Source organism: Takifugu rubripes, chromosome 2 (assembly GCF_901000725.2).
Source record: "Takifugu rubripes chromosome 2, fTakRub1.2, whole genome shotgun sequence".
Classification (NCBI taxonomy): domain Eukaryota; kingdom Metazoa; phylum Chordata; class Actinopteri; order Tetraodontiformes; family Tetraodontidae; genus Takifugu; species Takifugu rubripes.
Window position 1 is genome coordinate 5,652,392 of NC_042286.1, and position 68,518 is coordinate 5,720,909.

The 68,518-nt window shown below is 49.6% G+C and overlaps 5 protein-coding genes across 8 annotated transcripts; 4 read left to right on the plus strand and 1 right to left on the minus strand.

Moving 5' to 3' along the window:
- Window positions 1-5,218: 5,218 nt before the first annotated feature.
- Window positions 5,219-25,471, plus strand: LOC101062967 (single-stranded DNA-binding protein 3). Of its 2 annotated transcripts, XM_029831413.1 has the most exons (18): window positions 5,220-5,486; window positions 9,129-9,201; window positions 9,545-9,606; window positions 12,291-12,375; window positions 17,679-17,768; window positions 19,328-19,411; window positions 20,339-20,398; window positions 20,505-20,571; window positions 20,789-20,853; window positions 20,986-21,047; window positions 21,129-21,174; window positions 21,298-21,333; window positions 21,420-21,474; window positions 21,592-21,662; window positions 21,739-21,817; window positions 21,901-21,929; window positions 22,017-22,118; window positions 22,785-25,471. In XM_029831413.1, the coding sequence occupies exons 1-18, from the start codon at window positions 5,431-5,433 to the stop codon at window positions 22,812-22,814; spliced, it is 1,152 nt and encodes a 383-aa protein (XP_029687273.1). In that variant the 5' UTR covers window positions 5,220-5,430; the 3' UTR covers window positions 22,815-25,471. The 2 variants fall into 2 exon arrangements, with proteins under 2 accessions (XP_029687274.1, XP_029687273.1); XM_029831414.1 differs by lacking the exon at window positions 19,328-19,411 and having other exon boundaries at window positions 5,219-5,486; window positions 22,785-22,814.
- Window positions 25,472-26,264: 793 nt separating this feature from the next.
- LOC101062747 (RNA polymerase II elongation factor ELL-like) lies at window positions 26,265-30,976 on the plus strand. Its single transcript, XM_003962767.3, has 12 exons — window positions 26,265-26,515; window positions 27,755-27,799; window positions 27,880-28,001; window positions 28,115-28,281; window positions 28,495-28,790; window positions 28,868-28,989; window positions 29,280-29,646; window positions 29,732-29,816; window positions 29,897-29,960; window positions 30,043-30,214; window positions 30,291-30,335; window positions 30,415-30,976. The coding sequence occupies exons 1-12, from the start codon at window positions 26,387-26,389 to the stop codon at window positions 30,553-30,555; spliced, it is 1,755 nt and encodes a 584-aa protein (XP_003962816.1). The 5' UTR covers window positions 26,265-26,386; the 3' UTR covers window positions 30,556-30,976.
- A 175-nt stretch (window positions 30,977-31,151) lies between these two features.
- On the plus strand, window positions 31,152-36,484 carry d2hgdh (D-2-hydroxyglutarate dehydrogenase). 2 transcript variants are annotated; one of them, XM_029831262.1, is made up of 12 exons: window positions 31,152-31,331; window positions 31,780-31,795; window positions 31,889-32,270; window positions 32,348-32,405; window positions 32,484-32,623; window positions 32,701-32,894; window positions 32,981-33,149; window positions 33,237-33,380; window positions 33,451-33,593; window positions 33,759-33,924; window positions 33,998-34,276; window positions 35,950-36,484. In XM_029831262.1, exons 3-11 carry the CDS (start codon window positions 31,925-31,927, stop codon window positions 34,261-34,263), a joined length of 1,626 nt encoding a protein of 541 aa, XP_029687122.1. In that variant the 5' UTR covers window positions 31,152-31,331; window positions 31,780-31,795; window positions 31,889-31,924; the 3' UTR covers window positions 34,264-34,276; window positions 35,950-36,484. The 2 variants fall into 2 exon arrangements, with proteins under 2 accessions (XP_029687122.1, XP_003962815.3); XM_003962766.3 differs by lacking the exon at window positions 31,780-31,795.
- Window positions 34,419-38,876, minus strand: acvr1l (activin A receptor, type 1 like). Of its 2 annotated transcripts, XM_011618908.2 has the most exons (11): window positions 38,719-38,876; window positions 38,533-38,621; window positions 37,981-38,073; window positions 37,543-37,791; window positions 37,251-37,462; window positions 36,740-36,839; window positions 36,461-36,607; window positions 35,892-36,167; window positions 35,608-35,805; window positions 35,404-35,534; window positions 34,419-35,334 (listed from the first exon to the last, which is right to left on the minus strand). In XM_011618908.2, exons 3-11 carry the CDS (start codon window positions 38,060-38,062, stop codon window positions 35,203-35,205), a joined length of 1,527 nt encoding a protein of 508 aa, XP_011617210.2. In that variant the 5' UTR covers window positions 38,063-38,073; window positions 38,533-38,621; window positions 38,719-38,876; the 3' UTR covers window positions 34,419-35,202. The 2 variants fall into 2 exon arrangements, with proteins under 2 accessions (XP_011617210.2, XP_003962581.2); XM_003962532.3 differs by lacking the exon at window positions 38,533-38,621.
- A 1,045-nt stretch (window positions 38,877-39,921) lies between these two features.
- otomp (otolith matrix protein) lies at window positions 39,922-43,493 on the plus strand. Its single transcript, XM_003962765.2, has 9 exons — window positions 39,922-40,081; window positions 40,165-40,301; window positions 40,398-40,500; window positions 40,593-40,778; window positions 41,469-41,643; window positions 41,906-41,973; window positions 42,085-42,269; window positions 42,339-42,510; window positions 42,595-43,493. The coding sequence occupies exons 1-9, from the start codon at window positions 39,994-39,996 to the stop codon at window positions 42,603-42,605; spliced, it is 1,125 nt and encodes a 374-aa protein (XP_003962814.1). The 5' UTR covers window positions 39,922-39,993; the 3' UTR covers window positions 42,606-43,493.
- The last annotated feature ends 25,025 nt before the right edge of the window (window positions 43,494-68,518 follow it).

The window sequence follows — 68,518 nt, forward strand, 5'->3', positions numbered from 1 at the left end:
ATAGCACCACCACTGACCGCTAATACGTCACGTTAGCATTAGCGTAGCAGCATCCTCAGCTCGGAGCGCGTCGCTCGCGGAGGCCGACCGGCCTCATGTGGTCAAAGGTGCTCGGGAACGGTCCGCATCATCAATCTTTCTCTCGGCCCGGCGCAACGGCTAATTTGAACATGGGAGCAGTCTGGCCGGAGCCGCAGCTCCGGAATTAAGATGGATGACACGCGGCCGGATCCTGTGAAATCGAAGCCACTGGATCCTGATTCCATCTCAGGCTTTAATCTTAAAATCTGCATTAGCGACTGACACACATGGACGCGGCGCTAATCTCCGAACTGTAGCGTAAACAACACATAAAAGACCGATGGAGGATTTGTCGTCTACTGTGGAACAAAGAAACGTGCTAGCGTTAGCGATGCAGCGCCCAATGTTACAAACTTTAATATTCCGAACTGGAACTATTCAGTTTTATATCTGTCCCTCATAGGCCCCGCCCACTCCAGAAAAACCTTTTAAATCTTTGATTTCAGCTGATTGATGAAAGTAACAGATCAATCATTTCATTTTTATCATCTAAAACCTTTAAATAACTCGAGTTTCCAACACAGGAGGAGGACAGAAGTATTGCTAAAGCGCTAGTTAGCACTGTAGAGATCAAATGGGCAAAAGTTCCTTTGAAGACAACGGAGAAGTCTTTGATGATGCGTAAAATGAAAGAGATCAAAGCAAATTAGATGGAACATGTCGTATTCCGAGGAAATCTACGCAGATGTCGGAATGCCACCGTCTCCGATCTCCACAGGATCCCAAAAATAGGACCTATTCTGTTTTTACCACATGCTAAGAGGGGTCTTAATTTATAGCTGGCATCTCAGAGGGCAGCCTCATTCATAGATCCACTGATGGAAGACAGGGTCGCCTCACTTTTCCTCTTCTTTTTATCACCCTCATCCTAAAATATCTTCCTTTAATAGCTTTTTTCCCTCTCGGGGGGGGGGGGGATTGTTTTCCTGCTCTTTCCCATTTCGATTGTTCGCCCGACGATTTCTCTGATTAAATGAAACAACAGTTGGAAAAATGTCGTTAGCGCTGACGGCTGCTAAGCTGCTGCCTTTTTTAATAAAAGGCCTTTACTGTCAAGCGGCGCGGTTCTGACTCAGCCCGTAAAAAGGAGGAAGGAAGCGATCCGGCGGAGCCGAATGATTCCGGGATCCTCTTAAACTCCCACAGGAGCGTCGCAACAAACCGGCTGATGAAGCCGCTCAATTAGAGATGAACGAGTGAATGGAAGCAGAAAAATACAGGTTTGGCATGATTGAGCTCCAACCTGTGTGTGTGTGTGTGTGTGGGGGGGGGTGACTGTGTGTGTGTGTGCGTGTGTGTGTGTGTGTGTGTGTGACAGGGCAGGGGCTTCGTTAGGGTAATTACAGCTTTGCTATGTAAATAAGCTTGTTGTAGAGGAGGGAGACACACCCACCCCTTTTTCAGACCCAATTAACCCAACTCCCCTGGAATCTACACAACAATCTACAGCGCACACACACACACACACACACACACACACACACACACACACACACACACACACACACACACACATTCCTGTACTGCGATATATGTGCTTAAATAGAGGCCATGTTGGTCTCACCAGGTAATTGTTGTTAGTAACGAAGTTAGCTTCAGGACTGTCCCACCCATGCAGAGATGTTGTCAAACACCTTAAAGTGTGTTTGTGTGTTCAGTCCTGGGGGGCGGCGGGGGGGTGGGGGGGTGGGGGGGCGGCCAGGTGACATCTGAATGCATCAGGCATCACCTGCAGGCCAACTGGAGCCGTGCCGAGCTGCATCCATCATCTGAGTCACTGATGAATGTCGGTCCTGAGCGGCACGCAGCCGGTGGACGGAGTGGGAGGGGATTTGTGTGTGTGTGTGTGTGTGGGGGGGGGGGGGGGGGGGGGGGGGGGGGGGTGAGAAGATGCTATAAAGGTAGGGGATGCGGAGAAATGCATTAACAACTTTTACCTTCATAACTTGTGTGGTTGTGGATGTTTGTCGTTAGCGTGGTTGTTAGCGTGATCCCCTGGTGACCCTGAAGTGGCCCCGCCTCTTGCCCCGTGACCTCTGGGACCTGGTTGGGTGCCCTTCATTGAACGAGGGGTAGATATTAGCCTACCGTACTTCTGCTGGTGTGGGTTTAATTTGGTTTGTGTTGCTGACAGAAAAACACGTTAAAAACAAACAACTCATTAGCGTTTGTCAGGTATTTATTGTCATTTGTGGGGAGCAAATGGAACCAAAGAACGAGGTGTGTTTGGTGGCGTAAAGGTAGGAGGGTGGAAACACTGTAGAGGAGGATGTGGCCAAGGAGGAAGAGGAGGGGAAGAGAGGAAGAGGATGGTAAAGAAAGTGGGTCAGCACCAGGACCAGGAAGGAGAGAGGTGATCCGACTGGAAGTTTGTCATCCTCAAGAAATAAAATAAGATTTAGGAGAAGAGAGCGTTAGCAAACATGTGAGCGTGCTAGCAAACTGGCGACAGGCCGCTACATGTCTGAACCAAACACGCTAACAGCGCTAAAGACGCTGCGCGCAGCTCTCAGCAGCGTCTCGGCAGATCCACAAACTGTCGATACGATCCATTATTTACGGGCCGCGACCTACAGAGCAGAATGTGGCCGACCGCGGCTAACAACTGTAATCCTGCGCTCGTTTTGGGAGTTTGGGTATAAACAGGGCGAGCAGTTGAGCTAGTGATAACAAGGAAGGCTAGGTGAGATTAAACCGATGAGGAAGACAACAAGACAGAACCAGGGTCTCCATAACGGACCCTGAGTGAGTATTTATGCCGCGTCGTCGCATGTTTTCATCCCGTCCGAGTGTTCATGTTCCCCTGCAGCTAATCTAGCTAATAATTCTAGCTAGTACGGCAGGAATGTGGATCCTCGGAGGATTTAATTGAGCTTCTGATACGAGTGAAAAACGAGAAAGACGATGAAAGACACAGAAGAGACGACGTGTGTTTTCTATTCCGTGCGCAGCAGAGAGCGCCGGCGTTCTCTGGGATCATTGGACTCCCGGATCAATACGGAGACAGTGATGGAGGTTGTGGTCAACGGCTCTGGAGATATTCGCTGTTGCTCCCGTTCTGTGGCCGCCTTCAGGTTACTGCACCTGAAATAGTCATAAAACTCCGTCTGGAGACGTTTCAGTCATAAAATCCCACTTTCATTGATCAGAATCCACGCGAAAACATAAAGAAAAAGTTTTATGAGGAAAACGGAAGAAAAAGTAGAAGAGAAGACGACACATTTCTTAATATGGGAATGCGCGAACGGGAAAATCTGAAAATAAACGTACAGTTTTGTCCTAATTTTCTTTAAATCACTATAAATACCAGCTAATTTTGTGGTGGCCTGGGAAAAACACACTTTAGTCTGAACTAATTATTTGTTAATGTCACTCAACTCATAATCTTTAGGACCCAAACTTCCACCTTAATTGTTAATTGCTCGTAGCAAAAACCACGTGGAGGCTCAGCTTGTTGCGTGCGTTGCCCGTCCTCGCCGCTAGGTGTCGCCAAATCCTGCACAGGAGCTTTAAAGCGCTGACATTTGTTCACATTTGGTGTTTTTAGCAGCAGAATCAACAGCGAAGATCTAATAACGACAGAATGGAGAGAGACTCTGGATGTTTCCTTGTTGGAATCTGATTTGACTGTTCGCTTAAACACCTGAGCTCCGTCGTCTCTTTATTATTTTGATCATTTCTGCCCAAAAAGGAAACAAGTCCGACCACATGGTGGAGAAATGCATTGGTCAAATGCTCCCTCTCTCCCTCCCTCCCTCTCTGCCTCTCTCTCTCTCCCTGTCTCTCTCCCTCCCTCCCTCCCTCCCTCTTTCTCCCTGTCTCTCTCCTTCCCTCCCCCTCTCTCCCTCCCTCCCTCCCTCCCTGCCTCTCTCTCCCTGTCTCTCTCCCTCCCTCCCTCTCTCTCTCCTTCGCTCTCTCTCTCTCCCTCCCTGTCTTCCTCCCTCCCTCTCTCCCTCCCTCCCTCTCTCTCTCTCCTTCTCTCTCTCCCTCCTCTCTCTCTCCTTCTCTCTCTCCCTCCCCCTCTCTCTCCTTCTCTACCTCTCTCTCCCTCCCTCCCTCCCTCTCTCCCCTTTCTATCTTTCATGCACGCAGCGACGTGCACACAAACACACACGAACACAGACAGTCAGCTGTGCCCTTCCCAAAGCTAGCGAGAACAGAACATACTGCCTCTCTCTCTCTCTCTCACAAACACGCACACACACGCACACACACACACACACACACACACACACACACACACACAGACACACACACACACAGCAACTCTGCAACTGCCCTCTACTCGCTCTTAAAGGGACATGACACAGACTTTAACTCTGCTATTCTCTTGCTAAACTCTAAAAACCTGCAGTTCTCTTTCTAATTGAAACAATCTGGCCGTCTCGGTTTACGACATTGTGCGATTGCGTTTTTCAAGAACATGAAGAATGCGTGTCGTTTTTTTCTCCACGCTGCAGAGCGCGGCCTTGTTGCTTGCAAATGTCATTTTTAAAACACGTCTAGGGGGAAAAGCCTTGTCTCCTGGCATCGCCGCCGCTTGATAAACAAGTTTGCGCCAAAGCTAGCATGTTAAGGCGACCCGACGCTGCACAAACTGCATTTTCTTTGGGGTCTAAACACGTGTTGGTCGGCTTTTCTGTGCAGCTCGACCTCCCAGTGGACGATCTGCTTCCCTCAACCGCTAACCAAAGTAGCTAGGTGTGAGTCGAGCTCAGATATTGGGTTTAGCACGCTTTAATTGGTCTAAGTAGAGTTTTAGTTACATCACCTCGCTATTAAAGTACCATGGACTCATGCTGGGGACACCCAGGCCCACCCCTGGGGAGGTTTGGGGGTCACAAGTGCCCCTCTTGTATTACAATCATGCAAAACCCCCAAATTAGACCCAACATGTTTCGGTTTATTAGCTATGTTTGCTATAATGATCAGATTAACGCTCGAATCTGGCGAGCGCGCCAATAGACGTGTCACGCAAGGCCCGAATTCGAAGGCACGCAGAAAAGTACTTGAACTTGAGCGAAGTCGAGCAAAAACTGCGTCGCTGCGGCTTTAAGAAGCCCCCACCGACCCGGCAGCAGGGGGGGCGTGAGCGGAATCCAGGAACAGCGATTGAAAAAAAAAAAAAAAAAAAAAAAGCTCCACCAGCGGACGGTTTCAAGTCCCCCCCGGCTGAAACCCTGCCTGATTTGTGGGGACGCAGAAAAAAAGGAAACCGGAGCGGAGAGAGTGAGCGGCGAAGAGGGAGACAGCACTGGCCGGGTAGCTATGGAGATAGGAGGTCTCCCTGGTAGCTCTCTTTGACAGGTGTCCCGTGGGATAAAACAAAGTGTCCGAACTGCCTCCAAGATGTACGGCAAGGGTAAAGGAGCCGTGGTGCCCTCCGACAGCCAAGCGAGAGAAAAGTAAGTGGTTGCCGCACTGTCACGGAGAGCCAGCCGGGGAGAGCGGAGCTAGCTGGCTAAAGTTGCTAACTGACGTGAGGCGCCCCGGCGGGACCCCGCATGTTCCGGGGAGCTCTTTACGGCGCCCGAGCGGGTCTTAAAAGTGATGCCGCGGTAGTTGGGGGGGGGGACGTGTCGGCCGCTCCGGGGACCGCGTCCGCCTCCCCCCCGCCCCCCGTCCCTCCGCTGACTTGACCCGGGCACGGCGGCTAAGTTAGCGGCTAGCAGCGCTGCCAGCTCCGCTCTTGTTTCTTTGTAACGCGAAGCGCCGAGTGTGGCAGCTCCGGCCGACCGACTTGCACCACTCGTGCACGTGTTTGATCCCGATGAGGCAGGGTTGTGCACCTCACGCACCTCCGCGCCCGGGCTGCCTCCTGCGGGAGCGTCGGTGCGGTTCCCCACTCCGGGTCCCGTCTCGGTGCGGGGGGAACAATGCGCGGCGGAGCATTGTAGCTAGCTGGCTTTGTGTCGCCCCGCTGAAGCCGCCGGTAAAAATAGAATGCAGCTGTTTGCAGGGGCTTTTGTCCCGGTCCGAGCGGCGGGACCCTTTCTGCTATTGTTCCACGGTGCTACTCTCGCCCGTGGCCGCGGGTCCGTGCGGGGGAGCCGCCGCTGCGAGCTCCGGGGCAGCGGAGCTGCGCCTCAGAACTTTTGTGGCCCGGGCACGTTTCGCTCAGGCAGCCCGAGTTGAGCCGCCCAGCGGCGGGGAGAAGCGGCTCCGAGCAGGGGCTGGTTGAGGGGGACCCAGGTGACGAGAGTCGGGCACCTGGGTGAGATCGGTGCGCGGTGGGCTCGCAGACCTCCGGTCCCTTTGTTTGCTCGCCTCCACCTCGATGCCTGTTGTTCGCCCCGGAGATCCACGCTCGCACTTCCAGCTTTCACTGACCTGCTCCAGCTGATCTGGAACCAGGCTCCAGATCCAGTCATCTCCATCCCGGGAGCGCCGGGAACTTGGCCCCATCCCCAAAGCTGCAGGCACCTTGTTTGGTTTCCCAGGTGCACCGTTTTCGAGGTGCTCCGGTGGAGGCTTGTGCTGCAGTCGTGGGTTCGGAACCAGCGTTGCCCACCAACTGGTGGGACCGGTCAGCAAACTGGGCTGCTGGAGGCTCGGCAGCCTGCAGAAGAGCAGCAGCTTCACTAAATTTAAGCGTCCCTCTCTTTTCGCTCCGTTCTTAAAGTTTCGATCGCCTGATTCCTTCCTCCATCCACCTCCTGCCCCTCCGGTCCGAGCCCGCCTCGGTCCGAGCCCGCCTCGGTCCGAGCCCGCCTCGGTCCGAGTCCGCCTCGGTCCTGCAGCTTCTCCACCCGTCGTGGGGCTGCTGAATTATTCAGGCGGCCTGGAGCAGCTGCTCTCAGGGCTGAGAGACGGAGGAGAAGGGAAGCAGGCCGGGCCGGCTTCGAGAGCCTTGGACAGGACGTCAGGTGTGCTGATGGTGCACGCCGGGGACGTCGCCGGCGGGAGCACGCCGGGATGTCCCGCCATGGAATGTAAGGAGGGCAGAGGGGCGGGAGGTCAGGGGGTCACCTCAGACGGCGTGAGGGAGGACGGCGAAGCCCCCGAAGAGGTTCTCCGTCCGGTAAAAAGTGGGAAGAAGCTGCTGATTATCCACCTGTGCAGGTGTTTCCGCCTCTGATGCCTCAAACGTTAACTTTAAGACGCGCTCGTGGAAGTGGGCATGAACGAGAAGGGAAAACCTCCGAGGAAACTGTTGCTCTGAACGCGTGATGCGTCCGTACGGCGCCTCGATAACGACCTTATATTATGTTTCTCTCCGCCTCTCTCAAACTTCACCTCCTTGTTCTGCCAGCTAGCTTGCGCGCCTTAATTATGCAGCGGTCCAGGTGCGCGCACACGCAACCCGCGAGCACGAAAACACGCATGCGCCGCACATAAAAATTTCATCGAAGGGCTGTGAGGGGCGGGACTCCCACAGTAACCGTGTCCACGTCATCAGACCGCCGTGGCCACCCGGAGGATCGTGTTTGAGCGCTGTCAGCCGCACCTGAACAGGTTACCGGCGCGCCTGCTGATGCTGGGATGCTTCCGCCGGCGGAGGGGGCGTGGCACGGCGTGCGGCGGTGCTCGTCGCGTCCAGGCTCCTGGAAGATCTTCGGCTTCGTCGGGATCTGCTCTGCTGAAACAGGCGACCTGATCCTGGTGCTTCCAGGAGTTTTCCTGATCATTTTTACAGTAGAGCTGTCGACCATTGACCACTGAGCCCCCCCCCCCCCCCCCCCCCCGACCATCACCACCATTGTAACCTGGCGATTTGTGGTCTGGAAAGTCAAATTTACTGCCTGGATTCCTAATGGCTGCCTAGCAACAAAGGATGCTAGCAACAAGGAAGCTGGATAAATGAGGGTTTAGTGGATGTGTGGTTATATGGCTGCGTAAAAGTCTACGACGGGGGCGTCACAGGCGGCACTTCCTGTTGCCTCAACGCTCTACCTTGCACCTTGTTTCTGATTGGCTGCTCAGACGGGCCCGTTTACGCAACTCGGACTGGTTTTCCTGATCCCAAAGTTGTAGTCGAAGCCAAAGAAACCCAGCAGATCTTGGAATGGATACTCTGGGAACTCTGGTCAGTAGAGGTGTTTATCCTCCCTCGCTGTAGGTGGCAGCATGCAGAGTCACCTGTGTCTGTTGCTGCTGTCTGTTGCTGGCGTGCGTCCGGCGAGGAGCCTTTCAGCGGCATCGCCACAGTAGCTGATGGGAAGGTGCCGTTGCCATGGTAAATTTGAAGCCAGAGGTTTAAAAACAAAAGAGCACAGCAACCTAATTACCTCCAAAGCGTGTTTGATCGATCAGCCCATTGACTAATGATGGAGGGGGGGGTGTGTGACCACGTCCTTCCCATTAGGACCTTATTGGTCTGCTCCTGGCACAGAGGACGCCATCATCTCCACCCCGCTGGTCGATTGATAGTCCATTAACAGCCTATTAAACAAGACTCGGCCGAGGCGTTGGGAGCAGCGAGGGGACGTCGGGGGCTTCCCCCTCCGGGGCGTGTTGGCGCACCCCTGGAGGTTACCATCGTTGGCATTTCGTGACAAATTCTGGGTAAAATTCTTGGCAAAAGCTGCGAGGTTTAGTTGTGGTGGCGCTTCACGACAACAGTGAAAAGAGCGACCGAACGGCCTGAATCTGCAAACGCTGCTCACGAACCTCAGATGACCGTGATGGACAGTGGTGACGTGCACAGCGCACGCCTGGGAACAACAACTCCGGCCGACCACACACGTGCTGCTAACGGCTCCTTAAAGCTCCTCCAACCAAATAGGGATTTACTGCATCAACACTCATTGGCCACATTCCTTATATTTGCCGCTAACGTAGCAGCTAACAAAAGATTTTAGTTTTTCGGCGTATAAACGTGGCCTTGAGTGCAGCAGGAGTTGCCCAAGTTACTCCTGTAGCTTCTCACCCTTCCTGGAAAATATGCTAATCATTTAGTTTACATACTAGGGAAGGAGCTGCTGTGTTGCGCTCTTACGGTGAGGTAACCATGCTAACAAGGCTAAAGGAAGCACAAGCGTGGCCTGCTCATGTTGCATACTGTGCCCATCAAGACGTGGCTCACCCTGTGTGTTTCTGCTCTCCAGGTTGGCTTTATATGTGTACGAGTACCTGCTACATGTGGGAGCACAGAAGTCTGCACAGACCTTCCTGTCCGAGGTGAGACGACATCCACGACCCGACACAAACTGAAGCTAAACGGGCTCTGGGGGAACGGTGACGCTATGGCGCCGTAAACTGTATATAAGGCGGTGCTGACGTAACGGGATTACAGAGTGTGAAGTGCTGCATCAATTTTTAACGGGGTCGACGGCCTCTAAAGTTCCCCCGGATGGTGGGTGGGTTGTTTAGTGCAGACGCTAGATTAGCCCAGGTGAGCCGAGGCGCTCCGGACACCTTCAGACAGACTGATTATATGTTCTTAACCCCGGACCTGCACACATAATCCCCTCGCCGCTGGCTGAACGTGACCTGTGTCCTCCTCTTCTTCTTCTCTGTCCAGATTCGATGGGAGAAGAACATCACGTTAGGGGAGCCCCCAGGATTCCTCCACTCCTGGTGGTGGTGAGTGTCGGCCTCCGTGCTAACTCAGCACTTTGTTCGTCTCGTTAAGGACGCTGACCAGATTAATCTGGACTAGATGCCTCCGGGTTTAGCTTTAGCGCCACCTAGTGGGGTTTAGACGGGTTTAACGTAGACCTGGACGAGGACAGTAGCCTGATAATGTTAAATGCTTGAATGAATGGACGATGACTTCCTGTGGTGGGAGGGGCTTCAGCTGTGGGGTTGACCAGACTCACCCAGGGCGTGACCCCCTCCCTCTCCTTTAGCTCTCTACTCCCTCACCCCCAATCCCTGAAACAATAGATCCAGATGGCTGGGGAATGGAATCTCTCGTTCTTTGCCCTCCCCTCCCCCTCGCCACCCCCCTCATCACCCTTTGTGTGCCGCCCCCCCCCCCCCAACCTCCCACTTTTGCTCCTTTGTTCATTTGGGAAAAGGATTCTTAGCAGATTAACCCATTGCATTCCATCTCCTTTTGTGCCACCTCACCCACCGCTGTCTTCCTCCTCCTCCACCTTCCTGCAATCTCTGCCCCTGTTTACGATTTGACCTCTGGGGTCACGACCTTTAGCACACACCGGCCGCTTTATTTATTTATTTATTTATTTTCAAATGATCCTTTTGATGAATGGGAATGAGAGAAAAACATGCCGCTCCGTGGGTGCTGTATGGACCGATGCATGTAGCCACTGCTGGACTGGGCCCAGTGGTGCCGACTGGGGCCCAGTGGTGTCGACTGGGCCCAGTTTAGCGTCCCCAGTCAACACATCACGCTGACCTCTTGGGAAAACATGCAGAATCCACATAAGCCCCTTTTCCAGCAACATTTCCCAGAACTTCTATTTCCAGGCATTTGTTTAGCTGGGTTGAAAAGAAAAATCCCGGTAATTGTGTGATTTGTATTTCCACCGCACCACCGATGACATCGGGGACGGGGGGGTCGGACCCGCCGCCGTCGTCTTCTTTAACGTCATTCATTTGTTTAGATTCTCTACTTTTGCTCCGTTTTCCAAACGATCAAAGTCCAAAGCGAAGCTGGCATAGAATCGCAGTTCCATCAATCAGTGTTCAGCAGCGCACCCCCCCCCCCCTCCAAAAATTCCAGGGAATCTGGAAATTCCTACCCTCCTACTAGGTATGTTTTTAGGAATACTTTGGGGTTGAGGGAATGTGTTTTCCCTGGATAACGTTGGGGGGGGGGAAATAGACTAAGGTCAAACTTTTGGGTAAAAGAGGGAGGAAATCTTTGGCTTTGGGCGTGGAATCGTCTTGCTATACTTCTGAGGCCTTTAGCGTGCCGGCATTATCCTGGATTGTTGGAGAGGTCGGTTGTGTTTTCAGTTTTCATGAGATCAGATGCACGTGGAGCGCCGTGCAGATGCTGACGGATCAGCAGCAATAACAGCAGCACAGACGCTAAACCACGTCGCTTGCAGACGTTCAGGACGGACTTTTGTGTTGGGTTGGGAGATGGAAAATCCCAGTCCGTCCATTCCTCTTGGAAGCCTCCGGAATCACGACGCTGCTGAAATCTGTCGGCTGAGGAACAAATAGTTTAAAAGCCGCGCATGTCCAATTACTGACGTGTAAATGTAGCCTTAAAAGCTCTTAAAAAGAGTAATATTTCCTTTAACTTTTCACCTCAGGGCCTTTTCTTACTGCTGAGTCAGACAAATGAACATCAGGCCTTTTGAGCAGCATCAGCAGAACCAGACCAAGGACATGTTTTAATAAAAAGAGAACGAAGGAATAATTTAAAAGCCAGAAGTCAGAGTTTATTCTCATGATAGTGAGACTTCCTGCCTTCTTCTCATTTCTCCTCTTTTCCTGATTTTTACAGTGTAAAGCTACTGTCTGAGATCAGAGGAGCTGCTTTTTCTCCTATTGATACAACATTGTGGGCAAACCAGTCGCTTTTTTTCCCTCCTGGAAGGTTTAACGTCACTGGCCTCAAGTATTTCAAGTATTTTCCTGTTGATGTGTCCTTGAGCAACACTCAGGCTTGTCACATGCCCATAAACCAACGCTGAGCTTTACTTCTCCCTCAGAATTCAGCACCATCATCGTCCCAAAAAGTGACCCAAATAAATCTCAAACTTAATTGTCTCTTATGAGCCCCAGCACCAAAAAAATCCAGATGTTTTCCATCAGTCTGCCAGCCTGTGATTGGTCACCGGCCCAGGTTCTGTAGCGCGCCAGGACCGCTTTTCCCTCAGCTGTTTAGTTTTTAATGTCCCACTTTAATGAATAAATCAAAGACAAATGATCGCAGATCAAAGGTGAAAACAGTCCGCTGCTAAGGCGATCCTAGCGCGTACGGATCTATATTCTGCTGGCACGTTAGCACACCTGACAAACGCCGCGTGCTAACTCTCACTCACAATCAGGTCTTGGCTTATCGTTGAAGTTCAGGGTAAGTAAATGGATGGAGTCAACAAACGCTCTGTTCCAGTAGGCTCGTGTCTGCGTTTGGAGTGAGTGAGAAGTAGATCGATGAGGGTCGACTCCGGCGTCGTGTCGCTCTCGCAGCCACACTCAAGTGTATAAGAGCTGCTTTAAGGGTGCTCCAGAGATAGCCGGAGTGCGCCTATTGGTTATGAATAGCTGTTGTACATTTGCTCCTTTTGTTCCGTTCGCTAACCCTTTGACCTCTCCACTTCCCATCTCCCCTCACTCCATTCCAGCGTGTTCTGGGATCTGTATTGCGCGGCTCCAGACCGAAGGGAGACGTGCGAGCACTCCAGCGAGGCAAAGGCCTTCCATGACTACGTAAGTGACACCACACTCTCTTATCTCCACATGCCGTATCCAGGGGGCATCTGTAAGTCTCACCCAAAGGGTCACGGGCCGCTCCGGCCCAGCCGAGCAGAGGTGAACACGAGCAACTTTTGGTCCCGTTTGGGAGCAACTTGCTTCTCTTGATGCATCAGCTGCATCATCACTTGGAACCTGAACTTTCAGCGCCGATGACAAACTGTAGCTGTATTTACATTCCTGTGTTTAAATGTCATGTGTTCTAATTGACACTGTGTGTGTGTGTGTGTGTGTGTGTGTGTGTGTGTGTGTGTGTGTGTGTGTGTGTGTGTGTGTAGGCAGGCTCTAACGGTATAGTGTGTAGAGATAATGGAATAGAGTTCTAATCCGGTAATCCCAGCACTGGGCCGAGGCTAAGCTGGGGATTTGTGTGTGTATGTCTGTGTCAGTGTGTGTGATTGTGTGTTTGTTTTTTTTTGGGGGGGGGGGCATCTTTGGCAGCCAGCCCAATAGAGAGGAAGCTGGGCGTGATCTCACCCTCTGTGACTGTTCACCCTGTCTGAGGGTGTAGAAATGTAGATTCTTTTTGTGCTGCGAGGTTGTGTGTGTGTGTGTGTGTGTGTGTGTGTTCTGATGGTGATAAAGAAGACGGCAGCAGATTAATTTAGGCCCCTCGAGCCCCCCCCCCCAGCTCTGGTCTTTTCTACTTTTTACCAAAAGAATGAAAACACTCAAAAACACAAACCCGGAGTCTTTTGAGGGCCGCGCGATGATGGTGGTTTTCTTCGAGTGCAACTTTTTGACAGTTCCTGGTTTTGGTTTGTTGGGAGACCGCCCCCCCCCCCCCCCCCAGGACTGATGGGAGGACTGGTGCAGCTCTCCGTATATCCCAGTCCAGCTACCTGCTGACCCTGCTGAGCTGCAGGTAGTGACTGAAAGAATGAGATCACGAACACAGGCGGCTGAAATGAGTTTCCTTAGAGATCAAGTGAGGAGCTCAGACATCCTCCAGGAGCTCAGAGTGGAACCGCCGCTCGAGAGAGGACGGGGGGAGGACAGTGGGGGGGGTTCGGCCGGATGTTTCCAGCGAACTCCCCGGGGAGGTGTTTGGGGAAGGTCCTGCTCGGAGGAGACCACCTGGATGAGCTGTAGGGATCAGATTTCCCATCTTGTCCTTGAAGGCCTTGGAATCTCCTGGAGGAGGTAGCTGGGCTTTCCTGCAGGAGTTGTTGCCCCAGCAACCAGAATAGGAACAGGAACCTTTGTCCAGAAGGCGGAGCTTCAAAACTAGGATTATTACAGACTGAATCGTTGCAACACCGACGGAGCATAAAATAGAAATTGCTGATGGCTTTCTTTGATTCCTGAAGCTCCTGCAGCACATCTGGATGCAGCCTCCTCACCTCTGCAGACATTTATTGCTTCTCTCTCCCTCCTTTTCCTCCCCCCTGGATTTGTGTAATTCCAGTCTTTCCGCCTTCGCGCCGGCATCTTTCCTCCCGTTTTTCCTCTTTCCCGTATCTCTCCATCACCAGCACTGCCTCTCGTCTCCCCCGACTCCCCCTCCAGCTCTGCCCTCTCGCTCCTTCTCTATCTCTTCTCTGACCCCCTCCTCCCTCCCTCCCTCCCTCCTCTGCTACTACCTCCTTCCCTGAGAGAAGATTGATTGGCTAATCTAACCATTTACCCACAATGCCTAGTGGTATTGAGGAGTAGAGGACAGCTTAAACAGTGTGAAGACACAACAGAGAGACGGAGAAGGTATTTGGAGATGGAGCCGAACGGGCAAGTGTCAAACTGGGGAAGGAAAGTGGGAAATAGTTTTATTTTAATTTAAATACACTTTCCATGACATTTTAGCGTCGGGTAACGGCTAATAAACAGACACGAAGAAGCGTAGCATCGGCAGCGCGGCGCCGAGCACCGTAGGGAAAATAATATTCCTGTTCACGTGTTCTCCAGACTCGGTGTTTCGCCCCTCGCCTCCGTCACGTTGGCCAAGTGGATGTTGTGTCTGGAGCCTGTGTTGGCGCCGTTACCTATCGTGCGCGCGCGTGTGCGCACGTCTTTGTCCGCGTGCTACCCGTCTGCTTCAGTGCTGCTACCTTGGCAGTAGCTTTTGGGGAAATGTGTGCCAGTTTAGAGGACCAGCTGGGCTTCCAGAGAGAGAGTGTGTTTGTGTGTGTGTGTGTGTGTGCGTGCGCACGCACTCACGCGTGCATGTGCGTAGTATCAGCCCTATCCTGTTGCTCCAGAGCGAAACGCGCTGTTTGGACCGGCCTGATAAATTAGCCAGATCACCACAGTCAGCTACTTTTCCTCCCATCTCCTCTCTCGCTCCCTCCTGTCTCGTTCCCTTCCTCCCTTCCTCCCTACCTCCCTTCCTCCCTCCCTCCCTCACTCTGCGAGTTAAGGACAGCAGGTCGAGGAGACAGTGATGAGGTACATATCAGTGTGAACCAGAATGTAGATTAGTTCCCTCCGAGCAGGGACACACAAATACAGACACACACCTGCTGTCTCTTCTTACCCCTCCCCTCCCCGTCCACTGTTTATGTGTCTGTCTTTATCCCTGTGAAAGGTATCAGGCGGAGGTCAATAATGTGTTGAGCACTATTGATCTGCTTGCTTGGGCCAACGAGCAGCAGCAGGGTGGGAGGGAGGGATCAGTCCTGGGCTCTGTCTCCGCACTGTCTTTTCCAGCCTTTTTTACATCAGGTATGAATAAAGCAGTTTGAGAAACCGAGACACGAGATTCTCCATCCATAGTTGGCGTAAAGAACAGCGTTTACATGTGTTTACTCCCTAAAATGGAGAACTTTTGCTTGACTTTAAGTCGGTTTACAGAAATTTTGGGTTTGTCTTTCATGAATTCTGATTACCGGCTCATTTCAAAAGCCCCTATAAAAAACCTGTAAAAATCCAGAAGCCTCGAGGGTCATGATGGTGGTGCTGAGGCTGAATGTATTTGAACTCTGGGAGACTTTAAATTTGTGGGTCTCCTCCACAGTGGTGGGAAGCCGTGAAGATGTAGCTTGCAGTGTAAATATTCCCAGACATTTGAAAGCGAATCTCTCGGGTTTTGTCGCGTTTTCACTCTCGATAAAAGAAGCGTATTCTTCTTCTTGCCGTGGCGTGTCTGGCATTAAAGCCTTTTAAGTTGTGCCTCCTGTGCGCACTTAGTCTTCCCGTTCAGTCTGGCTGGAAATGAATAATTCAAGATTCCTACACGGGAAAAAAATAAAATCAAAACACAGGGTTCTTATATCAACTAATTAGCAGCACTAATGTCTGCTGGAAATTGTGTTTCCTTTGCTCGCCGCGCACGGGTGATCTGCTCGTCTGGAGCTGTCGTCATTTACCTGCATCACAAGTCAGAGAGACAAATTCCTTCAAATTTACTCCAATAAATCGGGTTATTCTGATTCAGGGAGGAGGCCCCCCCATCCCAAGGTTTCCCGACAGTATCGGTGGAGGTCGGCGGTACTGCGGGCGCCGTGGCACAAACTTGGAAAAGAAAGCGCCGGTGGATGTTTTTGTATTTCCCCAGGCTGATGGGTTTTAATAAAGGCCAGCTGCATTCTAAATCTACCTCTGCTCCAGGAAACTGACCTCCGTTTATAAAGTCTATAAATTAGCAAATTACCGACCTACTAATCAGATTATTAATAATCAATAACCACCAAACTGTTGAGGACTGAAGAAAATGTTCCTCAGGGTCGCTTGTTCATTCCCTCCATCCTCTATCTCACTCTTCCTTCACTCCCTCTCTCACTCCTAGAGCGGGGGATGCCAGGGGGACAGAGTGCAGATAGGACCTGTCTCCATAGCAACAGCTTCTGCCAAGCCGCTGACACCCCAGCGGGGGGGCCAAGGGAAGGAGAGGTTCTGATGGGGGGGGAATGACGAGGGGTTTGGTTGGGGTAACCGGGAGAAGGTGCGGAATTTATGGGGGGTAAAGCGAAAGGGGGGGGTCATTCTAGAGGGTAGGATGGAGCAAAAAGTGTAGAAGAAGAGAAGGAGGCAGCCAACCCTGTTCCCTCTCAGGGGACTCGGTGGTCTGCTCATGTTCACTAGCATGATTAGCATAAAGACTGGGGGGAGGTGTGTGTGTGTGTGTGTGTCTCTGTGTGTGTGTGTGTCTGTATGTGTGTGTGTCTCTGTGTGTGTGTCTGTGTGTGTGTGTGTGTGTGTGTGTGTGTCTCTGTGTGTGTGTCTGTGTGTGTGTGTGTCTCTGAGTGTGTGTGCATGCATGTATGTCTGTGTGCTCTTCATAGACGAGCAACGGCGGGTGTTTTGTGTGTAATTGCAAGCATGCGTTGTTGTCCAAGCACATTGTGTCACATGTATGCAGCGAGTCAGTTAGTGTGTGTGTGTGTCTGTGTGCGTGCGTGCGCGCTCACGTGCGTGCCTGCCTGGTCTTAAACCTCTCCGCTCCTCTGCTCCTGCAGCCTGCGGTTCCCTCCTCTCCTTCCTCTCCGCTCAGCTGCTCCACCTTCTAAGCCTGTGATGCAACTCTTTGTGCGCTGGTGTGCTTGTCTGCGTTAGCGTGCGTTTGTGTGTTTGTTGCGTGCTTATGTAAGCTCTGAACATGCGTCTCTGTCTATCTGTGCTGACAAGAATACAGTTATATCGTGTTTAACTCTCGGACTGAATTATTCAACCCGTCTGCTCTAAATTCTCCTTCTGTTTTCCTCTTGTTTGACTCAACAAATCAGGTGAAATTTAGCTGCTAATCTGCTTCATCAGCAAAAAAGTTGTCTTGGCTCAATTAAAGAAATAAACTAAGAATTAGGTTAAGTTGACTGTGACCTGCGCATCAGCCACAACAGCCTTGAGAGGTCTGATGTGGCTGACTGGCTTATTTTAGCCAGCATAGAGGAACAGAACAGCCCCCAGTTCCATTCTGGGTGGGTGGCTGCGTTTGTGACCAGCAGCCTCACAAGAAGTCTGTTTGATAGGCAGCTAAATGATCGAACAGGCTCTTTTGTTCTTTTGAAGTGTTGATAATACGATCAATATTGTCAATTGATGAGCGCTGATATGAATTCAGCTGCTTTCGTCTCTGCTTTGAACTCACACAAGTTTCATGAATTGTCTTTTTTTTTTGTCTCGAGGTGTTCTCTCTATCTTTAAGAAGGGCTAAACGGGCTAAAGTTTGGGCAGGGGGGGCAGTTCATGAGGTGGGGGGGTGTTGCTGTGAATGATTGCAGGTGGAGCCACTGCCCCCTATTGTCACCTCCTGTCCACTGCAGCCTGTACCCTGAAACCATAAAGCCATAAAGTCATGTAAACGAGTGTCTGTTGATTTGTTCCAGAGCGCGGCGGCGGCACCCAGCCCAGTGATGGGCAACATGCCCCCCAACGACGCCATGCCAGGTGGTCCCATGCCCCCGGGCTTCTTCCAGGTACTCCCCGCCCCCTCCGCCGCCACACTGCTCACTCCTCCATCCCTTCATTACCATCAGCACACTCTGACCTCTTCTCTCCATCCATTACAAAAACAAACATTCTTTTATTCTATATTCTAATGCTATATGTTATCAACAAACCAGAACAGATTAATAGCTACAGGATATATTCTAAACTGATTTATATTTGCATTTCCATCCCGTCTTTATTGGCTATAAAGTTCGGCCTCGCTCAGTTATCAAGTCCCAGACTTGAGAAATAAACTCGACTCCTCTTTCTTTGACACCTTTCCAAGCACATTTTTATCTCACTCTGGATATTTAAATGCACCCGAGCTTCACACACTCCTTCATCTGCGGCCCGTCGAGCCAAACGCCGTGACTCAGCCATCCCGCATTCATCAACTCCTCCATCTCCATCACTTGTCTGTGACCCATCCCGGCTGTGCGGGAAGGCTTTTGGTGTGGGGGATGACCGTCTGAAGATGGACGAGTGCACACACGGGTGTACAGGCGCACATTCACAAACAAGCTCAGGCACATCCTGCGCCATGTGATGGACAGCACTGGCATTTGGTATGAGACATGATAAGGGAGGAGGGGGGGGGGGGGTGAATAAGAGGAGGAGCGGGGAAGATCAGTGCCACCAGGATTCTGCTACCTACCTCCCCACTGTTTGCCTGTTGAGGAGTTGGTATGGCGCAATAGGTTCTGTGTGTGTTTGTGGGGGGGGGATTAGCGAGAGTAACACTGTGAATAAGCAAGAGTGGGGGGAGGGAGAGGGTGAGGAGAGAAACATGGACGTGCTATTTATAACGCTGGTGGGGGTGTGAGATGGTTGAGTGTGTGTTGCGTTCAAGGATTTTTGCTTTTCCTGTAAATATGGCATTTCTTTATAATCTGGTGCCAATCCAGAATATTATCTGATTAATTATCTATATTAAATATCTAATGTCTTTTTCCCTACAACAGTGTGCTGTGAAACCACGGTTTACAGAGTGAAAATCAGGAGTGGTGCAGTTGTAACTCTTACAGGATTATTTATTAGGGGTCCTTAACCTCTCGGCTTGGGTTCAGGGGTCAACAGTAAAGCAGCAGCCCGTCAGAAGCTGAAGGGCTGTTTTGATGCAGGCAGCAATATCTCAGTTATACAGATGTGAGATTAAATAGGCTTGCACAAAGTTTATTTTTGTTCGTGTCATCTTTTGGATTAGACCTTTTCTTCGTTGCCTTCCTGCTGCAGAGTTTGCCAACATTGCCCCCGCGTGGCGGACATGGTCATTACACAGGTTGAAGCCGTCTAACAACGATTAGTTTCGCTGGTTAATCAAATAAAATTGATCTGGCCTTTAAATCTCCGGGTTTTAATCTAAGTGGAGGTTTAACACGATCTCCAGACCATCTCGCCGCTCTTCTTGCACCTCTTCTTACAGCCCCCCCACTTAAAACTCCCTTTTCCGTCTTCCCTTTTCTGATCCCCGTAACCCCTCCAGGTATAAATCCCGCCCCCATCATTTGGGCCCACCACTCTCTGATATCGCTCTTCTTTTTTAAAGGGACCACCCGGCTCTCAGCAGTCCCCCCATGCACAGCCCCCCCCACACAACCCCAGCAACCCCATGATGGGACCCCATGGCCAGGTAAGATGCAAACACTTTCTCTCACACACCCCTCTCTCTTCCATTCCCTCTAACCCCCCCCCCTGCCCCCAAACAACGCCTTTTATCTCTCGTTCACCACTCACACACACCGTCTTCTGCTGCTGCTCCTGCTGACACCCCAGGTCTCCCCCCATTAGCTCGGGGTCTGTTCTCGCTAACTCCTCGTAGATGTCAGCCCCCTCCGGTCGCCACTTCCTTTCATGAAAGCCGAGCATCCGGAGGCAGCGGGGCCCGCTCCTCGCCGAGGCCCGGCGTCGGCCGTCCCTGTGTGGGATTAATAATTCACTGCTTGCCCCACCCCCTGAAGCAGCCTGTGGGGGGTTGCACAATTCTCTGCTCCTCCACACTCAACACACAGACTCTCTGTTCCACTGCATTATAAATAAAACAGTGGTCATGTGTGCATAGAAGGAAAAAAAACAGGTTTTCAGATTTAAAATAAACAGATTACAGTTGAATCTACTGAGAAAAGCGCACGTTCACTGGATTCAGCCTTAAAACTTGTCCAGAACAGTAGCTCCACACGCCTGCGGAGGCAATCTTAGCCGCCCAGCTCTTCATTCTTGTGGTTTCTGGTTTCCGACTTGTGTTCGAGAGAGTGAGGACACGCTTCCTGTACACTTTTGGACGGCGTTGACTGGCCCGAATCGTCTCGTACGACGCCAGGTAGACCGCAGGCAGAGTCGGTTTACACCGCAGGCGGGGAAAGCGGCGCGAGGGCCGTGTGTATTATGAGAGGGAAAGGATACGGCGGGCGGGGTGTTTTTATGTGTGGATGGTCTTTCTCAGTCATCCTCCATGCTCCAACCACAGTGGTCATCTGTGCGTCCTCGCTCCGTCCTCTGCCAGTGGTCTTGGATTCATCAGTAATCAAGATGTCTCTGTCCTGTCTTGTTTTTCCTGCAGCCTTTCATGTCACCGAGGTATCCAGGTGGACCGCGCCCCTCGCTGCGAATGCCAAATCAGGTACGTAAGGTTGTTTTTCCTCAGTTTTCTTCATGTGCTGACGTGTCATCGTCATTTTCTGCCCAGATCGTGTGTTAATCTCCGTCCTTATTGTGTGTTTCGCCAGCCTCCAGGAGGAATCCCTGGATCTCAGCCTCTCCTGCCAAACAGTTTGGACCCCACAAGACCGCAGGGTGAGACTGGTGCTGTGTGGATTGATTCCATCTGGTCTGGTTAGGGGTGAGGGGGGGGTGTCGGTGATTTTAGCTTCAGATTACGGGGACTAGGAGGGTTAAACTAATGAGATTAGGACGAAGAGCAGTCTGCAGGATGTCTTAATTCCTGACTCCTAAGAGATGAGGCCACCATATGCAGCTTTGACTTGAGCCTCGGTGCGTTCTGTTCTTGCAGGGCATCCCAACATGGGCGGACCGATGAGGATGAACCCCCCTCGAGGAATGGCCATGGGCCCACAGGTACGGCCACCCTGGAAACCACAGGAGCTGTGGGACTGTTGTGTTTCAGTCAATCTTGACTGGACTGAGTCTGCAATAAAAACCATGAGGGACATTTCTCCTCACCCTTCTATTTACATCCTGTCTTTATAGAATTATGGAGGAATGAGGCCTCCCCCCAACTCCATGGGGGGGCCGATGCCAGGAATGAACATGTGAGTTTAAACTTTTCATACCTCTGTTGACGTATAACTGCCCTGCTGGGTGAATTTATTATTTTTGCCTTTTTTTTTAAGGGGTCCTGGAGGAAGAGGGCCTTGGCCAGGACCTAATACCAACTCTGTGAGTCAGGTTTTTAATCTTTTAAACTGTTTTAATCAGCAAATAGAGTTTAATACAGTGCCTGAAACACTTGAAATCAATATGGATTGTCATGTTTCCTGATCCCTCTCGTCGCCATTGCAGATAGCCTACTCCTCTTCATCACCAGGGAATTATGTGGTGAGTTAATCTGAGACCACAGCAGCTCTTTTCACCTCTTACCTCGCCGTTATAATGTTGTTTTTTTCCCTCTGCTCGCTCTCCAGGGTCCGCCAGGCGGAGGAGGCCCTCCCGGAACTCCCATCATGCCCAGCCCAGGTGGTGCGTCACCCATTTATGCTCGCTCGTGTTTGCGCACTATTGAAGCATCGGTGTTTCCCGTATTTTACGTTTGTTTTGAACAAAAAAAAAAAGAATAAAGTTTTGGTTTCTGCGCAGATTCGACCAACTCCAGCGAAAACATCTATACGATGATGAACCCTATCGGGCCGGGAGGCAACAGACCCAACGTGAGTGACGCATGACCTGAGGAAAGTGTTTCCTAAATGAAGAACGACTGAAAGTCTTCATCTTCTCTTCCCCCAGTTCCCTATGGGACCTGGGCCTGATGGACCAATGGGAGCCATGGGAGCCATGGAGCCACACCACATGAACGGATCACTAGGTGGGTTGAGGCGCCCCAAAGCCACACCTGAGCTGTTTCTATTTAGATTAAGCTAACTTAGACTCTCCTCCTCCCCCCCCCAGGGTCTGGGGACATGGACGGGTTGCCAAAGGTGAGTAAGCATCACATTTCGGGAGCGGTTGTACTTGTCAACAGTACCTATTCAGAATCTCATCGTTTGTGTCCCCTCTCCCCCCAGAGCTCCCCTAACAACATGGGGGGCATGAACAACCCTCCTGGAACGCCGAGAGACGACGGCGAGATGGGTGGAAACTTCTTGAATCCATTCCAAAGCGAAAGTGTGAGTAGAGCGAGTGAATCGCATCTCACGCCCCCTTAACAGTTACCCCTGACGTCCCGACATAAACCGGTGGAAGAATGCAAGCAGAGGGAGGGGGAACCCACCCAGAATCGACCGTGTTGGGTCGTCCAGCAGTTAATTTGACGTATTTAAGCCCCATCATTCAGAACTCGGCAGCCATTTTCCCCTCAGACACCATGAGGATGACATGAGGTTGCTCCTCCGGGCCATAGACGTTCTGCTTGCATTGTAGCCGCTTTACTAATCACTCAGATTCTCCATCGTAGATCCTCTGTGTCAGTGATCGGCCGCATGGTTCTCTATGAAAAGGTTGTTGGGGTTTTTAGTTGTAGAATAGCTGTTTTAAAGGTGGTTTGGGGCGTCTCTTCTCCTGGGCCTGGACAGCTAAGTGGTGCACAGCAATTAGCCATTGAGCAGCCATCATCTGAACTATGATCCACAAGATTGAAAGGACTGTTTGTCCTGAGCTCCTGAGGCTGAATGGCTGCTGTATTGATTATTGATTCTGTATTAGAGCTCTGAAAGACTGTGCCTCCTGTAGCTGTGCAGGACTGGGTGTGAGCGCCATCTGGTGTTTTAATGTTGTCAGTGACGTATCCACTCATCTCTGCCCCCCCTCCCCCTCCCCTCTCTCTCTCTTTTCAGTATTCACCCAACATGACGATGAGTGTGTGATTTTTTTAAATTTCCCCGCCCCCCCCCCCCATTTTGTATTTTTGTTTATGTTCCTCCTGCACCTGATTTTTTTTTTTTTTCTTTTCTAAACTCAAATCGACCTCCTTTCACCTCGGATTGAACCGCCACACCCTCCTCTGCTGCCCCCGCCCTTCCATATGGGATCTGCCCCCACCCCACCCCACCCCTGCCCTCTCCTCTCCCACTCTCACTCTGGAACTGCACGGCCACACAGCCTTCTGGGACGGCCCTGGAGCACGCCGGGACTCTGATTAAGACGGGCCCTCCCGGACCATGCAAGATGGCTGCCGGTCTGAATAGGAAGTCGCAGAGCAACAGGAAGGGGCTCCTCTCTGACTCTGGCCCCAGACTCCCCGGCTTCCTTTCAGCTTCTAGACAATGAGCGAGGACAAACGGATCGGAGGAGGAGCCGAGGCTACCCAGCCCCCCCCCCCCTTCCCGAGGGGACAATGTCGGGTCGTCTAACAGCTGCCTGGAACCTTCACACGACGCCACTCGGAAGTTCTGAAACAGTTTGACCACCTTTTTTAAGTTTTGTTTCCTCTCGACGGATTCAGTTGAAGGTCGGACGCGTCGTCCCGTCTGACCGCCCACGTTCTTCTGTGTGTACATTTATAACAGAGGTGTTGTGATGATCAGTGAACTTTCTTTCCCCTCATTCTTTTGTGTATGTATTGTATCATGGCTATTTTTATTATTGTACAATTGTTATGAAAACTGTTCTGATATTTTTTAAGATTAATTTCTGAAGGCACATTATGATAAGGAAGCATGTGTGCACGGGAATCGGAACCTTATTGGCTGTGTGATGTGGCTCCCTGTGAGCGCGGCGCCCCCTGCAGGTGATAGTTTAACTTCCACGGTACTGATTGGCCCCTTTTTAAAAAAATATATATATATTTCTGATGGTTTAGATAACAATCATTAATCTCTTGCTCATTAATCCAGATTAAGAAGGAAATGGTGGTTTTTTTTCCCCGTAGTGAAATGCACAGCTCTATTTATTTATGTACTTTGAGTTTGTCTTATGAATTGTTACTTTAAGTGTTATCCCTTTTTGTTTTAAACGCAGAACTAGTAGCAACTGTGTAAATATGCAGATCCAGTCAGCAGAGTCTCCTCCACCTGAGCCCCGAAGGTGCTTTTCAAGTTTTTCAGAACAGTCGACCGCTTTGACCTCACTCGTGCTGCTTCCTCCCTCCGCTGCTGCCCACTTCGGTTCAACGTCGCCCTCCCTTTCGCCGCCCCCGCCTCCCGTTCACGTCCTCCGCACACTGTGATGTTCACGTCTCTGCTTCGCGTGCAGCCTGGTTGTTTATTTTTCATTTTCATTTTGATTTTTGCAGCGACACTTCTGGGTGGTTTCGTCATTCTGGTGCTCCGCTATCGGGGGAGGAAGGAGTTCCTTCGTGTACTGTAGTGAGGCTTCCCTTCATCCTTCTCCCCGTCTCTCTGATTTTGTAAACTCCATCTCTTCTTTTTCTTTATTTTGTAAATACTGTAAAATGCATTTTGATATCATTGACATGTATTGATATTTTCAAATCACGGTGACCGTGGGTCAGAAACGTCCTGATTTCACCCATCGGGTGGCGATGAGAACCCCAAATGGAGCTGCTATGGACTTTTTTTTCTTCTCATCACAGACAAACGTGGGATTTTAGTGTGCAGCGGAGCTTTGAGGGGACGAGAAGGGAAGTTCTGAGGGGGTGCACGAACGCCCCGTAGCTCACCGCCACACATGGTTCCTGTTACAAACACAATAAATCCCCCCCCTTCCCCCCATGTCAATGGTGATGTTTGAATGAGGTTGCCAAAAGCATCGAAACAGGCTTTTATTTTTTAAGTTGAGACGGATACAAGAGGCCAGTTTTTCCAAATCGAACGCTCCTCGGCTGTAGTTCAGCTTCCTCCCCGCCGTCACACCTCAGGCTGAGCAGGACACCATCTCTCTCCAAACAGGGACCAGAGACTCATCTATGAAGGAATTTTTAAAAATCTATTTAAAATAGGGGCAGGATGCATCTTTTCTTTTGTTTTGTTTTGAAAGAGAAATAAGATGTTCTTAAAGGCAGAGCGGGTGCAGGAACAGGCGCTCCCTCCCTGCACTTTTAAGACACTGTTGTATAAAATGCAGTTGAAGTTCTTCCTGTCCTGTAAGTAAAGCCGTCACAACATCGATCATTTCTGTATTTCTATTGTGCTGATGTATAATACTGTAACATTCGGGGGTCGGGGAGGGTCGTCAGAGGATTTGCTTTGGTTTTGTTTTGAGGGAATACTTTTTCTTTGCCCTGTTTCCTCTTGATGACAAAGCAGTATTGAATATGAGGCAGTCTGTCCTTGGGGAGTTGCTTTGTATCTCATGTTAGGGTAGTTTCAGATCCTAAGTGTCTCGTGTAGTAAAATAAGAGGTTCCTTCTTTGTATGTTTCTTTATATTGTAAAGTTTCTTTAGACGGAAAAATGTTGCTTATTTCAGGGGGAAAAGGTGGGAAAACTGCATTGATAATAAATGTAATTTTTTTTTTTGTTTGTTTCAATTTTCATCAAGTTGTCGGTCGTTTGCCTGTGTCCCCCTTGTTGTAGATACATATTAAAAACAAATAAAATGACTTCACTCCTTTTTGCCATGAACGCTGCATCATCCTTTGATTATTCGCACTTTATTGCTTCAAAAGATTTACTGGAAATAATTACAATTTGTGGTAATGCTGACCGGTAGAGGAACAGATACAAAATTTTAGAAACTGAGCAACAAACGTTAGCAGCAGGGGGGCTTTTTTCAAGTTAAATATATTGTCGTACTCTCATGATTATGACAATCGTTAATGATCGATACAGAATTACCGGTAGGTGTAAACATATTGGCATATTTGTTATTTTAACAGATCAGTTCACAACTCTACTAAATATCATTATTCATTTGGTGAGTTAAGTTTCTCACTATTTTAGAATATGGTATTCTTGTTTAAAGGTATTAAAAAAATGCCAGATCGGTTGTTTAGTGTTGAAGTTGGGAGTTGAAATGTTTATCATTTTTTAAAAAGGGTTTCTCATCCCTATTTGATCATTATTTACGACTGTGAGTACTTTGAAATACCAGTGTGTCGCTTTTATGAATGTAACATTTCTAAACGAGTGCCGTGACACTCGTAGTGTCACTTATATGACAGTAAAACAAAGTTACATAACATAGTAGGTTCCAAAGGCTTTGATCATTTGTAGAGGATCGAAGCCCTGTGGAATCCACCAAAATCGACTGGCTCTTTCTCAGAAAGTTGTTTCGACAGCGGACAGACGTCTGTCCTTGAGGTCAGAACTTCGGAAGAAGCTGCTGCAGCGGAGCCGCGAAACAGGAAGTGGTGACGTCAGCCTCTGTTTACGTCTCCGGACCAATCGGCGGGCCTCTGACGTCATGACGCAAAACCAAATCCTCCGGAATAGCGCGCGACGGAGGAGCGGCCGGAGTCGCGTCCGTCGGTCGTGGCGCCTCCGTTGAGTCGCTTTGTGCGGGACTGGCGAACCCCCCGGGCGGATTCTGCGGGCGGGATGGCGACGCTGAGGGAGACGCGCACTTACGGGCTGTCTGGCGGACCGAGCCGCGGAAACGTCTCGGTGTTTCACGTCAAACTGACTGACAGCGCGGCAAAAGCCATTGATGGCTTTCGGAACAGCGAGGTAATATTCTGGTGTTCGTTCCGTGAGGTTTGCTCAAAGAGTTGCTTCTTCTAGTTCACTAAACGCAACAACTGTCTGGGCCGAACTTCCTCGGTACCTTCCCGGGCTGTTGTCTCCTGCGAGCCTGATTCGCAGCCATGTAATCGGAATAAGAAATTCGGAATACACATCACACAATTGACTCTTGTTTAATCGGTGCAGGAAGCAGAAAACGAGGGTGTATTAAAAATAGACTGCATTATAATAGTGCGGGATTTATCTAGGTGTGCCCTTCACTAGTGACGGACGTCAGGTACCGTAAACGCAACACAAAGATAAGGCTAATGATTTAGCATGTATGATTGCATCTGCACCCCCCCCCCCCCCCAACCGTAGGGGCCACAACACCGGAGGAGTAATTGGGAGGTTTTTCCTTCCTCAAGAGTCAGAGGTTTGAATTCAGCAGGTTTGGATTCACTGAATTAATCCCATCAACAGGTGCGCTCACAAATCACCTGCAACGTCCAGTTCCCTCCGTTAACACGTGTCCAAATGTCCAGATGTCCTTTCTGACAGACGTCTTCACCTCCGTCCGAGCGGACGGGGGGCTAGCTCCTGCTGTTCCTGTGTGATGAGCAGCGGGCTGGCGCGACCTTTGCCAGCGGCCTCTTTGAAGATAAACTCCTTTAATGGTTTGTCAGGTGCAGATACCCTGGAAAAGATCTGGTCTCGGATGAACGTGGGACTTATGAAACTGCGTCAGTGGGGCCACATATGAGAAAACCTCCCGTGATTCAGCGGTTTCTTTACTCGCCGCTCTCACCAGAGAGTCTCAATCTTTCCTTTTCAGCCGTTTTGTCCTCACGTCTCGGCTGAGGGTCTCCTCTTTTCAGAACCCTCCCCTGGCTCCTCCCAAAGTGGACTCAGACCCCCGAGCACCTGTGGGGTCTCTGTTCTCTCCGTGACCTCTGTTTTTGAGCTCCTCCTGGATGTTGCTCTCCCTCCATCATTTGGTCCACTCCCTTCCTGGAGTGGACGTCCACCTTCACCAGGGACAGATGAGCGGAGCTTCATCTTGGTGATGAGGCATCATTTCTGGGATCTGCTGACAGAGGCTGCTGCTCGGCAGCGATAAAACCGCAGCGGAGGAAGGAGCTAACCACCGCCACCACCGCCGCCGTCCTCTGTGTTGTTGTGTTTGACACATCTCAGCTTGATGTCTTCCTGTTTGACGAGTGTCGGTGCCGTCTCTCCCTCCAGGGCTGGTCCGCACGTCCCACCATCTCCTTCAGTGGGAGTCGAGGGGTAAAATAACCCGTCTGATGTCCGTAATTCCCGCCGCAGCTTTCAGAGACGGCGGCTGATTCCCCTTGTCTGTGCTGCAGAGCATCACCGTCCCCTGCTCGGAGGGAGGAGACCAGCTGAGGATCTTCACCTTCGGCCTGACGAACGTCGCCTCCGACAAACTGCAGGGAACCTTCGACTGCGTGCAGCAGCTCGCCACCGGGTAAACCCCAGAAGCATCCCATAATTCCCTTCGCTCTCTCAGCGTCATCGACTTTGTCGCGTGTTTGGAAATGAAACGTGTGGGTTTATGGTTTTGGTTGCGTTCTCTCTCAGCTCGGCGGAGGAGCTGTCGTGTCTCGGGGTGATTCGGAAGAAGCTGAAAGTCGACGCCACGGACGACTCGTACGCCAAAGCCCGTCAGAGCATGGCCCAGGCCGAGGAGGAGACCCGCAGCCAGCGGGCCATCGTCATCAAGGGCGTGGGCCGCGACCGCGACCGGGGTAGGTGCAAGGCTCCTCCGGCGTAGGAACCAGAGAGGCCTCCATCTGAAGGTGTCCTGAAGAACACAGCTGTATCGCTCTGGTTGCTACGGCAACGCCTGGTCGGCAGTGACGTGGAAGCAGCCGCATTGTTTTCTTGTAGATTTTTATCCTATCGGAGCGAAATGAGGTCCTTTCAGGCTCTTTTTCACGTGTTTCTGTGCTGCTGCGCAGGTAAGAAGGCGACTCCGCGAGCGTCGGGCTCTGAGGCGGCAGCCAAGGCGAAGCCCTCAAGCCCCCCCCAGTCTCGCCTCAGCTTCAGGAGGAAGGTTGCCAAGTCCAAGCAGAAGACGTCTGCCTCCGTGTCCGGCAGTCGCAGCACCTGTGAGGTGACGGAGCTTCCACTGAGGGACAGGGTGATCCACCTGCTGGTGCTGAGACCCTACAAGAGGAGCGAGCTGGTCCTGAGGCTGCGGAGAGATGGCGTGACGGACGGGGAGGGTGACGGGCTGGAGCCTGTCCTGCGGGAGGTGCGTGGCTCCTCCCGCAGGAGTCTGTGACCCGTCCGAACGTCTCTGGACTCAGATATTCTTCCGTCTTCACGCAGGTGGGTGAGCTGAGCTGTGGCGACACCTTTGTGTTGAAGAACGGTCTGTTTAAAGACGTGCAGAAGGACTGGCCCGGCTACACCGCGGGGGAGCGGCAGCTCCTCAAACGGATCCTCATCAGGTGACAGGGCTGAGACTCACAGTCGGGGTGAGGGAGAAGTTTCCACAAATGTCTGAAGCTAATTTTGGGGCCTGCAACTGGACCTTGGTGTTGCTCTGGGGAAGACTGTGAGTGGTCGTCTACCTGGTGCAAACCCGACTGGCCTACGGACCTTGTAGAAGACGGGCTCCACATGCTAATACTGTTACATGTGTGATCGCTCTTCCTGCAGAGTTGATCTCTAATCTAGATTCAACCACCGATAAATTAGCTGCTAGCGTCATTTTATCATTTTTTATCTCACTCTGCAGGAGACTGTTTGAGCCTCAGCAGAACCTTCTGACGGTGCCGCAGACCCAGGTCAGCCCCCTCCGAGAGACCCCCAATTCCTCGCCGGTGCACAACCAGAACCCCTCCAAGCCAGAGGCATACACGGACCCCCTGGTGAGGAGGAGGCCCAGAATATCTCACCTGTCCAAAAAAACGGCCACCGACCTGCCCCGAGTGGCCAAACACGTGACCCGGACCGAGGCCATGGAGGCAACGCAGCAAAGAGGCTCTCTGGACCCGCGGAGGCTCTTTAGCCCGCTAGAGGGGCCTCGGCCGAAGTCTGATCAGCCGCCGTCATCTGTGAGGGGGAAGAGACCGAAAACGAAGAGGAAGAGGAGCAGCGAGCAGGTGGGAAAAGTGCCGCAAACATTCATTCACACACTTCACACAGGTGTGACGTGTTTGTAACCTGGGGTTTGTCTCATCCGCGAAGGGGGACAGACGGACGGACGAGGATGGAAGGAAACGAGATCAGTGTTCAGACAGGACAAACGGCGCAGCCTCCGCGGACTGTGCGGGTCAGAACCATGATGTAATCAACGAGGAGACGGCGACATTTCCGCACTTTTCTCAACACAGACTTCTTTTATTATCTTAGATGCTGGTGAGGTTTTGTTGGAGACAAATGCAAATCAGGCAGGCGGCGACACCGACTACCTACTGTGAGTAGAGCAGGCATTAATCCACCAGCACCCTTGATGATCCAAGTCCCTTAGGTTCCCCACGGGTGCCTTGCTTCCACAGGAGTTACTCGGTGATCTCCAGCTACCACCAGAGGCAGAGCTACAAGCACGAGTTCAACAGCGATTACAGCGAGTACAGACTCTTACACGCTCGCATCGACGGTGTGACGCAGCAGTTTATGGAGCTCAACGCGCAGCTGCAGCAGCTCACCAGAGACTCCAGTAAATACAAGGTAAAAGCATCAGCGCTGCCATTGATCTGGAGGTCGCCGCTGTGGTTTGATCACATTGCTGTTTTTCTGCCTGCAGGAGGTCCACGATCAAGTAATCCAGGCATATGGCAGGATTAAAAAGGTCAAACCTGAACCACGGCAGAGATTCTCACTGGTCATCATGAATTGCTTGATTAAATCTATATTTTTGTCCCTTCTAGTCTAACCCCAACTACCAACAGGAAAAGACCCGCTGTGAATATCTGCACAACAAACTAGCTCACATCAAGAAGCTCATATCTTCGTACGACCAGCAGCAACTTCCCCTGGACGACAGGAGTGTCAGCGCAACACAGAGATAATCAGCCACCAGCAAGAAAAAGCCTGCTGGGTTGGAAAATAAATAAAACGTTTAAAAGCGACAAAGTTCAGCTACATAATTCGGTATTTATTTATGTTTATTTAAATCGAGTGTTTGCCCCTGTTTTCATCATGCCAGTATTAAAGTGTCAAACTGCACAAACATGAGTCTTGGACATTATCAATGTTTTTTTTCTATTTTTCCTTTTATTTATTTTTTTAACCAAAACTGTAATTAGCCTTTAATAGACTGTTAATTCTGGCTTGATGACAACGTCAAGTTGCATTCAGGGAATCTGCGGTACAAGCTTCAGCCAATGTGTGCACGAGTACAACTGGGGTTCGAGTGTTTACGGCTCAGAAAAGTCATGTAAATATTTGGCTCTGTAGAACAATAAACATACTGTGTGTTTAACAGTCAAATTCTTCTCAATTCACATTTTCATAAATTATTCGAGACGATCAGAAAAGAAATAGATTCCTAAGTTTACCATAAAGGTTATTTTAAAAGAAGACGTAAAGGATATTTTCCAACGTTCCTTAAATGTTACACCGCCGAAATTATTCTGATTGGTTCAATCCTTGACGGCTTCTGATTGGTCAATCTTTTTCTTATCGGAAGTTCCCGATCTACGAGTCAGGACTTATGAACATTGAATATGTGACACTTAACGTCAAAGTATGTGACCTTGAAGGTTTCGACACAATCTGCATTGATATTGTGCACGAAAACACATGTAGACGAAACGATGCGAGCTGTTAAATAACCCCAAATACGGTGAGTAAACATTGCTAATAAATGCTATCCCGAGGCTAACAGCTGAGCTAATCAGAGCTTCAGGTGATTCAATGTTCAAATTAAAAGGTTTAATATAAAATATAGACCAAATATTTGACAAAAGCAAAAGCCAATAGAACTCTTAGTTTGGTCAAGGAGAGAAACGTTGGAAATGTTCCCTTTTTCTCTTTAATATGTTGAATATATAATTAAAACAGGTACATTTTACTCAGGTTCACTGCTGTATGATGACAAAGAAACTCGATATCTGAGAGGAAACTGAACTTGAAGAATTACCTAACATTCGTTTGGTGTGTGTGTTAGTATGAAGAAAAGGGTTTCCCTTTAATATTACATGATTTTGACATCCAGCTTTGCTCCTAGTCCAGTCAAATGAAGAAGTGATTCTGTCGCACAGTATAATTTAGTAAATTCTGTTTTTTTCCAGCACATTGTTTTGTCAGGTCAGTATCCTAAAACAACTGTGAACTTGTAGGAAAGGTTGGCTCTTAAACTGTTGGACTGAGAAACAAAGTTCTGATTCTTCCTTGCTGCAGCCTGTGCCGTCGACTCTACGCCACGTCTCTGGTGACATGATGGGGACTCTGCCGAGAATGTTAAAGCTACGGGCCGTTCTGGGACGCCACCAGAATCTGTGTTGGAACTTCCCGTCTCAGGCTCTGAAACAACAATCTTGTCTAAGCTCCCGCCCTGGACTTCTGCTGGGCTCCTCCTGGCAGTGTGAGGTCGGTTCTAAGAGGCATCACACTGAGGCTGACCGACCAAAACCAGCCCCCGCTGCCGCCCCAGACAGACTCCCATTCTCCAGGATAACTGAGGAGGATTTGGCTTTCTTCAGGAACATCTTGCCAGGCAGAGTTGTCACCGACCCCGACCTGCTGGAGTCCAACAACGAAGACTGGCTCAAATCTGTCAGAGGTGATAACTCGCGCTCACCTTTTCTAAAACCTTCTGAGAGGTTCTAACATTTCTGCAACCTGCTGATTCATCTGTAGGCTCCAGCGAGGTGTTACTGAGACCTCAGACATCACAGGAAGTTTCCCAGATTCTCAAGTAAAGAACGACAATGAGGAAACACGCAGAGTCCGGCTTCACAACGTGTTTGAAACGGCTGTTTTTCTGCTCCTGAAGGTACTGTAACAGCCGTAATCTGGCCGTGAACCCCCAGGGGGGCAATACCGGGCTGGTTGGGGGCAGCGTGCCGGTTTATGATGAGATTATTCTCTCCACCGCCCTCATGAACCACATCCGATCGTTCGACAGCATCTCAGGTAGGTGCCGAGCTGCAATCTGTCGACTCGGCGGCGCCCTCGCTCAGACACTCGGGGACGTTTTACCCGTCTGTCAGGTATCCTGACCTGTCAGGCTGGATGTGTCCTGGAGGACTTGTCCCTGTACCTGGAGCAGAGAGACCACATCATGCCTCTGGACCTGGGGGCAAAAGGGAGTTGCCACATCGGGGGAAATGTGGCGACTAATGCGGGTGGGCTCCGACTGCTTCGATACGGCTCCCTGCATGGCACCGTGCTGGGCCTGGAAGTGGTGAGCCGGTGATCTGAAGTGAAGAGACATGAGTTTGTGTGTGTGGCACGATGATCATAAAGAGTGTGTGTGTGTCACGTGCACAGGTCCTGGCTGATGGCCAAGTGTTGGATTGCTTGGCCACACTGAGGAAAGATAATACAGGCTATGACCTCAAACAGCTCTTCATAGGGTCCGAGGGCACGCTGGGGGTCATCACCGCAGCGTCCATCCTGTGTCCCCGCAAACCCAAGTCTGTCAATGTGGCTTTTCTGGGTACATCTGCTGCACAGTTCCCACTCAGATGGAGGAGTGAACACAGGTGTGTGGTGATAATTTGATCTGAGCGTGGACTCATTTTAGGCTGTGAGACGTTCGAGCAGCTGCTGAAGACGTTCCAGCTGTGCAGAGGCATGCTGGGAGAAATCCTGTCAGCCTATGAGTTTCTGGACAGCGAGTGCATGAGGCTGCTCAATACTCACCTCAAACTTACCAATCCAGTCCGCGGTACGTTCACACACACTCGCACACACACTGCGTTGATGGAACGTTAAATGAGCCTTCTTCCTTTTGGCAGATTGCCAGTTCTACATTGTCATCGAAACATCTGGCTCCGAACCAACGCACGACGAAGAAAAACTCCACAATTTCCTGGAGGAAGCGATGACGTCATCACTGGTTAGTGAAGGCACCGTGGCCACTGAAGACTCAAAAATAAAGGTGGGTTTTTCTCATCCTTGTAACACAAAAAGCTCTAAAACTCTGCAACCGTAAAGGCAAAACTAAAGGATTTTTCTCAGGATAACTAAGGGTGTTCATGATTTTTAAAAAATAGCATTCGATTTGATGTTTTAAAATGACTAAATAGTCGATTCCCTGTTTCAGGCGCTGTGGTCGTTGCGTGAGCGCGTCACGGAGGCGCTGGCACACGACGGCTACACTTACAAGTACGACGTCTCACTTCCTGTGGAGGAGTTGTACCAACTGGTGACGGACATGAGGGAGCGTGTGGGGGGCCGCGCCAAGAGTGTGGTGGGATACGGGCACGTGGGTACGGCCAAATATCCCTCAAACGCTTTGCAAAATGTGTGTCGGGCCGATGATGTTGACTTTGAGCGTTGCAGGAGATGGAAACCTCCACCTGAACATCACCTCTCAGGCCAAAGACCCCGCCCTCTTGGCAGACATTGAGCCCTTCGTCTACGAGTGGACGGCCAAGCATCGCGGCAGCATCAGCGCTGAACATGGACTGGGCCTGAAGAAGAGGAATTACATCTACTACAGTAAACCCAGCCAGGCTGTGGCTCTGATGGGGCAAATCAAAGCCCTCCTGGACCCAAAGGGCATCCTCAACCCCTACAAGACTCTACCAGACGACCAGAAACCATGATTTCTCCGGTCGGGTATGTGGTGGTACTTATTCAAGAAGCGCTTATCCACAGCAACGTGTGCCAACATCAAGACTATAAATTCTCTTTTTTGGTGCTGAGATCTGTTAACAATAGTCGCCACGAGGGGGCAGAATTACATTTAGAGTCAGTTTTGATCATTAGGCAAAAGTGCAGTAAATGTTTTATTACATATAAAAAAAGACAAAGCAACAGTTTTCCCCCAAAACAAATCCAGCATTTGTAAAGAAATGAATGTGTAAGGGAACGCCTATGCAACAGAAACCATTTAAAAGAACCACATATTCCTTACTGTAGTGACATTATGGGAGCATAGATAAATAGACCCCCCCACCATTTATTTCAACATTGAATAGGTTTTCCTTGATTTTTCCTTTGGGAGGATCCAGTTAAAGACTCCACGAAGCAGCAATGCAAACTCTCTCTTTCCTCTCTTTCAATAATGTTGTTACAGTAAATGCCTCCACACAGCAGCTTCCATGACCTCAGTAGTGTTTACAATTTTAAAAAGATTTGTTCTCGTTGGCTCTTTTCCTCTTGGACTGTGTGTGTGTGTGTGTGTGTGTGTGTGTGTGTGTGTGTGTGTGTGTGTGTGTGTGTCAGTAACTGGGATGGGTTTTGTAACGCTGAATGAGTAACTTGTGGTTGTCTCGAAGCAGAAGGCTGGAGAACAGAAGCCCAAGTCTGCGTGGTCTCAGTGGACGTTTAAGTAAAATATTCCCTCCGATCTTCCTCGGCAACAGTCTGTGGGCCAGTTCAAACCTGTTTAAATAGATGCGGGTGGAAGGCAACCACAGGTGAGAGGAGGGCTGAGGCGGGGTCACAGCTGGAACATTGTTCTGATCCTCTGCCTGTCCCCTCATCATCTGCCGGGCTCTTTTGCTGTCTTCCATATGGGCCAGCTACCTCTGAAGCTCCTCTCAGGACTCTTTGCCCTTCTCCAGAGAGCTGTGGATCTTGTCCAGGGTCTTCTTGATGCGCAGCGCCGTCAGCCTCGCAGAGGGGTTCTGGTACCAGCACTCTTTCATCAGTTTGACCAGAGCAGAGAGCGTCTGAGGGAAACAGACGAGGGTGAGGAGGAGAGTAACAGTGTCACGTCACAGCCTGCCACAGACACCCACCGAATCAGAGAACCAGCGGTTGGGAATGAACGGCCTCTGCTGCTCCACACACACCACCTTCCTCACGTCCTCAAAGCTCGGGTCACTTGGCACCTGGTCGTAGAACGGAGGCTTGTACTCCTCCACGATCCCTGAGGCGCCAAACGACAGGTATGAGGGCTAACGTCCAGGTGGCCGCACCCGAGCTCAACTCGCCACACTCACCGTTGCTGTAGGTGCGTCTCGCTATCTCCCACAGCACCAAGCCGAAGGCCCAGATGTCCACTCTCTTGTAGGCGTCAAAGCAGTCCGTCTGGATGCTCTCGTCCAGAACTTCGGGGGCCATGTAACGCTTGGTGCCCACTTTCGGGTTGTTGCCCACATCCAGCAGGTTGTCAGCCTGGGAGTGTGTGACAGCCAGACCTGCAAATGGTCACACACACACACGGTTACGCCCAGGCTCGTGAGAGCTAAAACACACTAGAGACCACTAGACGGGACCGACAGACCCAGGTCTGCGATGCAGCAGCGCAGCTCCTTAGTAACCAGGATGTTTTTGCTCTTCAGGTCCCTGTGCGCGATGGCGGGCTTCCCCTCTGTGCCAAAGATCTCCGTGTGCAGGTGCACCAGGCCGCACGCGACCGACGCCGCCATCGCCAGGCCCTCGGTCGTCTCCACCGCCACACGCTGCAAGTAGTCATAAAGGGAACCGTTCTCGTGGTAATGGGTAATGAGCCACAGCTGTGTGCTGGAGTTACGAGAGGTCATGTCAGACGCCATGAAGCCTGTGAGGAGAAGAAGCAGAACACACATGACCACAAGTGCTGCAGCGACTCTGCCCAGCCTGTCAGATACATACTGTATTTTAGGACTAGGATAAGTACATGCTAATATAGATATATTGGTGTAAATATTAAGTTTGTTTAGTCTGAAAGCGTTTGGTCTGAAAACTGAATTTAGCACATTAAAATGATTTCAATGTGGTTTGTTAATTAAATAAATCAGCAACTAATGAAAGTGAAATTGTATTTTTCACCTTTACTTCCTGTCAGCCTGATCACTGCAGAAATAAACTCACCCAGGATGTTCTCGTGTCTGAGCAGCACAGTGTTGTAGATCTCCGTCTCTCTGAACCAGGACTTCTCATCTCGTGATGAGAAGATCTTCACAGCCACGTTCTCCCCCTGCCACTGGCCCCTCCACACCTCCCCGTACCTGCCCTTACCTGCACAATGGTGACAGAAGACATTAACAGAGAAACTATACACCAGCAACAGACTCGAACCGTTAAACACATTTAAGAGCGTCTGCAAAGCTCCAAGCAAGTGAGTTTCTTATAAATAAATAATGAACGAACCCACACACTCCATCAGACTGATCTGCCGCGCCACCGTTCTCTGGACCAGGAACGGCAAACCTGACCCGCTGCCTGATGTGCACGAGTGGTCCAACAAGTCCTGAGAACCCAAACATCACATTAAAAAAACAAGACAACGTGAACTTTACAATATACCCGCATCACCAATGTGTAATACATTTGTTGCACAAGAGATTAAGAAATATATTAAAAAATAATTTGTACAGAAGATGAAGCCACTTATTAAATCATTTTAACGGGTTTTTGAGTGTGTGTCTGCATAATATTTTTAAGACTTGTGACAAATGGCTTATTCCTGGAGAAGCCTCTCGGTCACGTGATCCACGGCGGTCTCACGTTATTGTAGTAATCAAAAAGCTTGTGGGGTAACTACGCCCCCTGCTGTCTGGTAGGCGCTAACACATTTGGAATAAGATAAGAGGAACTACAAGCCCAAAATTTCTTGAAATTAAAAAATAAATAATAAAGATGGAGTTTACTTGAGTCTTACCGCTAAAGTGCTGTCCCCCACGTTGGAGGTGATGAGACCATCTATGGCTCCCTGTTCGGTATCAAACTCCTGCAACCTCTGTAGACGACCGTGATGAAACCGTCTGCATGCGAGAACCGATACCAGAGACAGCAGAGCCAGAACCACCACTGGGCCGAGTATGAACAGAACCAAAGTCTCCACCCCATACCGAACTGGCTCTCCTTCAGGGGCTGATGAATAAGTAGGAAATACGTAAGATTGGAATGTTAAATAAACCGACGCCTTGTGGAACACAAAAGGTGATATCCACCTGTAGGAAGTAGCAACATCAGTGAGCGTGCGGTGGTGTTGCTGTTGCACATTTCCTGGGAGCAGCATAAAATGGCGTAGTGGAAGGAGGAAGGCGTTGAACAGTGCATACGGATCTTCTCTGGGTCCATCAAGCAGCCACGCTCAAACGCCACCCCGCTGCCCCCGATTTTAATGGAGGAAAAACACTGGGTCCCGTGGCATTGGGTGGCCTGGTGGCATTTATCACACAGGCAGGACAGCTGTCCATCTGTGACAGAGACATGGCGTCAACATACGCTGGGCTTTGCATTCCTGAGATAAACTTTCAATTTTTTTTGGCCAATTCTATCTTTTATTATTATCTATTCTATTTTCTCGCAGCATTTGCGCTTGATTTGCACGTTTACCACGATGAGACGGCCAAACAATGAAGCGTGAGGAGAAGTGAGCCGGGTACCTGAACCTTCAGCTGATGCCTGCAGGCCCCGCAGCAGCAGCAGCAGCAGCAGCAGCAGGACGTGGACACTGCATCGATCCATGTCTCAGTGCGCTGAAGCAGGGAAGAGCAGCAGAAGACAGAGGTCACATGACCACGGTTGCAATGGGGAAAATCAACAATTACCAGCTGTGCACAAATTCTCTCTGTCAAGCCATCAAACAATCAATAGTTTACGCTAAGTCCAAAACACCTGAGGTTAGCATTAGCAATGGTATTAATACACCCTAATGAATAATTAAAGACGTCCGACTATCCATCGTAAATTTTACTTATACTACGAGAGATTTACCGTACAGAATCTTGTGGGGAATCCTTATTCGGTTTACAAGACTACTTCCTAGTCAATTTCTACGCTAGTTTCTCTCTGCAGGCTACCAGCAAATAACAAGAACTTGGAAATTAGGTTGCAAATATGACACCACATATGTCAAGAATTGTGATAAGATAAATGCACCAGCAAGCAGGTACTGTACACTCAGGCTGTGGAAATAATTGTTTGGTGTTGCTTACTGGCTTTAACGAGCTGTTTTATTGGCCATGCATGGGCGCCTCGGAGGCGCCAGTCAGACGGTCTGCTGCTGGGAGCTGCTACGGCTAGCCTGCAAGCAAAGCTAAGCTAGGCTAACTAACACAACACAAAAGGCAGCCTGGCAGCCCCGAACAAAACCATGAAAAGCACATCAATCATCCACTTACTTGGCACAGACAAACACGGCGTCTAAGTCATTCTGTCACGCTTCTACATTCTTAGTTTGTGGTTTTACAAGAATCGCATTTGGATGTTTTTGGAAGCATAAAGCCAGAACAGACAACGACCCAGCCCACAACTGACTTCCTGTCTGGACACAAGTGACGTCACCAAAACAATGCATTCGAGATGCATTGTGGGATATCAGTCCGCCAAAAGCTCCGTCGAAACAATTTAAGCGTATATTATATTTAGACAAATGAAACATAATTACTGACATTTCCGAGAACGCCATTCGGATTTATAATGCTTACGTAATGTTAACTTCAGTTTATCAAGCTATATATTAAATTACGTGGCATTAATATGAACAGGATCTCGTTATGAATGCAGCAGTGTTTGGTGTCAAATCTTTAACACCCTTGAGTTTTTTCCATTAGAGCTCGCCACAGTGCTGTATGTTCCTGTTTGAACAGGAATACAAATACATTTAGGGGCATGAAATCATAACCTTGTGAATAAAACAAGGGGTGGAAAAACATATAGGGTAGCATTTACATCAGCAAGTGCAGCAGTAGCCGAGATATGCAGGTTCTGCACCTGAGTGTAGAGAACTTCAATGGTCTAAACATCCCACGCTTCCCACAGCGATTGGACCACCAACACACACCACAAATGCACCTATATCCAAATGGGTTTTGATAATAGATCCTCTGTTTCCCCCTAAAATAGTTCCTGTGCAGCCATGTAGGTTGGACTTATTTACCTAATAAACAGTAGCAGTTTTAACTTATTGTGCAGCTGTGTGTGTGTGTGTCAGATTGTGTGTGTTAGGAGTATTAGATTCTGTGATTTCCATCCACTGTGGAAGTGAACAATGGCGAGTGCTGTTTGTTCCATCTCACCTGGAGTTTTAGCCTCCACTGAGTCGTAGCAGGACCCTGCTTGTATCATTTCACTGCTCCGGGACAGAGACGCATTGTCTGCCACTTTCTTCATTACTCTCACTGTCCGGTAGGCTGGACCGGGCCCGAGCCCACCCGTGTCACCCCTGGCATCTAGGTTTCAGTGGATAATTGAGGATAGAAATGCTATCCTGCTATCATGAGGAACAGGAAGGATTATCCTCTGAGGGGTGGGACTGAGTAATAATATGCTGTTTTCTTCTTACTCCATCCAGCCTACCTGCCCCCCTGTTCCCCCGCATCCCCCAAATCCATCTCACAGCCAGGTGATACAAGAGCAATTGAAATGTAGCTGCTCTAACAGTCAGCACAGTCGCCATGGAGAATCCAGAGAGAAAGCTGCTCCTCTTCCTCCTCCTCTTGCCTCTGCTGTCCGTCAGCTGTGTCTCCAATCCAAAATCTACAGGTACAAACAGGATCTCGGTCAGCCGAGAGTCGGTGAAGATCTATATGTTTCTAAATTTCTCTTCCCGTGCATCCCCTCCTCAGTCTCCTGGTGTGTTGTGTCTGATGCCGAGGAGAAGAAGTGTCTGGATCTGTCCGGGAACGCCACCGCTCGCCACATTAAAGGAACTCTGCGATGTGTCCGTGGACTGAACTCCAGGGACTGCATGGTTAGGATCAAGGTAGCTGGTCAGACAGACACACACGTCTTTGTTTATGGGTCTGAATCTTCTTCAGGGAAGAGTCATACACGGTGGTTTTGGTGGTTTTCCCCTCAGAATGGGACAGCAGACGCAGCCTCCATGCCTGCGGATGACGTCTACGCTGCCGGCTTCTGCCACGGCCTGGAGCTGGCTGCAGGAGAGTCCCATAACGGAGTGGGTGAGTCTCATTTCAGCTGGGATTCAGTGATCAGTCACTCCTGTGTTCTTACACGATCCACTGAGGTGAAAGGTTATTCATCTCCCCTCCAGATGGCATCAGCTACTACGTGGTGGCGATGGCCCGCCGCTCGTCCTCCGACCTGTCCCTGCTGGAGATGCACGAGCGCAGCTCCTGTCACCCGGGCATACGCACCACGGTGGGGTGGACCGTTCCCATAGGCTACCTGGTCAACACCTCACAGATCAGTGTTGGGGAGCAGTGCAACTTCCCCAAGGGTGAGACAGAGTGAACCCATGCGTGTGTGTGTTCAAGCTTGCTAATCGAGAAATACAAAAATATGAATTCCATTCTACTAGTAAAGCGAGGACATTTTTGGGACGTGTGGACATTTTGTCTTGTCCTCACAACTTCAAAGGACCGCTTGAGGGTTAAGACGTGGTTTTGAGGTTAATGTGAGAATTGGATTTAGGTTTGGGATCGAATCAAGGGGTCCGTTGGGATGGTTGGGATTAGACTAAGGCTCAGGGGAATGCACTAAATCTATGAAAGTCCTCACAAAGATGCAAGTACAAGGAAGTGTGTGTGTGTGTGTGTGTGTGTGTGTAGAATATGAAAGGGTAGAAGAGGTAAATCATTGATGTGGAATGAAGAGTAAAGGAATGAAGAGGGCTGGAGGTAAGATAACATGAGTCTCCCAGACAACAGTAAAGTTCTGTGTGCGTGTGTGTGTGTGTGTGTGTGTGTGTGGGTGTGGTGGACGTCGCATGTCTACTTTTCAGACTGCTTGGGGTGAACCTCTGGAAGCCGTCATTCATATTGGTTTGAGTTATAAAACAAGTGTCTGCAGAGGCTGCAGAGAAACCAAGGCCTGGTTTGAGGCCCAGGGCCCTGATCTGCACGCCGGCTGGTCCTCACTAAACTATTAATTTTTGATTGGTTAATTTTCTTTTCTCACTTCTTCTCAGCTATCGGCAACTTCTTCGGCTACAGCTGCGTACCTGGCGTTAAAGACCCTCTCCATGACCCCCGAGGCAACAACCCCAAGAACCTGTGTGAAGCCTGCATAGGGGACGAGAACGACCGGCACATCTGTGCCAACAACCACCGAGAGAGGCACTACGGGGAGGCCGGAGCGCTGAGGTACCAGGCATCCACTGACGCTAACCAGAGGTGCTGCTACTGCCACCTGCCGCCGCGCTACCACTGTTTTATGTCCAAAACCTCTAATTACAAAGTCATTACAGTAAAGGCGTCTGCAAAAACAGCCTTTGGCGCTGGAGCCAAGGTGTTTAAGGTGGAATTTAAAGGGCGACGACAGCAGCGGCGCTACAACCAACACAGGAGTTAAGCAGTGTGATGTTTATTGGTGAGAAAAGGGTCTGATAATTGTTGTTTACGTCAGGTGTGTGGCGGAGAACCTGGGTGACGTGGCCTTTGTCAAACACACGACGGTTTATGACAACTTGGATGGTCAGTGCAACTGTATCATAGCCTGTATCAGGGCGGGAGTCATGGCAACCATCAAGTGATGCTAATTTACTGCTAAATGATGTGACGAAGCTTCGCTCGCCTCCGGCTCAGGTAAGAACCAGGAGTCCTGGGCCCTGGATCTGGAGCTGGAGGACCTGAAGCTGCTGTGCCCGGATGGCACTGAAGCGGGCCTGGAGGACTACGAGCGGTGTCACCTGGCCGCCGTCCCTGCCAACGCGGTGGTGGTGCGGATGGAGGACAAGTGCCGCGTGTGGAAGTTCCTGGAGCGCGTGCAGGTGAGTGCGGGCTGCCCAGGCTCGTGGTGTGTGAGCTGTTCCGACATTCTGCCGCACGCTCTGCCGCAGAACACGTTCGGGAACGCCACCGAGGGCTTCCGCCTCTTCAGGTCGGCCGGATACGGCGCGTCCAACCTGCTCTTCTCTGACGCCACCCACCAACTGCAGAGGGTTCTGGGTAGCTACACCTCCTGGCTGGGCCGCTCCTACACCACCACGCTGCAGGCCTTCGAGTGTGAGGGTAAGAAGGAGTGTGTGTGTGTGTGCGTATGTGTGTGTGTGTGTGTGTGTGTGTGTTCTCATCCTTATGCTTCCACTCTGACAGGCTTCTGCTGATGAAACAGGAAACGAACCGCCCGTCGCATCCCTCCGTCTCTCTTTGCTCTTCATTATTACCCTGTCTGTCGTGCCTCCTCCTCCTCCTCCTCCTCCCCTCCTCCTCCTCCTCCTCCTCCTCCTCCTCCTCCTCCTCCTCCTCCTCGTGGCCCAGTGGGACAGCAAGTCTCCGTGTCCTGAGGGCAGAAGGAGTAAAAGATGGTGCTTCACCTGTGTCATCGCTGTTTTTGTCTTTCAACCACATGACAACACCAGGGTTTTAGTCAGAATACACACTTAAATCCAGCAGCACTCTGACCTGTTTGTGGGTATTTTGTCTTTTTATTGTTGCTTATGCCTCCCATCCAACTCCCCCCCCTCACACCCCCGCCCCCCTTGTCCAACAGGGAACGTCTCTGGCACTGAACAACTGGGTGCTATTAATGCGTTAAAGGTCTCTGTTACTCTGTGTGTGTGTGTGTGTGTGTGTGTGTACGATGAAACGTGGCCGTGTGTTGATAGGACTGCTGCTTTCCCAGGACTCATATAGCCTCCCACTATGGATCACTGCTCTCTCACTTCACGCCCGCTGGCGGCGTCTTATTACACTAGTTTACAGTGAGGAGAAACCAGCCTCGGGGTTCACCTTCAGAATTCTCCCCATTTGCATCCTCAAAATCTGGTTTCTTCCACATTTTATCATCTTTGTTCTAAGAGTAGCGGATGACAACGCCAGGGCGAGTGTTGCTAAGAGACGTTAGTAAAATAAAATAAAAAAACAAACTAAAAACCTGCCAGCATTAAAGAGTTAAACATGGAAAAATGGTGATTGTCACTCATTTATCTGGAAGAGTTCCACCAGTAGAACCCTGTACTGTCTTCTGTTTTACTAATAAAGTAAATAAAGTTCTCATCATGAAGCTGGACCTTATTTAGCAGTCAGTGGTTGCTATGCTAAGCTAGCTGCTAACAGCTTCTTAGGTTTGCTATCTAATACTATCATAATGGAAGAATCTGGTAGTTTGTTAATGCTAACTGTTGTTAAACAACCAACACTGACGCAGAACATCGGTCAGTTTGTAACGGAAATAGTCAAAGAAGAAAAAACATTTGATGTTTTTGGCATTTATGTGGAAATAACAGCTCTAAAATGTCCTTGGGGGGGGGGGGGTAGGAAGCGTCACGGTAACAGTCTCCGCTAATTACTAGTTGCTTGTGCGTGCGTTTGCTTGCACGCATGCGTGCGTGCGTGTATGCGTGTGTTGTCATCTACACCGCACGTAGATGGGACAGTTTGAGTGGAGGTTGCCAGGCGAGAGATGCGCGGGATGACAGTGATGGAGGGAGAGAAGAGGGAGGAGTGACGGGTGATCCATCAGACACGTTACTGTCATTATTCAATTACCACCCATCCTTAACACTCCTGATAAGCTCTCTCTCTCACACACACACACACACACACACACACACACACACACACACGCACACACACACACACACACACACAGTTTTGGCTCATTTGTAAGTCAAACCTTAACCTCAAAGGAAAAAGGAGGATAAAATGAAAGTTTCAGGTACAAATGGGGATGATGGCTATTTTTTCGGGACCCCACAAATATAGAAACGAAAACACACACACACACACACACATACACACACCGAAGGGATCCTCGTACAAAGGTGTGTTTGTGCTCTTTGGGAGGTTTCTCCGAGCTTGGCCGCTTCCTTCTCTGTGCTTTTAGTGCAGCAGAGCCTTAAATCTCTTTCTCAACCTCTCTCCATCTCTAGTTCTCACTGCCCCCCCCCCTCCTCCTCCTCCTCCTCCTCCTCCTCCTCTTCCTCTCCTCAGTTCATCCGTCTCTTGAGCCCATAGCCGATAACAACGTGGAGCATGATTAGACGCCTGTGACACCGCGCTTATCGTCCCTCTCCCACAAACGCGTTGATAATAGCAACGTGCACACGCACGCACGCACTTTTCACAGTGTGGATGAGAAATGACCACCAGGGACAAATTGTTTGAGTGTGAAGGTTTGGGGAGGAAGATATTTATGGGCTGTATGAGGTGTGGGTGAGACATTAGGGGTGAGACGCTGTGTTTGAGGAGGCCACTAGATGGCGCTGCCGCTCCAGGACAACGCGCACCAGTAACTAATGAGGGCCGGAAATGCCGCTTTCCTCGCCTCGTCTTCCCATTTCTCCTCTCATCTCTCCCCCTCTTATAAAATTTTTCAAATCATTTCTTTCCTCTGCTCTCTTCCTCTTTTACCTCACCTCCTTCTCACCCTTTTTAAATTCTTTTTTCTCGGAAAAACTAAAGAATATTTGGATGATCAGGCAAATATTCAGCAAATTGTTGTTGAACCTTTAAAAACTAAATAAAATAACTAAAGATCATAGACTGTAGTCCTGAATAGTGTCTTGTGTGTTCGTTGAGTGGTGCTTTTAGGACCTGCAACATTTTTATCTTCCAGCTTTGATGTTCCACAGAAATGTGACAGTTCAAATGACGAGTTACATGTTGCCAACATTCACTCACAAAGTCACAAAGAAGCAGAGGCTGAGAACCAAATTAAAAATAAACTGCGCGTCTTTGATCTGGATGCAGACATCTTTGATGAACCAGAACCTTCGACGCCCCCTTTAGGCGGAGCAGAGAACTGCACCACGGACTCGTAAACCTGCCATTTACGTCCGAAAAAAGATCTGCTGCTGCTTCTCCGTCATCTTCTCCCGCTCTTATTCCCTCGCGTTGTCTCTTTATTTCCTCTCCCCTCTCATTTCCACATCTTCTCTCTCTCTCCCTCCCTTCCCGTCACCCTTTCATCTCATTTTCCCTCCTCTACGGGACAGTGGTTCTGTAATGTTGTGAGGACATGATGCTCTCATTAATAACCTACACTGAGAGAGGCTTTGCCAGCGAAGCGTGAATCCCACGTTCGGCCGGGGACAAATAGAGGGTGTTTCGCCCCACGTGTGAGTGTTTCACCACACTTGTAGGGTCCGAAGTTGAGAGTCTCTCTTTATAGCACAAGTTCCACTACTTGAAAATCAGTGTAAAGTCCTCACAAAAATTGCTGCTCTGACCCCGGTGTGTGTGTGTGTGTGTGTGTGTGTGTGTGTGAGAGCGGCAAAGGAGAGCGAGGGCGCCAGGAAGAGTGGTGGTGGCCAGCATGTGTCCCCTCACATTGTTTAATGATGCCGGAGCAGCTTTTCATCTTCTGGTCCACCATGTCTCACGTAGGTGGGCGAGCCAACAGGAGCCGGACGTCCTTGAATCTGACCCTGCTGGAGAAGCTCGCCTTTGGGCGTCCCACGGCCCCGCACTCATTACTGCTGCACGCACGCACGCTCAGACGCGCGCTGCACAGCCGCGCACACCTGCCCGGGCCCAGTTCACGCACGTGATGCTAATCCTCGTCCGCAAGACCAAAGGGAAACATCACGGGACGCTAGGCTAGGCTGTCGCCGTTAGCCACGTCCCTGAGATGATCAAGTGTCTGGACTCAGGCGCCCTAGCGCGACCCCTTACCCCGCCCAGGCCTCAGATCTCCTCTTCCTTCACCCCACCTCCGCAGGGGTGCACCTCGCCCCAGCGAGGCTCCCACATTTCTCTCTTCCAGTTGAAAACAGGCCACTTTTACGTCTACGTCATTACTTTTACTGAAGTTGGAGCACTTCTGCCGCGCCACGCGCCGCTCGTTTGGGCACAGCGCACGTGCTAATGCCGCCGCTACGTCTTCCTGCTCTCTGTAACGAGCCAACAGGTGCACGAGCCAGCGGGCCGGACACTGACTGATGCGGTGCTAATGCTCACACACACACACACACACACACACACACACTGGTGTGATGCAGTAAACAATACGTGTTGCCCTGTTTTGGCAGGGATGCAGAAGTGTGTGTGTGTGTGTGTGTGTATTGGGATAATGAAATGGTCTAGTTAGTCTGCAAACTGGTTGAGAACATTACAAGCTGGTTCATTCATCACACACACACACACACACACACGCACACACACACACACATACTGGTTCCACAAGTTTTAAATGATCCGTTATAGAGACACACAGGAAGTGTCGTGTGTTGCTGCGATCGGTCACTGAGGATGAGGAGGTGAAGAAGGCTGAAGAGGACAGAGGAAAACAGCCAAAGAGGATGGTTAAAGGGTGAACAACTGGGAAATGGAGGGACACAAAGGTGAACTGGTAGAAGTTAAGAGGGACAAGGAGGAAATGTTCACGATAGGGAGGTAAAGGAGGTGTGGGAGAGGGGACATCCGGAGAAACTGAATAAGGGGGGGGGGGCATTTTGCCTTCTGCGCCCAGTAATTCCCAATTATGAAGTCCCTTGTTATCAGTGTTTAGCTTTAATCTCCAGCCAGAGTGTCTTTTTCATTATCAGAATAATTCCAGCTATTACCTCTTCATTGCCTGGAATATAATGATGGATGTGTTCCAATCAAAGGCAGCATTAATCCGATCAGCGCAGACATTAGCCCAATCAGTCAGCGCGCTGCTGATAACAAGTCCTGATTGTTGTGATGTAGTCCCAACACCCGGGACAGCTGGAGACGCCTTTAAGGACCATTAGTTACGGAGCAACGGCATGAGGGACGGAAGAAGGAGAGGTGGAAATAACAGGATGCAGGAGGACAGAGAGAGAGGAAGAGGAGGAGGAGGAGGCCTGCGAAGAGCAGCCTTGCTTTCATTTAAGGGGGTGAAGGATAATGGGACTCAGACTGGGTGGAACCTGAAATTCAGGTGTTAGCCATCTGTGCAACCGCTAATGGACTCCAAATGGGCAACAAATTAGAATTAGAGGCAGATATCTGTCTTTGGAACAAGGCAGGACAGGACGCTACGCATGCATTTACGCTAATTGTGCAGATTTCACATTTGCGGACTATGCGATAACGCCACACGAGTCCTGCCGACACGCTAACAGGAGCGCGCTAACGCCAGGGTTCTCTGTCCATACGCACGTCTGAAATGTTTCCAATTTGCTCATTTTCCATGACGTTTGGTGCAGGAACTGTAGAAGACAAACAAGGACAGATACAGAAACTTGGCTGGACTAGCGTAGCCTAGCATCAGCTGGTGCCAGATTAGCAACCACGTCCTTTTGTAAAAGAATAAATTGATTTGCTGCTTCTCTACAATCCTCTATGTGTGTTTTCTGCTGTCTCTATATATATTTGTGAGATTCTGACCCCTGACCCCTATTGTAACTCCTTAGCTCTTATGCTAACTTTTGACAATGACGTTCGTTTCACTTCCTGTTAGCGTTCAGATGACCCCAACGGTGTCTCGTCGATCAATTACAAGCTTCCTGGTTTAGCGAGCGCTGCCAAATCTCCCTCAGGTGTTGAAATGTGTCGACTAGAAGGAAGGAGGCTCATTTTCCCGTCCCCTAAATGAGACCGTCCTCCTCTCATCTGTTATTGTCCTTTCTCATTTGTCTGTTTGACAGGGAGCATTTAACTGTCCTCCAAAGATCCAGAATCATGAAATGAACCAAGGACTCGCTGATGTGCGCAGCCAGATATTCTTCATCGACGTGTGCGGAACAAAAGGTAAAAAAGAAGAAGTCATCAGGCGTTATCGACACAGACGACTCTCCTCTTGTTCTCCTTTCACCTGTGATTACACAGTAAATCTCAGCGTAACTGTGATTAACAGAAAAATGACGTCCGTGCTTGGATTGATTCTTCCCTCTCTATTCAGGCAGGAGCCCTCTAAGGAACAAAGGAGGTTCCATTTACAGCACCGACCCGATCCCTCAGCCATTGTGAACCCACAACACAGCAGTTCTGAGCTATTATCCACCGTACGGAGGGACAAAAGAGGAAACACGTGAAGACTCGGGCTCCACAAGACGCAAAAAAAACCGTCTCGCTGATGGGGAAGATGGAGGAAAACGAGCAACAGACGGTCAGTGGAGAAGCCACTTGTTCTGCTAGCTCCTGCTAGCTCTGCTACTCCAGGACCCCAATCGGACCCAGACCCACTCGGAGCAACTCCGATTCCGGATCACCGCTTCCTGCAACAGCTGTGGACGCTGGAGGACGCGTTGCATTGAAGTCTACGAGCACTTCCTTCTCGCCGTGGCGTAATTGGTCAAACATGGTTAGTGGGCGGGGTCAGAATGCAACAGCAAAGGCTAGCTTTGAGCACCAGCCAGAAGAGGCTGGAGGAAGAATGAAAGCACATGTAGACACACAAATGGGTAATAATTAGTCCAACGTTGTCCACAGACGACATCGGCTGACGATACATGTGGTATACACTAGCTCGCTAGCTAGCTGCAGTGGGCGGGGCCTGTGAGGACTCCCCAGGAGTTCCGCACCTTAGTCCCTCATGAAATATGAAACATTGTGGGCAAAACAAATTTTGCAGAAAGAAGACGCAGCAGAATTATCAGCCTGTAAAGGAATAAGTTCCTCCTCGGCGCCCTGCTGTGAAATAGGACGCTAACCGAGCTCCTGACAACTCCGCCTGCCTGGCCTGTGAGTAATGGGCCAGAACGAACAACAAGTTGGGAGCGATCTCGCACAACTAGGATTAATATTGTATCAGCCCACATCACCAGAGGAGCAGCTCGGTGTTGCTCGCGCTCACGCTCGCGCTCGCCGACATCCACGGCGGCGTAAGTGGAGCAGACATTAATATTACACACCTCCCAGTGTTAAAAGCTTTCTGTCCCAGCCATGTCGCTGTCAGACCAGCGTCGGGGAGCGGGAGCGAGGCGAGATGTTCCACGGATGTAGCTTAGCATCGTTGGAGGGGTTTTATGTGTCATGGTGGTTGGGGGGGGGGGGGGTGCTTAGATGGGCCATTCATGAAGGAGGCATTTTAGCATGTTCATGAATATATGATGTGCTTTTAAGTGAGGAAAAGGAAGGACCCCCCCCCCCCCACACACACACACATATAATTATTAAGTCATTAGCTTGTCCTATATGGATGATGCTTACAGATGTTAGCTGAGCATCTGTGCGAGAAGCGTGTCAGTGATGTGTTGCCTACGATGATAAATGGAGCAGGCGCTCGTGCAGCTGTGTTCATCAGTACTTTATGTGCTGGAAGAAAAAAAATCCCCCCCCCCCCCCCCCATCTGCCATCAAGGATCTCTGGATTCCCAAAAGAAAATCTACGTGAATCCACTGAAATTATCCGGGAAAAACTTTCCCTCATCCCCAAATTTTCCTCAGCCTTGTTTGAACATCCCTGGCAACAGGATCAAGGCGGCAATGGGAATTTGTTGCGTTCTATAGTGGAATTTAAACTCCGCTCCCTTCTATTTTATGATGTCAGCACTAGGGCGAGAGGCTAACTGAGCTAACGCTAGCTGGCCCCATTTTACCCTCTTCTTTGCTCCAAACCAGTAAAACTGAGAATATTGTTAGCTACAGGTGACAGGCTAACGTTGGGTTCCAACTCCTGAATCAGCGTTTTACAAACGATGTCTTCAACCCTCCGCTCACAGGTGACTTCCTCCAGCCTCCAAGTTTCCCTTTTCCCCCCCTTTCCACTCCAAGTGTCCTCACAAATGTGGTGAAAACCTGTAATTGACTCTGGCTGCTCCTCACCTCTCCTTGGCACGTCCCCTCGGAGGCCTCTGAAGCAGCTTCTCCGCTCTATTAAAACCGGAGCTCATCTCGTCTGGGGTAAACCCGCTCGCCGCCTTCACGGCGTCCTCCCTGCGTCGTCCCTGAGTCATCTTAAAGGTGAACGTTTGGGGAAAATCTCCATAATTACACGCAAACTAAAGAAACCTCCAGGGGTCAGTGGTCATAAGCTGATATTTTTGGATGTTTGGACATAAATCGCCGACGTCTCCGCCCCCAAAATGGCTCCATGTTTTCAGGGTCAACCAGGAAGTGCGTCTCAGATTAACCAGCTCAAACGTGGATCTGCTGCTTTCTCTTCGACTGGCACACGCAGGACGGAGGAGACGCGCAGGACACGCTCGTGCACGCTCGTGCACACTCTCCTCAAACCACTGTAAAATGCAGCACGCATGAAAACCTTCACGCGCGGCCGGTTCGCCTCCAAACGGACAGAAAATCTATAAGAATAGAAGGGAACCAGGAGAAAATGCCCCGGGACCCTCCGGCGGGGCAGAACAGACACTCTGGGGTGGTGATTATTATTACCCGTCTCCTTGAGGATGTTTGGGACGACCTTCTTTGCCCGTCCCTCGGTGCTCCGCCGCCGCCGCCGCCCAACCAGCCAGAGGGCACACGAGACCCCGTTTGATGGATGGTCCGCAGGTTGGGCTCGTGCACGTGTGCAAGCAGGCGCTGACCTTGACCCCGGAGGTCAGCGCGACCTGCTGGGTTGGACCCCAGCCATCCTCGTCTCCAGCCTAATCCCAGAACCCAGTAACATCCTTTATCCTGGAGTCTCCAGCACACGAGCCCGGAGGTCCACCCTGACGGGACCCCTGCTGCCCTGTTGATGGCGCTGTTGAGCCGCGGCTCCCCGCTCCCAGGGCCCCCGGTACCGGGTTCCTGATGCCGCCCGCCCTCCCCTGGACCCCCTGATGGATGCGCGCGCCTGTAAAACTACTTATGAAACACTTAACAACAATAATGTTGTTATTTCTCATTCACCGGCCCCCAGAGCTTCCATTTAGTCTCTCCAGAAGGTAAATGATAAAATCCCGCGCTTGTCACGCGGCGCCATCTAACTGAAACAAATCTGTATTCCAACAGAGGCCGTGGGTGCCCACCCCGGGAGTGGAGGAGCGGGCACGCACGCACGCACGCGTCTGCGCGTTTCACAGCGAATCAGCACCAGCACCATTACAGCATGTTAATTTAGAGCCGGGGGGGGGAGTTCTGGCTCAGCAGCAGCCCGGCGCGTCTATTCCCCCCGACGCCGACCGAGGCTCCCCTATTATTCAGAATTACGCTGTCTTAGTGAGTATCAGAAGAGTGTTTTGTCTGGTGCAATTATATAGATCCGCCCTGGCGGCGGGGGCGGATGCATTATTAATAACTGCGTTATTACAGTTCTGCTGCAGAGAGGAAATCAAATCCGACAAATATCTTGTTTGTCACCCAGCCGACTAATAAAGGAGGGAGGCAGCGTTCCTCCTCCTCTCTCTCTCTCTCTCTCTCTTTTTTCAAACAGGCAATTTTCCCCTCGCCTTAACCCTTACCCTGACCCCCCCCCTAACCTCCACCCTGTCCAATACCACGGACAAAGAGCACATATTTCATGTGTTCAATCATTGTCACTGACGTTATGGCCATTGGCTGCGCTGTCAGGTGTGACCAGGGTCTATACCGGCTACCCCCCCCCCCCCCCACCAGCAACACCACCACACCGCAGGAGACCCCCCCCCCCCCCCCGCGATCATTCCAGGAGCCATCCTGCCTAACAGCTCTGGGCTTTATGGCTCCTCTGCTCCTGATGATTCACACTGTTGTATCTGCAACATGGGCAGATTCACACACACACACACACACACACACACACACACAGACACAGAGATATTGATATACAGAGTGCATTCCTGCAAACACAGGGAAACTTACACCAACAGCGCTGTTTTCTGTTCCTCTGTCTTCTGTTGTGTTCCGACACAGATTCCACGAACAGCTCAGCCATCCTCGCTAACTCCTTTAGCATTGACACATAACTGCACTCAACAGTACAGGAGTTTGGTAAATACTGATCGGTGCTAATTAGTCAGGTTAGCATACCGGCTCTGGGGGTCAGGTTAGCGTACCGGCTCTGGGGGTCAGGTTAGCGTACCGGCTCTGGGGGTCAGGTTAGCGTACCGGCTCTGGGGGTCAGGTTAGCGTACCGGCTCTGGGGGTCAGGTTAGCGTACCGGCTCTGGGGGTCAGGTTAGCGTACCGGCTCTGGGGGTCAGGTGTAGATCTGGTGTTTACTGTATGTACAGGATATATCCATAGGTATGTAGTACAGATCATGTCCACGGCTGATGTGTCGGCTGTAAATGTCTGGTTATTTTTAGGTATTATGTGTTGATTTAGCAGTTAGTAGATCTGTTCTGGTCTTTAATGGGGTGATGGATGTAGTCGGGTCTGACCTTGACCCTCAGCTGGAAACACGGTGCGCCCTGATCTGGCGTGACCTTCACCCCCGAAGCCTCTTTAAATGATAAAATATGAAGCTTTAAATGATAAAATATGAAGCTTTAAAGTCAGATGTGGCCTTTCAGAAAGAACTCTGTTTATTTAGAACAATTTAATGAATTAGGTGTGTGGTGCGTCTTACAAAATAAGGTATAAAGCACGATGCTACTAATTCATAATTTATCACATTCTATAATTAAACTGTTTCAAATTGTGCAACTACATAAAAACACAATCGGAGGCAATTTTGCCACCAGGAGGAAAGAAGGAAATGTTTCATATAGACGGAGAGAAAAAACAGGCAAAACCAACAGCTTTCCAAAATTAGAAGTTCACACACACACACCCACACACACACACACGCACACACACACACACACTTCCTTTGTCCCTGCTCATGCCCTTTGTTTGGCATTAATAATGCTGGTGCCCCACCAGCCCAATGCTGTATTTTAGTTGCCTTGGTAACCCCACAGTGACTTTAAACCCCCATTAACATCAGTCAGGGCGGAATATAAAAAGAGGTCTGAAAAGATCTCCCTTAACCTTTACCAGTCGCCCCATCACCTCTCCTCCCTCCCGTCCTCTCGCTCTTTTTTCTCTCCATGCTGCGGTTTGAATCTGGCCCCTCCTCTTCACCTTCATCCACCTGTAAATCTTCCCTCCATCCCCCCCCCCGCACATCCAGCCCCCCTCTTCCATCCTCGGAGTCGTGTCTTTGTCCCCCTCTTCACTTCATCTCCAGCCGCCAGTCTAGCAGGGAGTGGACCGACATTCCCGGTCTTCCAGCAGTTTATCGCTCTTCACCCCCCCCCCCCCCCCCCCCCCCCCCCCCACCCCCCCACCCCCCTCCCCGGGCTGTTTGCCTTTGAATGCAGATGTGAGCCGCTGCATATTTCCAGTGGAACTCGGCCGATTGAAGCGCGGCCATGACCGGCGCGTCCCTTATCTCCTCCCGGCGGCCGCGCGCCGCCTGTATCCGGCGGCTCTCTGCGGATGTGAATGAATGATGCATTCGTGATCTGCAACATCAAAGTCGCGTTGTTTTATTCATACCTCCACATTATCCAGCCGCCCGCGGCGCGCGTCACCGGGACTGACACCGTCCTGCCCCGGCCGCCGTCGCCCCGCCGCACGGCAGCAAATTACCCCGATAAAAGCCCGAGTGTGTGGCTGTTAGCAGCCACTCCAGGGCACTTACTGCCCGAGTGGGAGGGAGGGGGGGAGAGGGGGCGATGCATTTCTCACCTGCGTGTTTGTTAGTTGTGAGTGTTGTGCAGTCCCGTCGGGAAGGTGATCTGGGTGTTACTGCAACTTCACAGGGTTCGGGGGGGGGACGCGAACCTGCGTCGGCCAGCAGCGCTTTGTCTGATGTTCCAACTCTGAGCTCAGATGCAGCAAAGACGAGACGGCTTTGAAGGGATGGAAGGAAGAAGGAGGCGAGGGAGGAGGGAAAGGACGGGCGGAGGTGACGAGGAGGGCAGGGAGGAGAGGAGGGAAGTGGGAAAAGACGGAGGAAGTGGAGCTTGATGCATGGAGGGGAAAATGGGGAGGGGGCCATGAGAGAGGAGGGGGGAGGTTCTGGGACCAGTTCAGCCAGTCTTTGAATTCAGGTTCATATAAAAACCCACCAACCCCGTCTACCAGGTGGTGCTAGGTCCAAATTGTCCGTGCGTGTTGATGCAAGGGTGGAACTTATGTGGGGCACACTTGACCCCGGGCGGCCTGGAGCATTGTGGGTACCAGAGTGCTGAATGGAGACACGTCCTGGAGCTGCTTCTGTCCTCTCTGACAAATAACACTTAAAATATCCCAATTCTCTCGCGCTGCAGCCCCTGACTGTTCCGTTAGTGTGTTTATCGCAGTCTGCTGGTCTCATTTGCGTTATCAAACCACTTAATACCTCTGAAAATTCAGCCAGATCCACAAGATGAGAAGATAATCTTCAAACAAACCAGCGTCTTCCTGATAATGTAACGCCTGAAGAATTAATGATTCCTTTCACGGCAGGTTGATATTAAATCTCACGCTGATGCAATTAATTGCTTTACTGCCAATGAAGCTCCTTCATTTGGGTGATATGAAAGGATTTCGTATGTTGTTGAAGAGTCTGGAATCAGGAAGAATCATCCCATCCGGCTGGAGCCCAACAGGTCAAATATACAGTTTAACTAGCTCAATAGGAAGTAACGTTTAAAAACTAAATTGATAAAGCAATTAGGGACAAACACTATCAGGAGATACTTAAGAATGATGTTTTAAGGGTGTACAACCGTGAACACCAGTATCTGGGATGAATAAATTGAATTAAATGAAGCAACAGTTGATAAAAGTTGTTGCAGCGCCGGCTCGATCTATGGTGCAGTGGCGGATAATCGCCACTAGGGGCGCTCGTCTTCAAGGCCAGATTTCGATTGTTATATGAATTTGTGTCTTTTATTGCTTTTAAAATAGTATTATTCAGCATTTATATGGTCAACCAGGTACTTTTTAGATGTTTATTAAAAATATTTTGGCTTTACTGAGCTAATAAACTGATTAAATCCTTCAGTGTTGATGCAGGAGCACATGTGCATCTGTGTGACAGATGAGAGCAGCAGAAAGAAATAAGAAAGATTGTTTGTCTCTTTTTTGAAAATAATAATATGATGTCAACCTGAGAGACGCCGCCAGCGTCATCTGGTCTCCATCCGCCACTCAGGTTAGTCCCCAGACGGAGAGTTATTAAACTAAGTCTGTAAAGAATGACGCTTTTATTTAAAATACCCTTTTCTCTCTCTCTTTCTCTCTCTCTCTCTCACACACACACACACACACACACTCACACGCACACACACACACTCACACACACACACACACACAAACACCAAAGCATGTTTCATGCTTTGAAACGTGGCGCCATCTGGGAGTCAACGAGACCCTCAACACTGAGACTTTAATAGAGACACGACAGGTGGTGGTGGTCCTTATAAGAGGGGCTCCATTGATCCACACACACACACACACACACACACACACGCACACACACGCACATCCCGATCACCCTCATTGATCCTGTAACAACCTCCCTCCGTTCATCCTCTCTTTGTTCTTTCCTTCCTGCCAAAGCTCCTTTTTTCTCCTCCACTGTTCACACCTTCACCTTCTGCTCCCTCCGCTCCTCTTTAACTCCCCCCTTTCCTATCATTTCCTTGGCCTTTCCACCCCCCCCATCCTTGGCTCGCTCGCCGCTCTTGCCATCGCCGTAAAGGTCAGGTTGGCTCCATGAATAAGTTGTAGATTTATGATGCTGCCACGTCGCAGGGATCAGCGCCACCAGGGCCGAACAACGGGCCGCAGAGGTGGAGGTAGCGGTTAAGGTTCACACACACACACACACACACACACACACACACACACACACACACACACACACACACACACACACACACACCTGGACCATTATCAGACCATGAAGAGGGTGAAAACAAATCTTACTGAAGATAAAAAGGTGCCAGAAAGGACATTTTTAGACATCAGTGTCAACACACGTGGACGACACAACTCACAACGCTGCTGATCATGCGCTGCTTCAGAAAGATCAAAGGAACAAAGCAATAGTCCAGAGGTATCAAACTCAAATACCCAGTGGGCCAAAATTCAAAACTGGGACAAAGTCACGGGCCAACATTGATATTTATTGAAAAAAATCTTCCTCCAGCTATAAAAGGGAACCTTTTGATATGGACCCAAACTAGTTTTGCTCAACAACTGAACATGGAACAAGCAAAGCTTAACACAATACAATATATAATTTATTATTGCACACATGCAAAGTTGAAATTCAAATTAAAAAAACACATTACTGGCATTCATTTGTTCTCTTTTTATTTTCAGCCTTCTGAATTAAATTTTAACAGCAATCTTTTGCCATTGTAAGTTAATGTAATGTAAATCTAATGCCTTTTTTTTATCTCTTTCTGGCACCTTTGAGTCACTTCCAGGTGTTTGTGCTTGTCTTGGTGTTGTGTTTTATAGTGTCATCTGTTGTTGTTCTTCTTGTAATGAACATTGTTCCACATACAGGTCCGTCTTTTACATCTCTAAACAGATATTCTGCCTCCTACCTGTTCAGAAAGGTCCTATTTTCTGCCTTTAATCATTTTTCAGAAGGGTACTGTGGTGCCAGAATTAGCATTAGCATATAAGGTCGCTATGACCACTTCCTCTCCCTTGGTGGTTGGCAAGCCACATATTGCTGCATTACCACCACCAACTGATGTAGAGTGTGGATTTTCACACCAAAACACCAGCAGAGCATTCTGGTATTTGTAGTATTAGCACACGTGCTTTAAGCTATAATACCGGCGGGCCAGCTCTAATAGTCAGTCGGTATGGTTTCGCGGGCCAAATATAATTACATTGCGGGCCAAGTTTGGCCCACGGGCCAGAGTTTGACACCTATGCAATAGTCCCTGGCGCAGGCATCTGAAGCTAAAGGCGCTCGCTGCAGGTCTGGGGTCATTTTGCGGTCATTTTGGGGTCAGACTTGTGTAGGGCTGCGTGATACGCAGGGTGTTCTTTTAGGTGCAGGTGGAGCGAAAGGTTTTCATCTGCTTTTAGAAAGTTTGGCTGCACATGGTGTCCAGAAGACCCCCAACAGCGTTAATAATTCACAGAAATCACTTCGACGTTCCTTCCATAATGAACCTTGTTAACGGTCCAAAGTAGCACGGGAAGTGGAAAATGACCTGTTCTCCACTTCTTTCGGCTACCAATAAAAGGTTGGATAATGAGCACTAACAGCTATGCAATATCCCACCGTTCCACTTCGCCATGGCAACACATTTAGTTTGCAGTAACATCACATGATGAGACGGCTAAATAAAGCCTGACATTTGAAGAGAAACCAGCTCGTTTCAGTGCTATTGTGGCTAACATTTAACGGGAACAACAGAACAAAATGAAAATGACTTTATGTGTGATGATTCTTAATGCTAAGGCTAGTAGATGGAGCTAATGCAAATTAGCACAGAGAAAAGTAAAACAGCTTAACGAGGAGAAGGAAATAGTAGTCATTGTCATCCTATAAAATGTGTACTGTGTAAATGTGTTACAGTGGTCACCTTTTAAACTATTTTAAGAAGAGTAAAGTGTTTGTTGTGCCTGCTAACGCCAACATTTACCTTAACATGGGCTGATAAACGGATGCCAACGGATGCCTTTGGGCTTGATGAATGCACACCTGCAGCTACCCCCCCCCCACTCCTTCAGACCTCCCCTGGCAGATATTTCCCCTCCTGTAAGTGTTGGGTCACAAAGGGGTCGACCTCCAGTCAACACACTGGATTAAACTTTAAAGCTCGCCGTGCTGCATATTTCATCGCTCTCGTTCCGTTAGGCTCTCTATCCTTGAGCCCCAAACTCTCGCACCCCCCCCCCCCCCCCCCCGCCCCCCAGCCCTGATCCGTTCCCTGTGTTTGTTTCCTCGCGGTGGCAAATTGCCCTTATCTGGCGGTGAGCGAGGTTCCGCCGCTCGGTGTGTCTCACAATTTGCATCAAAGGCAAACGGATGAAAAAACATCAAAGACAACAAAGGTAGTGAAAAAAATCTAAGAACTGGAGCGCATCCTTAAATGGCATCCTTGTATCCTTAAAATTTATTTTTTTTACTACATTCTGATAAAACAAAAGTATACGTTTTGTGTCCTTCATGAGGAGCAGCCTAAACATGAGCTGTTTGTCGTCTCGTGGGGAGGGAAGGGGTCTTATTTTGTAAATGTGCAAAGGAGACAATAAAAACCTTTCTGAAGCTACTGATGGCGCCGCAGCTGATGTCACCACTGTATCGGTCTAGAGGTGTAAAGCAATGGGAAATTTGCACCTGTGGAATCTTTGCACCCGTGATGCTCATGCTGAGAATTCCCTCGATAAGATGAAAAACTATAAAACTAGAAACTGGTTGGAGACGGCTGTTGTTTGTGTCGGTGTGCGCGGATCCACCGCTGTAGCTCCCGTGCACATGAGATGTTGTTAGCGTGCGTATTGTGCCTCAGGATTCAGTGAACCCCAGTCCGAGTTAGCATTGTTTGCTGTGGTCGTCTCAGAAGGTCAGTTAATTTGCTAATAATGCAGAAATCCGTTAAAGTTAGAATGTAGCTTAGCACCTACTCGGTATTAAATAAAATGAAGGAGATGCAACAAATCACAGAAAACTGAAGTGTCGGCATTTATAATTCATAGAACTATTTACGGGAAGGATCCGCTGACTGGCGCTGTTTTGCAGTGCTAATTTATTTGCTAATTGGGGTAGACTTAAAACCATTGATTATTAGCAGAGAGCAGCCCCTGGGAAAATAGTTTTTCTCAGGGAAGCAGACAATACATTTAACTGTTTTAACTGCTTGTGTTGAAAGTGTCATTCTTTAGAAAAAGTGCGTTAGCATATGTGCTCAGCATTGCAAGCTTGTAATTAAATTTTAAAGTGGTGTATTTCTTGTTAAATGGAAGCTTTAGCATTGAAGAAGCTACCCCACAGTGGTGACAGAAATCTAATGCCACAATATGCTGATAAAATAACACATGACAGATGTGTCTTTTAACACAAAGCTCTTGAACAAAAGAAAAAGGGTAAAAAAGTCCAAAAAATCGACTCAGTTGTGAAATGACGGTGATGAAAGGAGCTAATCCCCGACTCCATCGGAGAATGTAGCATTTATCCAATCAAAAAAAACACCTACACACACTGTCTGCGCGTCACACTGGAAATGATTGTCGTGGAGAAAAAGCAGAAATCTCAATGACAGCGGCAAAAACAAACATTCACTCATTACAACACAGACGCAGAGAAGCTAATCACAAGTATGAGAATGTTTAAAAGAGCCGTTATTTTGCTCTCCGGCTTTGTGGCGGCACAGTTCCCACCGCTGCATCTGGATGCTTTGTCCTTTCATATGTAAAAATGAATTGATATCAAAACTAATTGTGACGCGATGAGACCGACTTCTGGGAAAACAAAAGTTTTAAGAAGATTTTCTTTCGGCTTTACTGACTTTAATTGGCTGGAGTTTTGTAAAGTTAGCTTGACTGACAGACGACAGCCAGACTAAAGCTTATTGGATGAAACAATTAAAAGAGGTTATAGAGAGGTTTTCTCTCTATGCTAGTTCACGTCTGTCAGCATCTTTGTCCAAAGTGCTGACTTAAACTCTGGCACCTGACCCCAGAGGCCAGACATTGTACTCCAATTAAATCAGTGACTAATAATCTTCTTTTATTTATTATTTACCTCCCTTTTCCTCCTCCTGAGCAGCCAATCAGAGCGTCTTTTCTCACGCTAAAAAGATCAGAGAGGGCCCGACGACTCTGGAGTTTATAACAAATGAGTAATTAATTAACTTACCTATTAAACATTTATGGCCAGTTATTTTTAGCAGCTGCCAATGACTAATTAATGAAACAGAGCCCCAAATATTTGTCAGTTGTGACGGGACGGTATTTAAACATTGACTCTAGCTAGCCCTGAGGAGCCATGAGACAAGCAGCTCCATTCCACAGATTCCAGTAGTGAAGTGAAAAACATCCCCCTGGAGCAACCCATGATTTTATATTGTTCCACCCTCCGCCGGCGCTTCCTGTTAGCTTTAATTTCCAGAGGATTAGAAGCTATCCCACTCCGCTAAGCGCCTGTATCTCCCGTCTAACCCCGGCTCCCTGTGGGAGAATTCCACCTCTTGTCTCACTAAACCACGGCGATCATCCCATCAGCTACCTGAGCCTCGCTCCCATCTGGAGCTTCCTCCAGCTTCCTGAACTCCGCCTGACCCCACAGCAGACCGGTTTAACCCGCCGCTAACCCCCCCACATCAGCACGCTCACACCTCTGCTCCCGCCTTGACTTCAAACTAAATTAAGTTCTTATACATTTTTAATGGCGCCTGGAAACAACGGACCAAAAATACGAAGCAGCTCGTGCGCGAACATGGAAGTACAGCAGGCAGATAAACAAACAAACATGAAAGAGCAGGCGGGATGGCCTCAAAGCGGCGTAGCGCTACAGCAGCTAGTTTTTGTCAACAACAGCAGCGTGGCATATGGCTCTTTGGAAACAGCACCACTTATGAATAGAAATCAGCCTGCAGATGTTCCCCTGAATGTATTTACCGAACTAGGGGCTAATGGGGCTTTTTTTCCACCCCTGAAGAGGGTTTATTATGGTGTCATGAGGGGCGATGAACTATAAAACTCACAGATTCAGCTCTCGCCTCCCTGAGAAAAAAAGAACCCAAAAAACACCTCCAACAAGGTGTGAGAACATCCAAATGCCAACTGGGGCCAGCGAGGTCATCCAGGGGGCAGATCCAGGTCGTCCAGGGGGCAGATCCAGGTCGTCCAGGGGGCAGATCCAGGCTGCTGGAATGAGAGGCTGAAACCCGAGACGGTAATCAGGCAAACTGTCAGTCAGTCACGCACCATTCCGTCAAATTTTCCTTTTGAGGCGGCGAATAACGGCGCTTCTGCTCCGTCTCCACGAACCGCTCCACGCCGCCTTGAAGATGAGGCAGTTACCATCAATGGACGACCTCAAACTAGCACAGCAAAAGAGGGTGAGGACGGCGGAGCGGCGTGTGAAGCGGTCACAGTAGCGAGGCGGAGGGATATCTCCGGCATCGGCGCCGCTCTGATTTTGGACAGACGTAGTAACGACACGTGTCGCCATGTTTTAGGTGTGTCCGTCTCATGGCGTTACTCGCGCAGACGTGAGGACGCTCCTCTGAAAGCTCCACTAAGAGCTTTTTATGGCTGAGCGCCTCACCGACTCCCAGCCGGCCTTTCTAGGCGACTCGCGGCGTCCGTCGTTTTGGCTGCCGCCGCCCCGCCACCCGCTGCGGGTCACCGTCAGGTCGCCGCCGCCTGTTTGTGCATCTGACTGACCTCCGCCGTGATGATGAACAAGAAGGTTGAAGCGCTGATAAAAGGTGAAATGTTACACGTTTAAAACAAGGCTCTATTTTTAGCCAACACCAGCGCTAATCACAGGAAATCAGTTTAAAATCAAGAGAAGAAATAAACGTGTAAAGTTGTTCAATGTCGACATCAAGAAGACAAACTATGGACCTTCATGTAGCTCTCATGCTAGGTTAATACGCTAACTACAGAGCTGAAGCTAATAACAATAATTGTTATTTTCTCATTAATTTCTAAGAGCATTTTTCTGTGATCACATTTCTTTGATCACGTTTCCTCAGAAGCGTCGTTGAGTTTATCTCCGTCGCTAATTCACACAACGTATTTACAGGTTTTAGCGTGAATCTTTGGTGAGGAATGATGTTTATAACAAGCCTGAATAATTATTTCCACAGAGGTTAAAGTGTCACATTTTTCCCGCCACCACGAATGAAAAAGTGGTGTTTAGGACAGCTGTTGTAATTTATTGGTGTATTCAGGTGCGATTGATCAGATTTCTGGCTGATTTATTCAGATTACAATACACAGATGCATTTCTAATCTGTTTCCTGAACGTTTTGTGGAGCCATTGTTCACTGATCTGCTGCTCTGCTCCGTCCATTCATGATTAAACAGATTCTCTGTCAAAAGCATCAAGCGACGCCTGATAAAATAGAATACTGAAGCAACGCTACTGTCAGACGCAGCCGCTCCCCGACGGAGAGCGGGAGAGGAAAGAAAACACCCCAATTACCGATGGTGACAAACACCGAGTGGAACCCTGGGAGATCCCGGAGCCGCACGTGTTTCAAGGCAGAACGGCGCTTATTAAAATCCTCTAGACACATTAGAGGGAACAGAGGAGGCCGTCCTTTAGATGCTGATTAACATGAATAAGGAGCTGGCCCTCTGACGAGCAGCAGAAGAACTCGTCAAACTGGAGCAGTTCATATTTAAACTGGTGGGGGGGGGGCGACGGGAGACTCCACTGTGACTGTGGGGAACAAATACAATCCAGAGAAGAGCAGCGTGTTATTTATTTTTACTTGAACTCCTGAACTTGAACGGTTTCCCACGGATACAAACAGGTCGTCGGGCCTCGTGTGTCCCAATGTGTGTGTGTGTGTGTGTGTGTGTGAACAGAGGAAGAAAACCAGTGTGTTCATGCTGACATCGGCGGTAAACCCCCCTCGTTTCACCGCCTCAGCACCCCTCGCTGTTGTGCCCCGTCCTTTTCACGCCCCATCTCTTTTCTATATACCCCTTCGGCAGCGGACCGCTACCCCGCGCTGTTGCCGCCATGGCTAGTTTCTCGCTAGTTTCTCCTCGTTGGCGATTGCCACAGCGTTTATTTCTCTCTGTCTGCCCGTGGCTCTTTAGCAGATTTCCACAAATGTGATAGATTTATGCTAACTGGTTGATAATGATGTCAGGCAGAAAGAACAACAGAGAACACAGAAAGATCGTGTTTGTGATGGTTCATGTCTCCAGGAAACAGGAAGTCGGCAGACGTGGGAGTGTGGTTCATCTATTTCTAACTCCAGGGGATCCGTATGTTCACACTGACACATCTTCATGTGTAGCAGGTCTTCTACAGGATCCACACATCTGAAATCCTCCTCCTAGCATTGAGGGCCCTTGTGGAGACACCAATGTCCCTGTTTTGGGCCCTGCTACCAATTGTTGGACAACAGAATCCTTACCCAGGTCCTGCTTTGACACTTGACATCAAGCTACTGTGAGCCGTTTAACTGGACCGTTGTCGTTGTCTCGCACATGCAAGGATTTATAGTTGAAGTCATGACTTCGTCGCTACGCTAGGTGGCCAACATGCTACGCTAGGTGGCCAACATGCTACGCTAGGTGGCCAACATGCTATGCTAGGTGGCCAACAGCTTGTTCGTGCTGGGAGATTTCCAGTGGTGACAGTCCACAACAATAGTCTACAGCGAGCTAGTCAGTTAGCAACCCACAGCTAAACACTGCCTTCTTCCCTCTTGCTCCAGCAGAGCATCTTATCTTGATCTCTGCACACACATTATCCTGAATATGTTGTTGTTTTAGCGGTGATTGGCTCATTGGTCCTGTCCAAACTACAGCTCGCAAAATAACTTCAGATAACAGAACCAGACGGACCTTAAATTAGACAACGGCTGAACACAGAATCCAGTCCGTTACAGCGCTGCTATCCATCCCATCAATGTCGTCAAGGAGAAACTTTTAAAAGGCCAACTTTAGAGGTGACTAATGAAAGATCTTCTTTTCAAAGTTCTCGTTCTGTGTTTAACAGGGAACCATTAATTATGTAACACGGCAGGACTCATAGCAACCACACATCCTCGTGAAACTGTGTGTGTGTGTGTGTAATTGGTCACTGATGTGCATCCAGGTGTGTTCTTGCATTTGAGCGTTTGCATATTTGAATTTATAATTCCAACGTTCGCAGGCTGTTAATCTTGGCCGAGCTCGTATCGGCTGTCTCGGCTCGTACGTCTTTATTTTACTCTCATAATTAACAGCCCGGCTTCATAGACGCTCATCCTCTGTGACAAATGAGGGCCGTGTCGGCCGTGACCTAACCAAGGTCTGCTGTCCGTTTTAATGCTCTGGGGTGGAAAGAACTGAGAACCGGGTCAGCTGGAGGAAGAGGATGGAGGAGGTGTGTGTGTGTGTGTGTGTGTGTGTGTCCTGCTGACCCGTGAGGGTTATTAAGACTTACTGTAAAGCCACGGCCAGTATAGCTGTCTCTGAGTGTTGATTTAGAGGATGTGCAGAGGATATATGGAGGACAAGACGCGGGTGACATCATCAGCTGCCTGGTGGTTCGTGGTTCTACAGCAGGCTGATAGATTAACGTACAAAAGACGTGAACGATCGCATCGTTAATGAGAGATTCCCAAATCATTCCTGAATTGACATCTGAAGGGGATCGAGCTACCGCAGCTCGTCTGCGGAGCCTCGGCTGCCTGTTTCCAACTGTTTCCAACCCCTTTCATAGACTGGAAACCCCCCCATTTGGAGCCCCAGGACTCTGTGTAGCACCACAATTTGGCTCTAGTCAGACTCTTTCAAATCGTTTTCCCCTCCCCATTTTATCCTACACGTCATCCTTGAGGACAAAAGGTCCATTTGTTGCCTAATATATCCCAGGTGCCACAAATTATTAACGTCACCTGTCAGGGGTCCTAATGGTGTACTTGATAATGGTCGGCTGATTTACTTCCAAGCGAGGACACTTCGTGAGGACAGAAGTCTAAAGTTCCAGGCAGAGATGCCCAACTAAAGGTACCTGAAGGAGCAACATCCATAGAGGACGTCCCCGGTCCTGCAGCCGTGAAAGAGCCCGAGGACAGGTTTGGCAACCCAAACAGGCCCCCCCGTGTCCGACTCGGCTATGCTGGATTTTGAGCCCAGTGATTTGGCTCTAATGAAACACCGATGATGAAAGGTAAGACCGACAACCGTGGCAACGGAGACGAGGACGCCGAGATAACAGGAAGCCTTTCGCCCCCCCCCGCCGAGAAACAAGTCCGGGCCTGTAATGAGTCTTCCTGTCTGGTAGCAAATGAAAGTGTGCCGCTCTCACAACTCCTTCATTTGCACATTACAAGCGAAATTACATGGTGCGCCGAAAGCAGGGAGGCCGAGATAGGTGCTGAACGGAGGATGGCAGATCTTCAAAAGAATAACTTTCAATTTTTCAGCAAAATTGTCTCCTTTATGGACGTGAATTCCGCAGGATCCCAGGAGGGAAGTGGATGTTATCTATTAAATTTCCATTCACATTAAGCCGGAGTCATTTCAAAAGGAGTGTCAAAGGGAGAAAAAACATCCTCAGCGAAAGTTTTGCATCGGTTTCCCCGAGAAAGATCGAGGAGCGGCTCAAATGTTACCGTATGAATTTACACCAGAAAATTCCGACTGTGCTTGACTAAAAATAGGCGCGATAAAAGTGACTGATACGGATAATTTTTCTGACAGGACGGAGTAGAGGAGGAGGGAATATGAGAGGGGGGGGAACGTCGGGTTGGACGCTGTTCAGCTCGCACCCCTCACGAACTCGCCACGGTCACTACACCACGCGCGTCAATATGAATTACATTAAAGCGCCATCAGGCCCGTCGGCTTTGATCTCAGCCTCCCTTTATTTAGCTTATGATGATGAACCTGCGAGAAACTCATCAGCGCGAGCGGAATGAGCAGCTATAATTGTCTTCACAAGGTCACAGAGTGATCTTTCTTTTGCTCTAATTTGACGGCATTGTTAATTTCTTTTGGCTAATATCATCGGACAAACTAATATCATTGGACATAGACGGATGAAGGGTCCGCCCTCGAGGGACCCCCGTTCCTTTCATGGTCTTTAGTCCAAAAAAGAAATGAGGAAAAGGGAAGAAGAAGAAGTCTGGGAAGAACAGGGCCGGAGAAGACGGGTCTGACATGCTAATAAATCTACATAAGCAACAAGAAGCCATTCTTTCTGTTCTCTACGGTTCGGGGTGGGGGGGGTAATTTAAAAGAAGAAAATCACATCACAGGTTCAAACAGTCGTGGGAGGAACCCGCTCAGCTGAGGTGACGCCTGACGCCTGCTGCCAGCCCCCTCTCAATTAAATGTGGTGCTTTTAGTTTTAAACTGTCAATATGTTATAGAATTGCTTAAAATGATGGGATGGGTTCAGCTGCATTTGTTTTCTCTAGTATGAAAATTCAGTAGGATGTAGTTAAAGTGGCGAGACGCTTATGGGCAAAGCTGAGAGATGGAGCGGGACATTTAGACTTTTAGAAGTTATTTTATATAATAGCTGCTGGAGAAAAGTGGAGCAGATGGCCATGACCCCACGCCCATACTGCCCCTGTCCTACAGCATAAATGAGGATGTATCGCCTGCCAACCATCAGAACTGCTGGGTTTTTCCTCCGTGAGGAAGAGTTTCACTCTCTGGACCCAACTTTGCCGCTTATTTTTGACTTGGTGCATTTACAGAGTCTGAGACATCAACTTCTCTCAGTTAAAAATAAAAAAGAGGAGCAGCAGAAGTCCCTGCTGACCCCCCAAGAATGGAAAAATGAAGCAGATTAGCTGCGTGTTTTAGGACAAAGAGGGTGAAGCCGAACGCAGCATAAGTTAGTTTACACTCTACAGTTCAAGGTCTGTGCACCGACGAGGGACCATCAATCACTGCACAGTCTGTGTGTGTGTGTGTGTGTGTGTGCGTGCGTGTGCGTGTGTGTGTGTGTTCCATGGGCTAATCAAAATTCTGCCCTCTTCCAAGAGGACAAGTTCCAAATCTGAATCACTTATCAACTTGACACCCACCTGCGGCGCCCAGCGTGGCGACGCATCGCCCCTTTTTGCGTCCATTTTAGGGAAATTGTTGCGCATGTTTGTCCCCGAGACCTCGCCCCCGTGCACAGGCAAGCGATTAAAAAAAATAAATGCACCGGCTACATTTTGGCACGATTCCCAAGTCGTCAGAGCTGATTTTGCTTTGTTGCCTCTCCCAGCTGTGGGCTCCGTGAGCCGGGATGGCGGTTTAATCAGGTAGCTCGCTCCAGCACCGCCCCCCCCCCGCTGTGCTGAGCGCTGAGCCTTAATTCCGCCGCTCCCATCAGCTGTGGCATTCGCCTGTTGCCATGGCGAAACCACACTTCTTCTCATTCCAGCTGCATTCTACTGCTTTGGTCCCCAGCAAACATCCAGACCGACAGCCCTCATCAACGTTTGCAGGGTCTCGCAAGAGGAACCTCGGAGCTTACAGAGCTTCTGGGCGCTCATCTGGACTCGGGACCAGATAACTAGTGGTGTGATGGCGTGAGCCCGCTCTTTAAAATGCTGCACCTTTAACACACATCATAGGAGAGGAAGTTTTAGGGGCTAGCGATGCCGATGTCATCAGCTAATGGACGAATGCACAGCTGGACGGTAGCGTCCAGAGTGACCTTCACAGATATGGAGGTGCTGTCTAAAAACATGTTTAGGATAACTGGTGTGAGCGACTTTAAAACAGAGAAATGTAATGGAGAAAATGTAAAATGTCATTTAAAAGACATTTTATTTACATTTGATTTATTTATTTACCTTCTAGACACTTAAGGTCACCTTACAATATACATTAAGAAACAATAAATAAATAAAATATGATCCAAAAGCAGAGAACACAGCAAACTCCCTGAATGAGGCTCACAAGCAGCCCACAAAGGACTTAATTAACACATTACTGAGGTGGCAATTACACTGATTACTCAATTAACATCATACATTTTCATTTACACTTGAATCAGCTGATTGCACCTATAGATCTGCTATGTGCACCGTGGTGCACAGCTTAATCTCTCACACCTAGAGGGCACCGGGAGCACTGTGAGAGTCATGTTCTTTGACTTCTCCAGTGCCTTCAACACAATCCAGCCATCATTGCTGAGAGGGAAGACAGAGGGAGCCGGAGTCGACTGTCCCCTGGCTGCCTGGACCACCGACTACCTCACCAACAGACTATAGAACGTGAGGCTCCGTGACTGTGAGTCCGACATGGTAGTCTGCAGCAGGGTACAGTTCTCTCTCCCTTCCTCTTCACTCTCTACACATCGGACTTCAGCCACAACTCGGACAGCTGCCACCTCCAGAAGTTCTCCGACGATACAGCCATCGTTGGACGTGTGTCTGAGGGGAACGAACTGGAATACAGGGAGGTCATCACCAACTTTGGCGCCTGATGTGAACTGAACCATCTGCGCATCAACAAGACAAAGGAGGTGGTGATCGACTTCAGTAGGAAGGCTTCTCACACTGCACCAGGGAACATCCAGGGTTTGGACATTGAGATCGTGGAGGAGTACAAATACCTGGGTGTTCATCTCAACAATAAACTGGACTGGACTCATAACACAGACACAC

Bases quoted from the DNA above. Each gene is read 5' to 3' on its own strand.
- LOC101062967 (XM_029831413.1), top strand. From the start codon at position 5,431: ATGTACGGCAAGGGTAAAGGAGCCGTGGTGCCCTCCGACAGCCAAGCG. The intron at 12,376-17,678 runs GTAAGTGACACC...GATTTGTTCCAG, and splicing joins CAAAGGCCTTCCATGACTAC to AGCGCGGCGGCGGCACCCAG. The intron at 20,399-20,504 runs GTACGTAAGGTT...GTGTTTCGCCAG, and splicing joins CGCTGCGAATGCCAAATCAG to CCTCCAGGAGGAATCCCTGG.
- LOC101062747 (XM_003962767.3), top strand. From the start codon at position 26,387: ATGGCGACGCTGAGGGAGACGCGCACTTACGGGCTGTCTGGCGGACCG. The intron at 28,282-28,494 runs GTAGGTGCAAGG...GCTGCTGCGCAG, and splicing joins GGGCCGCGACCGCGACCGGG to GTAAGAAGGCGACTCCGCGA. The intron at 30,215-30,290 runs GTAAAAGCATCA...TTCTGCCTGCAG, and splicing joins GAGACTCCAGTAAATACAAG to GAGGTCCACGATCAAGTAAT.
- d2hgdh (XM_029831262.1), top strand. From the start codon at position 31,925: ATGATGGGGACTCTGCCGAGAATGTTAAAGCTACGGGCCGTTCTGGGA. The intron at 33,381-33,450 runs GTACGTTCACAC...TCCTTTTGGCAG, and splicing joins ACTTACCAATCCAGTCCGCG to ATTGCCAGTTCTACATTGTC. The intron at 33,594-33,758 runs GTGGGTTTTTCT...TCCCTGTTTCAG, and splicing joins CTGAAGACTCAAAAATAAAG to GCGCTGTGGTCGTTGCGTGA.
- acvr1l (XM_003962532.3), bottom strand. From the start codon at position 38,062: ATGGATCGATGCAGTGTCCACGTCCTGCTGCTGCTGCTGCTGCTGCTG. The intron at 36,840-37,250 runs GTAAGACTCAAG...TTGGGTTCTCAG, and splicing joins TGGGGGACAGCACTTTAGCG to GACTTGTTGGACCACTCGTG. The intron at 36,608-36,739 runs GTTCGTTCATTA...ACCATTGTGCAG, and splicing joins CAGTCTGATGGAGTGTGTGG to GTAAGGGCAGGTACGGGGAG.
- otomp (XM_003962765.2), top strand. From the start codon at position 39,994: ATGGAGAATCCAGAGAGAAAGCTGCTCCTCTTCCTCCTCCTCTTGCCT. The intron at 40,779-41,468 runs GTGAGACAGAGT...ACTTCTTCTCAG, and splicing joins GCAGTGCAACTTCCCCAAGG to CTATCGGCAACTTCTTCGGC. The intron at 41,974-42,084 runs GTCAGTGCAACT...CCTCCGGCTCAG, and splicing joins GGTTTATGACAACTTGGATG to GTAAGAACCAGGAGTCCTGG.